The sequence below is a fragment of the Oryctolagus cuniculus genome, chromosome 4 (assembly GCF_051225735.1).
Source record: "Oryctolagus cuniculus isolate XC-2025 breed Fujian yellow rabbit chromosome 4, ASM5122573v1, whole genome shotgun sequence".
Taxonomy (NCBI): Eukaryota; Metazoa; Chordata; class Mammalia; order Lagomorpha; family Leporidae; genus Oryctolagus; species Oryctolagus cuniculus.
The window spans coordinates 87611642-87683730 of NC_142870.1; positions in this window are offsets into that span (position 1 = coordinate 87611642).

Genomic DNA, 72089 nt, shown 5'->3' on the forward strand with positions numbered 1-72089 from the left:
ACAACTTTTTAAATTTCCATTGCCATTATTATAATTTTGAATGGTTTTGTGTCTAACGTTGGGCTACTATAGCAGCCTACAATTTTTGGAATCAGATGCACATGCTTGCAAATTTTTCTCTCTAATCACCTACTTAGTTTGCTTAGCAATATCTAAGTGTTTTCCAAGGAGAGTAGTTATGCAAGCACATCTCTTTGTGAAATATAGGTTTGAGTGCATGATTTATTTTCTCAAAACTTTATTTCTCACCACATCTGATAGAATGAAGTCCAACTGCCTTTTGAGTTTGAGGAAGATCTCCCCAGTCTAGAAGCAAGCTATCTTTCCTGTATGGCATTTTACCACCTCAACCAAGATTTCCATGATTCATGTCCCCAAGATTCTTCTTTTGTCATGGGTTGGTTCAGCCCAGGTTCTTCCTTCTGACATAAGAATGAATTTGAGGACGAGAAATAGGTAAAAGTCATTAGAGAAATGATATTTATTTATATGCAAAGTGAAAGTTCATATTTAAGAAGGAGTGTGGGCATGCTCAAGAGACAACTGTACTCAACAAGGTTCAAGGCCATCCCTTTATATGAATTGAAAGCATAGAGGGTGGTGCCTGGAGTGGAATTTATTTGAATATCCAAAAGGGACTGATTTGGCCATGAAACTTGGGTGCCATGCACTTCTTTGATCCATTGTAGAAATTTTGGAGGTGTCATGGTGTTAGATGTGGGATGAAAGTGGGAGCATCAATTATGGTGATTTTATTACAGTGAACATTGTAATTATCTGAAATATGCACTCCAAGGGGAATAACAGAGAGAAGAGATACCTGGATGATAAGTTGCTGAGTGTAATCTGACATACTACTGGAGACCTTAGAGGGCCTTGATTTTAGTACTAACCCATCAAAGTCAGACTACTACCTGAATGGGTTAAACACTTTTTTCTTGAATATGGGACAGAGGCATTCTTGAGACTGCTAGAATTATATGAGATACAGGAGATATTACTAATGAGGTGGATGAGATCTGGCACCTGCTGAACTTGTATGTTAACTGAAATTAATCCTCCATCCCCCCAAGAGAGTGTGGCACATCATAAATTTATTCAAAGTCATACAATTTGGTTGCAATCACTTGTTACAAGTACTTACCTTGGCCCAGCCATTCTGATTGCCTCCTATATGTGCATACTTGCATGTATACATATATACACACAAATGCAAATATGTATATATCAGTGACAAGTTCATCATTTTGGTTACATTTAGATAAGATCTACTTCGTGTTCTTACATATAACAGTAATGCAAAAGTAATTTATTCAAAGAAAATACAGCAAATACAAATCTTGTTTTATTTTCATTCTTAGGAAAAAGGGTACAGAAAAAGATACTCTCAGTTCTGTGAGTTTTCTGGGGTATGCTATGATATATTGCTACTCAAAATCTGTTAGCCATGTAATTTAAAGTGTAGATCCAAGTGATAAATTTACCTCACTACTTCTTATAACTGACAATACCTGTCACACAGAATGTTGATCTTACCAGATTATGTTGCGCAAGGCGTCCTATAACCAATGAGTACAAAACAAAACATTAATGCCACAGGTGTCTGGCACAAAAGACACTTTGCTGAAATATGTGAAAAGCTTTAAAGGAAGCTTCAGGATAATAATAAGTTCTATTTAAACAATGACATAGAGCTGAAGGGCAGCTAGGTAAAGTGGGTGGAGATGGGACAATTTTTTGAGACCCTAGGAGACATTGCTATTTTGGTACTGTGATCATGATAACTGCTGACTGGTTTGATTATGACTTGGGAATTTAACAGCTTTTAGTGAGAGCTGACCCAAATTGTAATACTGAAAATTGTGTCATGGCATCCAGAATGTTAACATCCTCTATTTAGCATTTGGAATGTAAGTATAGTTTTTTTTCTTATCTCTAGATATATCCAACGAATAGAGGTAAAGGGAAGAAAGTTTGTTGATTAATGTATCACATGAAATACTGCTATAATTATTTCTCTAGTTATTGTTACTGTATCATGTAGGTGGGAACTGTGTTACTGCACCATTAAGGTGGGAACTTTACTGAAATTATCTGAGTTCAAATTTCACAACCATATTCAACTTCTCAGTGGCTTTATTCAAAATATTATATTTCTCACTCCTATAATAGTCTAATGCTGGTAGGCAGACATCTGGAGAGTCTCTTCTCCAAGATTTTATTCAGGAATTTAAATTCAATCAATTTATTATTGCTTTTACTCCTTTGGCATTCTGAGTACTGAACTGGATACACTTCCCAATAAGGCAGGAGATGAGGAAGGAGGTGGGTGGTGGGGTGATACGGGAGAGAGATAACACCAAGAGTCTCCTGAAAATGGTTTCAACAGTTTCTGGTCAGACTAAGCAGTGAGAGGTCTATGACTTTACTTCCTGTTCCACTGGTCAGAACTCAGTGCATGTCCCACTCTAACTGCACAGGAGATTGAGAAACAGGATCTAACTACATGCCAAGAGGAGGACAATGCTAAGTGATCTGGTGACTCCAACTCATCAATTCTGCTTCAGATGAGATATAGCCATTTTCTTAGAACTCAGACTTCTAGAACATTCTGAGTAGGACAGACTTATTCCACAGTGGTCAGAGAGAAAACTTAAGTTATTACTAGCCCTCTTTTAGTGGGACATTAAAAATCAGAAAAGGTCCTACTGAGGTAATCTACAGGGTGGCAAGAAGTATGTAAATCTTCAGAATACAAGATTAAGAATGGACTGAAGATTCTTACTGAAGAAAGACGATTGAAAGGCTCACATGTGGAAGAGACATTGGGTCTAATTAGAACTGGGTCTAATTCTAAAATTAGGCAATTGGGGAAATGTCCAGAAAAATTTTATTAAAGCTTCAAAAACACAAACATATCATAGATGCTGAACTACTGCTTTAATGTATGTAGACCCTACATCATTGCAGGTTGAAATCTGTCATCAGTTTATCAGGGTTCTATGGTTAAATTAGACAGTAGATGGAACATTGGATTGGGATTCTTTCTCAAGTTCCCCTTACTCCTGAACTTCCAGCTCCTGTGGCTAATTTTTAAACTGACACATGATATATAAGGAGCTCATGAAATTTAATAACAACAAAACAAACAATCCAGTTAAGAAATGATTAAAGGAAATACATGAATATTTTTCAAAGAAAGAAATACAAATGGCCAACAGACACGTGGGGAAAAAAAGAAACATCTCATGATCACTAGCCAGCAGGGAAATGCAAATAAAAACCACAATGAGTTATCATTTTACTCCACTTAGAATGGCAATTATCCAAAAATAAAAGAAGGAACAGATCTTGGCACGATTGTGGAGAAAAGTGTACCCTAACACACTGTTGATGGGAATGCAAGTTAGTACAGTAGGGAGAAACCAGTGTGGAGAGTCTTCAAAAAACTAAAAATGGGGGCTGGCTCTGTGGCTCACTAGGTTAATCTTCTACCTGCGGTGCCGGCATCCCATATGGGTGCCGGGTTCTAGTCCCAGCTGCTCCTCTTCCAGTCCAGCTCTCTGTTGTGGCCCGGGAGTGCAGTGGAGGATGGCCCAAGTGCTTGGGCCCTGCATGCGCATGGGAGACCAGGAGGAGACTCCTGGCTGCTGGCTTCGGATCAACATAGCTCCGGCTGTTGTGGCCATTTGGAGAGTGAACCAATGGAAGGAAGACCTTTCTCTCTGTTTCTCTCTTGCTCGCTGTCTGTAAACTCTGTCAAATAATAATAATAATAAAAAACTAAAAATGCATCTACCAAATGATCCACCTATTAGAAATCCTGGAATATTTCCAAACCAAATAAAGTCTGCATATAAACGAGATACCTGCACTCCCATATTTGTAGCAGCCCAACTCACAATAGTGGATATGTGGAATCAACTGAGATGCTCATGAACTGATGACTGGATAAATAAATGTGATATAATATATATATATATATATAAATGGTGTGTATACGTATATAATAATTACATATGAGTAAGGAAAAATATTAAAAATGGCTAAATCTTGAAAAAATACTTCTAGGAGTACAAAGAAAAAAGAAATGTGACACTGTACCCAGTAAATAACTATAATTATGGTTAATTAAATACTTTAATAAAAAAGAAAATGAAATCTGTGTGCGATTTTGAAGAAATTAAAATGACATATGGTTCTGCACTGTGAGTCTTGATCAAAGAAGCTTGCTACAAACAGTCACCTCTCTCTCTTAAATCTGAAAATTTGGATACATTGCCCGTATCACATGCGATTTATTTAACAAAATCATAGAGAGGTTTGATTTATTTGAAATGTTTCAAAGTTATTTTAAAATGTCAGCCAAATCATTGTCCTTTTTTCAAAATTTTACAGTTGGAAACACAGAAGGAATAATTTGGCTTCCTATCACAAAGAATGGCCCTGTATTTCATTTCAAGAGGCAGTTAATTTGTAGGGTGGTATTGTTCAGCTATATATTTAGTCCTTGGTTATAATGGGAGAGGCCAGTGAACCCAGAATGGCCTGGCAATATTTAGTGTATTAGTTGTCTCAGTGAAGTTTTCTTTAATCCAGTTGTTGTCTCCCAGAATCTTTCTCGCGCTTTGGCTTTCCAAGATTTGGTTCCCTATCGTAACACTTTATTCATGGGAAAGTTTCTGATGTATATGCTTTCCCACCAAGGTATTACATTCTATTTATGAAATTGAATATCGATCCATTTCCCTCAATTTTGAAGTCACTGACAGCACTGAGCATTGGGACCTGGTTTTAAAATACAATGTATAATTCTACATGTTTTTCATGATTTTTCTCCAGTAGATTATATCTATTGTAGCAACGACACTAAGAATGCTCCACAAAGTAATTCTGTTAATTCACAGAGCTCTTATGGCAGTAGTCTCACAGCTCCACTGTAACTCATTACTGTGTCAGACAACTAAAATCTTAGAAGGCTCTCCTGCATACTAAACTAAATTCTACATATAGCTAGTTCTGTCCCCTAGGTATACATAAGCCAACCACCAGATTTCCAGGAAATGGAAGGCTATACTCAACAGATTATCTCATTTCAATTAAAATATTTATTTCATTATTAATTATGGATATCCTAATTTTAAATTGAGGAGAAAAAGAGCTTGGTAATCATTTTATAACCTGTATTGAATCTGGATTGCATCTCCTCTCCTCTCCTCCCCTCCCTCCCTCCCCTCCCCCCTCTCCTCTCCTCTCCTCTCCTCCCCTCTCCTCCCCCCCTCTCCCCTCTCCTCTCCTCTCCTCTCCTCTCCTCTCTTCCCCTCCCCTCTCTCCCCTCCCCTCCCCTCCCCTCCTCTCCTCTCCTCTCTTCCCCTCCCCTCTCTCCCCTCCCCTCCCCTTCTCTCCTCTCCTCTCCTCTCCTCTCCTCTCCTCCCCTCCCCTCTCTCCCCTCTCCTCCCATCCCCTCTCTCCCTTCCCCTCCTCTCCTCTCCTCTCCTCCCCTCCCCTCTCTCCCCTCCCCTCCCCTTCTCTCCTCTCCTCTCCTCTCCTCCCCTCCCCTCTCTCCCCTCCCCTCTCCTTCTCTCCTCTCCTCTACTCTCCTCCCCTCCCCTCCCCTCTCTCCTCTTCTCTCCTCTTCTCTTCTCTCCTCTTCTCTTCTCTCCTCTCCTCTTCTCTCCTCTCCTTTCCTCTCCTCTTCTTTCTTGTATCTGTTCTTGTTTTGCTTCCTCTTTCCCTTTTTCTTCTTCTTCCTCTCTTCCTCCTCCTCCTCTTCATTGCGGAGGTACAGCTTTTTCCTTGCTTTCTACTTTAAGCCCAATGTAATCAATACCAGAGATTTACCTCCATTGCACTCTGCATTCTGAATAGATACATGCATTCATGGATCGAATAATGCACGAGCCACATGAAGCTTCTGGGCAGCTGCTTCTTTGCAAGAGTCCTCTGCACTTTGCTTTTCATTTTTTGTCCCAGGATGGTTTTCTCTTTTTATCAGGCATGACAGCTTGGAAACTCATCTACAGAACTTTATTTTGAGGATCCATAGCCTATTCTCTCAATTCCCAGTAATAACTCAGTTATGCTAGAGCTCTTCTGATGGAAAACTGCTCCGTAGATTGCCTTATCAGTAAACATTTCCAGAATTTTGCCTAAGATTCATGTTTGTTGGATGCTGCCTTCAGTTCCGGAGTCAGCTTCTAAAGCTGGAATACATAATAGCTGGCCTTCTACCTCAGATTCTATGAGGCACTAAAGACTATGTTTAATTTTTATGACAGAAATCATGAATTTACAGTTTATAAATATTTTTCACTATATGGTGAGTGAACTAGCTTCAAATATTCTCAACACTTTTATTTTCAAAAATATCAGAAACTAACCATACACCCTCATCTATTTGACACCGCATATCAATATATTGCTATGCCTTCAGAAAGGAATGACTAAGCATATACAATTTCTCACATAAAATTATGAACTTGTTCGTTTTACTTTTAAAAAGTTATTTCTGGGGTCAGCACATCTCCAGTGCCAGCATCCCATGTGGGCACCAGTTCGAGTCCTGGCTGCTCCACTTGAATCCAGCTCTCTGCTATAGCCTGGGAAAGCAGTGGACAATGACCCAAGTTCTTGGGCCCCTGCACCCAACTGGGAGACCCATAAGAAACTCCTGGCTCCTGGCTTCAGATCAGTGCAGCTTTGGCCATTGAGGCCATCAGGGTAATGAACCAGTAGATGGAAGACCTTTCTCTCTCTGTCTGCCTCTGCCTCTGTCTCTGCATCTCTGTAACTCTGCCTTTCAACTAACTAAAAAAATTTTTTTAAGTTATTTCTAACTAAATTCAGGTTAAAATGTTGATATTAATGCCAAATTAATGATGTTTATTATATGTGTATTTGTGATAGCATTTCATAATTATATAGAATATTTTTCTCTGAGTTGTGTAATACCTAGCATGTTAGCTGTATTTAAGCCTTCCTTTGGGGATACTGTCTCCCAAGGCAATTTATGTACTCTGTTAATATTACTAAGTGCCAAAATTTCATATTTATCCTGAGGAATGAGACTTTCAATTCTGCTTATTCTTTAATTTGAGAATGTGTTATAGCATGAAACATTTGATTGTCATCAAACATCCTACAAAAATTATGTGAAAGTTAGAGGGAAGCACATAGAAAAACATGGATTAATGTGACTTTGAAACAGAGATTGTGAAACAATATCTATTAAAGTTCCCAATAGCTATTCAATAAATAAATTGCATCTAGTTAAACATATGTTCTTAGGATGCCATACCATTCTTACAAAAACAAATGTAGACTTTGATGGAACAAGGACATAAGACTCAGCCATTCTAGCTCATTGTCCAAAAGACAGATAAAATTGGAATTTATCCCTTGTCCTTGAATCCCAATTCAGCCTCACACTGTTTTATTCCCTACTCCACCCCCTGCATTCTTTCCCAGGCTTGGAAGCTGGAGGGCCAAACTGGAAGAACCTGTATCCTGTATGAAGGAATTCACCTCCACCTACTACCCCCACCCCCACCCACAGTCCACCTACGATAAAAAAGCCCAGCCCCCGGGGTCTGGGCCCTCTGCCATGTGTTCAGCCTGTGTGTTCACTGGCAGTTGCTCATGCACCTCTGGCATTTATTTCCTTTGAACAAATTTGGTCTGGCTGTGAGTTTGTATCCTGTCTCCTCTCGGTCTCTGTATCCTTTTCTGTACAGTTAATGCCCCATATGAGCAGGGGAGTGGAGGATCCAGCCTCTGGGTAAGAGCTGTGACTCCCTTCCCCTATCTTCCAAACTCTCTCCTTCCAAACTTATACCTTCTCTGTGTCAACTGGGGTGAGGACCACGAAGCGACCGTTGAGTGTCTGGCACTCATTGGCTACTTGCACTACCAGGTGGAGCCCCTAGCTGTTCCATCCCCATGACATGGAATCCCTGCCACCTCTTACTTGCTCCTTCCTATCATCTCCATTTTCCTTTCAAGAGACGGTGGATGCAAGGGACTGAAAATAACCTCTGGTGGGGGCCATTTTCTGGGGGAGCTCAGGATTCTCCAGGTGAAGATCAGACCCCAACAGACCAAGAGAGTATCCAAGAGTCTATCTCCCTTTTTACTTTCATTTCAACCTGGCTTCTGCTCAGCCAGGGAGAGGTGTGTGTGTAACTTCCAGGCATCCCCCAGCTGTCATCCTTGGAGTGACCCAGACAGGCCTGGGAGATACTTCTCCAAAACCCCCCAGAAGAGTTGAGAACTGCCTTAGTCACTCATTTTCTCACTCATCCCCACTTGCATTTTCTCTCTTCCCTATGAATTTACAGCCAGAGCCCTTTGCAAGATCTCATCATTGCATCCAGCATCGGATCTCATTTTCAACCCAACAGTTTGGTAAGAGAGGTCTCTGTCAACCCAAATGTGCTGGGGCTATGGTAGTGACTATTTCATCTTCCCTATTAGGTCCTGGGGTGTTCATTTGATTTTCCTCACTCAGGGAAATTGCTCATCCACCGCAGCTTAGAACTGGGATGCTGGTCTAAGCCTGGGGATTCTCGCTCTCTCCTCTTAGAGGACTCAGGAAATTCTGAGACTCAGATTCTGTCCCGGTTGCCCCTCTTCCAGGCCAGCTCTCTGCTGTGGCCCGGGAGTGCAGTGGAGGATGGCCCAGGTGCTTGGGCCCTGCACCAGCATGGGAGACCAGGAGAAGCACCTAGCTCCTGGCTTCAGATCAGTGCAGTGTGCTTGCCACAGTGGGCCAGCCATGGCGGCCATTTGGGGGGTGAGCCAATGGAAAAAGGTTCTCAGTTGGGGTGATTCTTTTCCAAGGGTGCCCTGTGAAAGGACTCTCTTCCCTCAGGTCTTATTTTGCTTAATACATGGATTCCAAAATTCCTCACATTTCACTTGACTCCCCTCTGGCCTGCCTCTTAAAAGACTCCTGAAGCTGGGCCTAAAAGGAGAGATAATGTGGAAGCAACTAATTCATCTCTGTACTAAGATTTGGCCTCAATTTGAATTAGACAATGGCTCAAGATGGCCATAATTTGTCACCTTTAATCTCCAAATTCTCTGCGACTAATAGCAGACTAATGGCAAATGGTCATAGGTCTCTTACGGCCAGAATTTTTTCCTCTTTCAGGGTCAGTTTTCCTCACTCCAAGTTCTCATTAACGAAGGAGGTATGGAGCCTCCCCTTAAATTTTCTACTCCCACCCTTCCCTTCTCCCCCTCCACCTGAGAAGCCAGTGACTTAAGAACACTGTCCTTTGTTCACTCTATCCCTCCCTCTCTAGCTCACCTAAAATAAAAAAGCCCAGCCCCTGAAATCTGGGCCTCTGCCATGTGTTCAGTCTGTGCGCACACTGAATTGGTCATGCACCTCTTCAGATTTATTTTCTTTGAATAAATTTGGTCTGGTGGGGTGGCTCTGTGGCGCAGTGGGTTATTCCTCCACTTTTGGTCCTGGCATCCCATATGGGCACAAGTTTGAGTCCCGGCTGCTCCACTTCAAATCCAGCTCTCTTCTGTGGCCTTGGAAAGTAGTAGAGGATGGCTCAAGAGCTTGGGTCCCTGCACCGTGGTGGGAGACCCAGTGGAGGCTCCTGGCTCCTTGCTTCAGATGGGCTCAGCTCTGGTCATTGCGGCCATTTGGGGAGTGAACCAACAGATGGAAGACCTTTCTCTCTGTCTCTAGCTCTCACTGTCTGTAACTCAGATAAATAAATAAAATCTTTAATTTTTTTTTCTAGATGAAAGTTTGTATCCTGTCTCTTCTCTTTCTATGCCCTTTTTTCTTACAGTCTTAAAATAAACACAAGATGTTATTAAATTTCTAAACCCTGAATTCAGTCCTAAGGCATTTTGATCGATTAGTAGCTTAAATTACATCCTAATTTTCTGAACTGCAAATTGGGGCCAGCGCTGGGGCTCAGCAGGCTAATCCTCCGCCTGCGTCACTGGCACCCCAGGTTCTAGTCCTGGTTGGGGTGCCAGATTCTGTCCCGATTGCTCCTCTTCCAGTCCAGCTCTCTGCTGTGGCCTGGGAGTGCAGTGGAGGATGGCCCAAGTGCTTGGGCCCTGCACCAGCATGGGAGACCAGGAGGAAGCACCTAGCTCCTGGTTTCAGATCGGCGCAGCGTGCTGGCCAGTGGGCCAGCCATGGCTGCCATTTGGGGGATGAACCAATGGAAAAAGGAAGAGCTTTCTCTCTCTCTCTCACTGTCTAACTCTGCCTGTCAAGAAAAAAAAAAAAATGAACTGCAAATTGTCCAAATAGCCATCACTTAGTAGCCCTCAGGAAGATGGGCCCTAGAAGTAGAATGTTACTTCTACATACATATATCAAGACAAAGGTAGGCCATAGATCAAAAATATTTGTAAGCTGAATGATACAGATATATAGTTAGAAGCCAAGTTCTAAGTTTTTACTTATATACATGATCTTTTTTATAATTTATCAAATCTATCAAAAATTAACTGGCTCTCCCATTTAGGTGCTATTTTTATTTATTTATTTAAAGATTTATTTATTTATTTGAAAATCAGAGCCACACAGAGAGAGGAGAGGTCTTCCATCTGCTGGTTCACTCCCCAGCTGGACGCAACAGCTGGAGCTGCAACGAAGCCAGAAGCCAGGAGCTTCTTCAGGGTCTCCCATGTGGGTGCAGGGGCCCAGGAAATTGGGCCATCCTCCACTGCTCTCCCAGGCCATAGCAGAAAGTTGTATGGGAAGTGAAGCAACCGGGACTCAAACCGGCTCCTATATGGGCTGCCAGTGCTTTAGGCCAGGGCGTCAACCTGCTCCGTCACAGCGTCAGCCCCTTAGGTGCAATTTAAAAGTGATAAAATCCTTACTCTGGTAGGCAGCAGGTGACAGTTCAAGTAAATGAGTAGAGCTGTGGTAGAGCTGAATTACATTTCCTTAGTTCAGTCCAGTTTCAGCTGTTTGAGGCACTTGGGGGAGTATACCAGTGAATGATCTTTCTCTCTCTCTCTCTCTCTCTCTCTCTCTGCTTCTCAAATTGAAAAAAAAAATGCTAAAAGCATTCTCATGTTGATAAGTAGTCACAGGCTATCTTGAGATCAAATATTTATACCTTACAATAATGCCAATATAAATTTTTGGGCATCTTTACCTTTTATTATAAAATAGATTTATTTAGAATTTATTTTTAGCCTATAAAATGTAGAAAGACTATATAAAAATTCTATCTACTCATAGTCAAACTATCAAAGATCAATTCATTGGCAAGGTGTCTCCACTTTTAACCAACTTCCCATCTGCCCCATATTCAATGGCCTGTCACTATGAAAATTGGATGATTTTGAAGTAAATCCTTTCAGGAAGATTGTTTTTCCATTGTTTTGCTATTGCTTTTTTTTCTTTTGATAAAAGAAGGATTGCTATCCTTAAACACAGACATCATTATAGCTAAGTCTCATCATTATAAATGTTTGAAATATGTGTACTAAGGATATAGAAATTGAGAAAAGACCAGCCTGAGATTTGTCCTGCTCTTATTGATTACCTGCCCTGGATCAAGGCAATACTTACTAACATTGCCTCTTAATTCCCATTGGTGAATAGCTGTACACACATGGTTTTGTATCATCATCAGGGTAAACTCAGAGGCAAAATACATAGACAAATTAATCAGTAGAAGTGAATGCTAGCAACAGTGACAGTTAAAATTTGAATGCACTTTTAAAAATTAATATATTCTTGGAGAAGTGATTAAAAGTTCCTGAAAGCTCTCCACTTCAGCCTGAGAAAATGTGGGGAAATCCTAATTAAGAGGCACATCTATTGGCAGTAAACTGTCTGATTTGGGCAGCAGTAGGAAGTTATTAAATCTAATTGGAACCAGAGCCTATTGAATTCTAACCTTTTGGCTTTGGCTAACCTGCTATTTATTTGATCTTATGGCCAACCTTTTCTGGAGAAATAGAGATGATGATTAAAAAGATGATGATATAATTATGTACACTTGAAATGGATTGATTTACTACTCTAGGTTAATAATTTGTATTATTTTTAAAACCACACAAACTTCATATAATTTTCAAATAACCCCAAATAAATAAGGCATACATTTTACCCTCTGTGACTAAGAGAACTCAAGCTGAGAAACTCTGTAATTATCCTAAGGTCAACAATGAAGGGGGCTGCGCAGCCAATGCATGCATTCATATCTTCTGAATGTACTTCCAGGTTTAGGATAGCACTGTGCTGTTGTCACTAATATGGAATGATACCAGACAGGATTTCTGTGCCAAGAAAAGATAGCAAGGATTTGGTTTGTACTTGTGTGCTCCCCGCATCTCCATACCCCATTTTATTCCATCCCAGAAGGCCAACTTGTAATGGATTTGAAATGTTTACAACATCAAGTACACACGTGAGCAGAATCACTCCACCAAAATGAGAAATTCCCTTCTCTTCTAAAATGTACAAATTGGATCTCAGCAGAAGGGCAACGAAAATGAAAAGAAAAAATCCCTTAGGATAAAGACAGCGTGGAAAATAGGGTGGCCAAAGGCAGGTTCATAAATTACAATGACATGTAAGAAACATATTGGAGTTTGTTGGCACTTGAATGTGATTGCTCCTGAAGTATGCAGTGGGAGACAGTTCCAGATTTCTCAGCACAGATTACAAGTAAATCAATATTTTTAAAGCTATTATATAAATCTACAGCTTCTTCTTTCACTGAAAGAAAATGTTGCTTTAGAAGTATAAAGAGGGGCTGGTGCCGCGGCTCACTAGGCTAATCCTCCACCTGCGGCACCGGCATTCCAGGTTCTAGTCCCGGTTGGGGCGCTGGATTCTGTCCCGGTTCCTCCTCTTCCAGTCCAGCTCTCTGCTGTGGCCTGGGAGTGCAGTGGAGGATGGCCCAAGTGCTTGGGCCCTGCACCCGCATGGGAGACCAGGAGGAAGCACTTGGTTCCTGGCTTCGGAGCGCCGGCTGAAGCTGCCATTTCGGGGGTGAACCAATGGAAGGAAGACCTTTCTCTCTGTCTCTCTCTCTCACTGTCTAACTCTGCCTGTCAAATATATATATATATATATATATATATATATATAAAGAGGGATCAATGGTGTGGTATAGTGGATAAAGCTGCTGCCTGTTATGCTGGTATCCCTTCAGGTTGCTGGTTTGAGTCCCAGGTGCTCCACTTCTGATCCAGCTCCCTACTAATGTGCCTGGGAAAGCAGCAGAGGCTGGCCCAACTACTTGGGTCTTTGCATCTATGTGGGACACCTGGAAGAAGCTCCTGGCTCCTGACTTTGGATTGGCCCGGCTCTAGCTGTTGCAGCCTTTGGGAAGTAAACCAGCAGATGAAAGATTCTCTCTCTCTCTGCCTCTCTCTTTCTGTAATTCTGCCCTTCAAATAAATAAAATAAATATTTGAAAGTTAAGAAGTATTAAAAAGTCTATAAAGTGTCCTTAATTCTTGAGTATAGCATAAGGATTGGGGGCTCTCAAAAAGAAAAGTGCTAACAAATCCATGTTACCTATAACATTTTATCTCTCTCCTTATCTAAGAAAGTAAACTTTATGGTGTTGTGTTCAATATTTGTATATGCAGAAAAAATATTCTGTTTACACAGACAAGCTTGAAATAAAAGAGCCAAGTACATAATATATTGAGACATAATGTGTTACTGAAGAGGAAAGGCTGAGATAAGAGACCTGTTGTAGCCTTGGATTTACCTATTTATATATTTACTATGTGACTTTCGGTTATTCAACTTTTTAAATCAGCATTCCCGGGGTCAGTGTTGTGATGCAATAGGCCACTGTTGAAGAGGCCTCTGAAAATCTTGAATGCAGGTAGCATGTAGGACTAAAGATGAGCATTGAGCTGACAAGCATAAAGGAAGTGAAGACATCAGTCCTTCCTTGTTGAGGTGGATTTGTTCTGAGAAGAGGAGCACGATGAGGGCAGGAGGCGCTGAGTCACCACACAGACACCAGGATTCTGGTGAAAGTGGGCTAGAGGTGAGCAGCTTGCAGACTCGTTTATTTCAGTTCGTACAGCAGCTTATATAGCCGAGGCAGCCAATCCGGTCAAGGGGCGGTTTATGCCCTAACCAATGACAACCTGTTGCCAGGCAGGCTCTTTTGCCAGGTGGGTTCCGAAGCCATTCCTAAGTAACTGACACTTGCTTGCCAGTGGCCATCTTGGCACAGCCTTCTCATTCCACCACACTTCCTACTGCAAGAAAATGAATTCTACCAACCACTTGAATGAGCTTTCAAGTAGATTGGCAATTAGCGATTTCAAAGCAAAGGACTTAGTTGAACTCATTCAGATTTCAAATCCACAGAACAGTACGATAAAAATGTCTGCCTTGCTTCAAGCCCCTAAGTTGTGGCCACTTGTTATGGAAGCACAGAAAACTGATACAGCCTTCATTGATATAGACTTTGGTCTGTGGTTAGAATTATAGAGGGTGGAAAGCATCCCAGGAGGAGGATAAAATGTAGATGAAATAGCACAAAGGCAGAATCATTCAAGCATGATACACAATCAATTCAGTTTGCCTCATAAAACTCAGTCTCTCAGTTAATTCATATGTAAGTGTGCTGTAAACAGGATTCTTGGGAAACCTAGAGAGTTTATGAAAATGCCTCAGGGGAAATTGCACAGGGGGCAATTGAAAGATAGAACCCGTTCACTTATTCTGGACTACTCCCTGCCCTACATGCTCACCCTACTACTACTCTAACCATGAATGCTTAACCTTTGGCATTATTTATTCAAAACTCAGTTTAATGACATTTGAAGCAAGATTCTGGTGCTTTAAATATTTAAAAATCCAGTGATGTTCCCTTCCAGACCAGGTGTTTATGATAATTTTTCCACAACATTATAAAGAAAAGTCAACAATTACAGAATGCTGTAGTTTCATGATTGGTAGTTTTGCTATGGTGATGTGCATTGAAGTAACTATGATCTAGAGGACTAGCACTCAGGTTTGGCATTGTCATAAGTGTGCATACCCTAGTTGGAGTATAATGATTTCAATACCATGGAACATTTCCTCGCTTTTATAATATTTTAAAGTATTAGTTCAATGTCAAGGGAAAGAGAATTCTGTTCTTCATGTTCATTTGAGACCTAGATTGATTTGTGTTTTGCTAATTTCCCCTGTGTTTTGAACAACCTCCCTAGTCATTGTAATTATTTTTCTAGTTGAAGGAAAGGAAAAGGGCATAGAGGAGCTCTTGTGTCCAGAAAGCAATATCTATGATGTCCACTCTCATTTCATTAGAGAACATTGAATTGCAGGCTTAGAATTGTAATAAAATCAGCAACCAAATAATTGGTCAATATGGAATAAGGCATGAGAGTGAAGATTTTGATTCTTTGCTACAGGGAATGTGCAAGTAAAGCCTCTAAAATAGACAAGACATGTTAGTCCATTTTCTCTTGTTATAAGAAAAAACTATGAATCTGGTACTTGTAAAGTAAAGTTTATTTAACCCAGAGTTCTGGAGATTCAGGAGCATGTTGACTATACCTTCTCTTCTTTAGAGGTAGCATTATGGCAGATTTAACCATGATGGAATCATACATGAGGGATCACATGGTGTTACAGGAAGTCATATGCATTCAAGGATCAGACTAACTCTTTTTAAAAAGAGATTTACATAATTTATTTGAGTGGAAGAATGGCAAAACCACACAGAGACAGGGAGATCTTCCATCCACTGGGTCACTCCCAAAATGGCCATGGTGTACAGGGATTGACCAAGCCAAAGTCTAGGGCCTAGAACTCCAACCAGGTCTCCCATATGGGTAGCAGGGACCCAGATACTTGGGCCATCATCCACTCCTTTCCCAAGCACATTAGTAGGTAGCTAGATGGGAAGTGGAGCAGCTGGGACTCAAGCCAGAACTCTGATATGGGATGCCAACATCACAGGCTGCAGCTTCCCCCTGCTGCTCCACAATTTTGGCCCCCAAACTAACGCTTTTTTTAAATCTCTGCTACACAAAGAAGCATTTTTGTATGTGTTGCTTTGTTTTTTAAGATTTTATTTATTTATTTATTTGAGAGAGAGAGGGAGAGAGAGAGAGAGAGAAAGGTCCTTCTATCCATTAGTTCACTCCCCAAATAGCCACAATGGCTGGAACTGAGCTGATTTGAAGCCAGGAGTCAGGAGCTTTTTCTGGATTTCCCACACTAGTGCAAGGGCTTAAGCACTTGGGTCATCTTCCACTGCTTTCTCAGGCCATAAACACAGAGTTGGATCAGAGGAAGATCAGCTGGGACATGATCGATCTGGTGCCCATTTAGGATGCTGGTGCCTCAGGGTTAGCCTACTACACCACAGTGCTGGACCCCAAACTTATTCTTTCATAATAGCTAAATTACACAAAAATGAACTCCCTCTAATGGACTAACATTAATCCATTCTGATGGCAGAAATCCCAATGAACTACTTCCCACTCAGCTCTACCACTGCACTCTCTCCCATGAACATACCAAGGATAGAGGTTCCAACACATGACCCCTTAGGGGACACTGTCAAGCCATATTCAAACCATAGCATGATTACTTCTTTATAGTTGTCAAAATTCATGTGCCTCTTGGGGAAAGTATGCATATGGGTGGATAGAAGACAGAGAGTGTATTGTTGGCTCAAGGGAGAAGAGATGATAACAACAACAAAAAAAGCTTCTATGATTTTCCCTTATATTTTATGCAATCTCCATGTATTCTGCTCGTGATCAGATTTGGAGATATTTCACAATTACAGAGGAGTACATAAGGACCTTCAATGACTTCCAAGGCCACAGAAGTGTACAGAACAAACATCAAAAGAACAGGAAATGTTATACCGAAATGAGATGCCTTGGAAGATTTGTAAAAGAGATATTCAGTACACACTTGCTGCAAAATCAAATAGGCCCCAAAAGGTAGATACATCAAATTAGCATCATTCTGAGGTGATAGAAAACACAGAGAAACAGTGAACTTCATATCCAGAAGGAAAGAACCATATTAAAATAGTATATATGTATGCAAATTATCTTAATGTAATCTTTACCTTGCAATAAACTTACATTACTTGGTGCCAAGAGTACATTCAAGACATGTTCCAGGCTATAATGAAAATAAAGGCTAGCACTAGAATACCTATATTTCATACCAAACAATAAATATTCTTTGGATATAAAACATAGTTACCAGAGAGTTTAGAAACAATGTCAGGTGTATAATGAGCAAAATGGCAGGGAACATTAAAATATGCCTTTAATGACTTGAAAGCCTTTATATTTATAAGATTAATTAAACTTATTCTTTGACTTTGAGGGGTAGAGCCACCAAGGAAAAATGGAAGCTTAGGGGAGTTAAAATGTTGTTATGTAAATAACTTCCTATTTGTGTTTCAGAGGCAGAATTGAAGACTTGGAGGAAAAAAAATAAAAAAACTTGAGCTCTCCTCTTAAATTTAATGTCTTGAGCTAAGTCTAGCTGTCCTTTTCGGAAGAATGCTGTGAAGGAAAGAGATGGTAGTTCTGGATTGCTTTTAGGTTCCTTCCAATGTAGAGGGTGTAAATTCATGATAGGAACACTACAACGACAAATTTTGCCCAGTGTCAAAATTAATGCAGATGTTCTGGGTCTTACTTTATGTGACAATTGTTTTTACTTGCTTTGCTTGATTTTCCTTTCCTTTTCTTTTTTTTTTTTTGTGAAGTTTGTACAAAGATAACCCAATTCAAATCAACCTATCATAATAGCATGAGACACTATTAATTTATTGTTCATTCCTTAATATGGAGGAAAAAATGTAATTCTTATAAAGTAGAGATATTCCTACAGGAATTAGTTATTTTCCAAAACTCCCAAATATCAAGGTCAGGATACATTTATGACTATACTTACTTTATAGAACAAGGGCAGAAAGAGCAAAACTATTTGCTTGAGGCACTGCCAATTTAGTAGAAGAAGCAGAAAAGATCCTCACCCTTGAATTCTACTTCAACATTCTGGGTCCTCACTTTGACTGTCTATTGAAAGTGTGACTTTCATGTTGATTAGTGTTATTTTAAACTATCCTCTGAGAGTTTAAAATTAGTAGGATGAAAAGCTTTAAGCTAAATAAACAAACAAAAAATAGTCACTTTTCATTTCCTAGAGAGAGAATATAATTAGAGAAAGTAACTAAAGAGGTTGAAAATTACCCAAAAAGCTCTTTGATTATATACTATGTTGATTATAAACACCACCCTTGCTCTAATTATTCCATAATACCAAAAAGCATCTTAATAAATTTTTGTTTTAATACTCATGAGAACTTGCTTAGTGTTTTCATTTCTGTGCTACTGGATTTGTGTATAATGAGTTTTCAATTTCAGCTGCTACTAACCTACTTAAGTTCATATCTATCCAGTGGACTCTTTTTTAATGTTCTTAAAAATTTTTTAGGCCAGCGCCACGGCTCACTAGGCTAATCCTCCTCCTGCGGGGCCGGCACACCAGGTTCTAGTCCAGGTCGGGGCGCCATATTCTGTCCCAGTTGCCCCTCTTCCAGGCCATCTCTCTGCTGTGGCCCAGGAGTGCAGTGGAGGATGACCCAGGTTCTTGGGCCCTGTACCCGCATGGGAAACCAGGGGAAGCACCTGGCTCCTGGCTTCAGATCTGTACAGTGCACCGGCCCCAGCGCGCCGGCCGTGGCGGCCATTGGAGGGTGAACCAACAGAAAAGGAAGACCTTTCTCTCTGTCTCTCTCACTATCCACTCTGCCTGTCCAAAAAAAAAAAAAATGTTTTTAAATATATTTATTTGGAAGGTAGAGACAGAGAGAGACAGAGACAGAAATAGATCTTCCATTTGTTGGTTCACTCCTCAAGTGTTGTCAACAGCTGTGGCTAGGCCAGACTAAAGGCAGAAGACACCAACTCAATCTGATCTCCCATGTGGTTGCAGGGACCCAGGGACTTGAGCTATCACCTGCTTCCCTCAAGATATGCATAAGCAGGAAGCAGGAATCTGGAGAATAGCTGAAACTCCAACCCAGGCACTCTATTATGAGATGCAGGCATCTAAACTGGTGTCTTAAACACTGGCACTAACTGCTCACCCTGAAACACACTTATGAACAGTCTCCTAACATCCAGCCCTTAATTGTTCAACCCAGGAATGTTGACTGAATTAATATGCTAATTTGGAGACTGTGTTTTGTGACTCTTTGTCCAAAGAAGCTCAGAAGATTTTCCAATGAATGTGAGTCCAAATTCCTTAGTCCAACATCATTAAGATCAACAAGTTAGCACCAAAATCATTTTTAAAATCTCAACATCCAGTAGTTTCTCATAGTCTCTCTCTTTTTTTTTTTTTTTTTTTTGACAGGCAGAGTGGACAGTGAGAGAGAGAGACAGAGAGAAAGGTCTTCCTTTGCAGTTAGTTCACCCTCCAATGGCTGCCGCAGCCAGCGCACCGTGCTGTTCCAATGGCAGGAGCCAGGTACTTATTCTGGTCTCCCACGGGGTGCAGGGCCCAAGTACTTGGGCCATCCTCCACTGCACTCCCTGGCCACAGCAGAGAGCTGGCCTGGAAGAGGGGCAACCGGGACTAGAACCTGGTGTGCTGGTGCCACAAGGCGGAGGATTAGCCTAGTGAGCTGCGGCGCCAGCCCATAGTTTCTTATACCTCAAAAACTCAGTCATATTTGCGGTGCTTAGCATTGACTTCAGTCATATACATTTTGCTCCTAAAAGCCACTTTGCCTGCATGTTAAAAGATTTATACCTTTTCAACAAATTTCTTGAATTCAAACCCATTTCAAATTTGAAGTCTTATAAGACTTCCTTGTGAAGAAGGGTTGGCTTGTAGGTGGAAGGGAGGGTAGAGAGGAAAGTATCACTATGTTCCTAAATCAGTATATATGAAACACATGAAACTTGTGAAACTTAAATAAAATTAAAAAAAATAGACTTCCTTGAAAAATGTGTACTATCACTGCTCTTAGTCAATATAGTGCTGGAAGTTTTAGCCAGAGAAGTTAGACATGAGAAGTACAAGAAAAATATATATAAGGAAGAAATAACTCATGCTTCTTTTCGCAAATGAAATGATTCTATATAGAGGGTAACCAAATGACTCCACCAAGAGACAATTAGATCTGATAAACAAATTATTTGAAGTGGCAGGATACAAAACTCACACCTAAAAATCAGTAGCATCTTCATACACCAATAGTGAAGTCAATGAGAAAGAAAGTATTAGAGCCATCTCGTTCATAACAGCTCCAAGACAAATTAAATATCTTGGAATAAATTTAACAAAGCATGTGAAAGACCCTAAGAAAATTATAAAGGGTTTTTGAAAGAAAGTGTGCAAGAATCAGAAAAAAGTGGAAACAGCTCTCACGTTCATAGACTGGAAGAATTAATGTTGCTAAAATAACCTTATTACCCAAAGTGATTTATAGATTCAGTGCAACCTTCAACAAAATGCAATGACATTTTTTATAGAATTAGGGAAAAAAACTGTAAAATTCATGTGAAAATAAAAAGAACCTTTGAATAGCCAAAGAAATTGTGCACTGTAAGAACAAAGCTGGACTGGCGCCGTGGCTCACTAAGCTAATCCTCCGCCTTGCGGCACCAGCACACCAGGTTCTAGTCCCGGTTGGGGCGCCAGATTCTGTCCCGGTTGCCCCTCTTCCAGGCCAGCTCTCTACTGTGGCCCGGGAGGGCAGTGGAGGATGGCCCAAGTGCTTGGGCCCTGCACCCGCATGGGAGACCAGGATAAGTGCCTGGCTCCTGCCATCAGATCAGCGCGGTGCTGATCTGAAAGGAAGACCTTTCTCTCTATCTCTCTCTCTTTCACTGTCCACTTTGCCTGTCACAAAATAAAATAAGAAAAGGAACAAAGCTGGAGTCTCACAATTCCAGGTTTCAAGACATCTGTAATTAAGCCTAATTCTCTCTGAGTCACAGCTAACTCTAATGTAAAATGAAAAGCAAATCATCTTCCAGAACTAAGAACTCATGTAAGACAAATTAAGGGACAAGAATTTAAAATCAAATTCACAGTTTTATTTTCAGTTAGATTATCTTTGGAAGGTCATTCCAGAAAAGGTACACTATGCTTTCACTAGTGTAAAGGATATCCTAGTTTTTCAAGTTAAACAGATGAGAAGGAAGCTAAATGTACCCTTGTACAAGTTCCTCAAATGTAAATGCAAGATATCACCAGGACCCAGTCTCCTAGCCTCCTACCCCAAGCTTAAGGCATCCTTAGCCTTCTTTTGTGATTGATAATTAATCACTCACTAAAATTACCCCACTGAATTGAGGCAGCGGTGCAACTTGCTGTACAAAGCTCTCATGTAGTTAATGACTTGATGACAAGTATTCTATCAAGGGATTTTGTTTCTGGGGAAATCCAAGTAAAGGGCAGAAAGTTAACTACCCATACTTCCAGACTGAATGAAGCCTGCTTTTCCATCATAAAGAACACAGAATCACTGAACAACCAAGGAAGGCCATGAACACCACAGACAAACCAGCAGTCTGGGCATGCATTGAACATGCACCTTTCATCAAACTTAAATTCACCTCTAAAAGTAATGTAAGAAACCTTCACTTCTAAACAACTGGGAGCCCAGGAATTGAGAGATACTTGCCCAACTCTTTGCTATGTGCAATAAAATAGACTCCTCCCTTCCTCCACATCCTAATGTCAGCGATTGACTTTCTGCACATAATGCAAGTGAAACCAGTTTGAGGAGTTCCACAGCAACTCCTCTAAACAATTTTTGAGGAGTTGTTCTATATATCAAAAAGGATAATCTGATGTCTGAGGCCTTTGGTTCAGCACTGCCTAAAATCTTTTGCAAGTGTGAAAAAAAAAACCAGTATGGAAACCTAAGAGATATCTGTAAAAGATATTTCTGGGGAAAACAAAATGGAATGAAAAATTTAGAATAACAGGTAAAGGAGCCAAATATTTTAGGTATAAATTTCTAGATATGGTATTGGCCTTGTGTCTCAGAAGCTACTCTGAGGTAATAATAGGACAATGTGTGAAGTAACATGGAATTGAGATGAGGGCTATCATCTAAAGAGCAAGAGATGTAAGCAAATAAAGCCTCAATATTCTTATCTTCTGGTAAAACACGTCCTCAGATTTAAGCAGGTAATGAGAGAGATTCCATATAAAGGATGACTTTTTGTGGCAAACTGAATGATCATGTTTTCCAACAAAGACACTTGGAAAAAAGGATAATATGGAAACTGACAGAGAAAGGAACATGTATTTGTGTTTGTGTGTGTTTGTGTGTTCAATATACTTGGGCATATATGTTGGGTAAATATTTTATATAAAGAAGTGTTGTTGTTATATGCTATGTTAGTATCCCTAAATTATTCAAGATTGACACATAGGGGTGGTGCCGTGGCTCACTTGGTAATCCTCCTCTTGCGGCACCGGCATCCCATATGGGTGCCAGGTTCTAATCCCGGTTGCTCCTCTTCCAGTCCAGCTCTCTGCTGTGGCCCGGGAGGGCAGTGGAGGATGGCCCAAGTGCTTGGGCCCTGCACCTGCATGGGAGACCAGGAGGAAGCACCTGGCTCCTGGCTTCCGATTGGTGCAGCGCCGGCCGTAGTGGCCATTGGAGGGTGAACCAACGGAAGGAAGACCTTTCTCTCTGTCTCTCTCTCTGTCTAACTCTACCTGTCAAATAAAATTAAAAAAAAAAAAAAAAAGATTGACACAGAAAGCATCTTTATTTTACTTCCATGAACTTCCATGAACTTCCACTTCTCTCTCTCTCTCTCTTCCTCTCCTCTCTGTGTAGCTCTGACTTTCAAATAAACAAATAAAATAAATCTTTAAAAAAGACTAAATGGCATCGTAAGGATAAGATTCTGATAGGATTAGCATCCTTAAAAGGAGAAACACGAGAACTCTCCCTCTCCCATGTTAGCACACAGGCATACACTGAGAAACCAGGAATATCTACAAACCAAGAAGACACACTCACAGAACTCAACCAAACTGGCACTTTGATCTTGGACTTGCAGCCTCCAGAAGTGTTCCAAAATAAATTTCTGTTTATGCTAAACGAACAACAAATCCAAAGGAACTTTATACCAGTTCAAAGATAGAGGAAGTGAAGACTGTGGAAAAATCGTCAGGGAGAAGCAGTTTTATTATCTTTGAAGATGAATGAAAGGAATACAAACCAAGGAATTTTGGCATCTACTAGAGACTGGAAAAGTCAATGAAGTGGAACCTCCTATAGAGCATCCAGAAAGGCTGACTTCTTGGTTTTAGCATCCTTATGCACCATGCTGGACTTCTGACAGAACTGTAAGGTGGTCAATCAGTGCTGGCAGAAGCCATTAAGTTTGTGGTAATTTGCTAATTAACAATGGAAAACTAATACACCAAGAGGGATATGAAGGGTTTGCTGAGATTATAGAAAGACCAGTATAGCTAGACTCCATGCAGAAAGCTGTACACAAATTTCCAGAAATCTTAGAGAACCTACCTTACAGATTTAGTTGTAAACTGATCAGTGCACACATATAAGGAAAAATATATGAGGCTAAGAAATACTAATACAAAAATATTAGAAGTAGTGATACCCAGCACTCAACACAGGTGTGATTTGTGAATGTTGCAGCTGGCCAGAATGGAAACTCTAGGATTCATGGGGCATTTGGCAGAGTAAATGTAAGAGTCTTACCTCAGTAATGGGGAATCAATATCACTAGATTGAGAACTACTAAGAAAGGGTATAATATCAATTGGAATATGACTAAAGATGTTAAAAGACATTAGGAAAAGTTAAAGCTATGTGATCCTTAGAAGATTCACTAACAAAAATTATCTAATATTAATGACAAAATAGTGAAACAATGGAATCGTTAATAGTCAATCAATTAAAAATAAGTCATAAACAAAAGAAAAGAAAAAGAGCAAATAGCAGTTAATTAATTTAACTATACATGTGAGAGACCCAGAAGAAGCCCCTGGCTCCTGGCTTCTTTCTGTCTTTTGTGTTACCATTTTGTATGAACAGTGTATTTTCATGACTGACCCTTGGCTGACTCGTGGGAACTGAGCTCTCAGAATGTTCTGATAAGAATGCTTTACATGTCTATATATGCAAACTATTCTGTACCAGGTTTTCCAGGCAGTTTGTGAAAGCATTGTGATTTATGTGAGTACCAACTTTCCTTCTGAGGATCTGGATCTTTGTTACCTGAAAAACTGGCATTATGTGACTACTCTGATACCCAGTAAAAACCCTGTAAAAATACTGGATTATTAAGTACTTGCAAATTTCCTTGGTAGACGACCCTTTGTGCACATTCTTGCAACCCATTGGTAGAGGAATTAAGAATATACTGTGTGACTCTAATGATAGAGGATTCTTGAAAACTTCTAATAGTTGTCTTAAAAGTTATTTATATATTCAATGCATTCCTCATAAAAATGGGGGTCAAAATAATGATGTATTTTTACAGTCACAATCTACAATCACAAACTTCTGCCACTGGATTATCCAGTGGGCATCAACTGGGTGTGCTTTAATCAATTCTGACACTAAATTACTGGAGATAGTGTCACAGACTACAGGTAAAGGGCTGATGCCAACTGCAAATCCTAAATTATAATTTGTGCTCCTGATCACCTGGCTATACCCTGGTTCCTTTGACTTTCTTTGGGTTCCATTAATTAATTTGTTAAAAGAGATCACAGAACTTAGAGAACTTTATTTCCATTTACCTACCTATTATAAATGATATTAAAATGGAAATAGATGGACAATCAGATGGAAGCAATGCATACGGCAAAATATAGGACAAGGATACAAAGCCTCATGCCCTCTCAGTGCATACCCCCAACCTACTTCAAGTACCTCCATGTATTCAGCAATCTGCAAGCACTCTAAACCAAGACCTTTCAGGATTATATGCATAATTCATTATGTAGGTATGACTGATTAAATCTTTTGCCACTGTTTACCCGTGATCAAGTCAACCTTCAGCCCCTCTTTCTACTCTTGAGTTTAGGAGTAGGGTTGAAAGCCCCAACTCTCTAATCATGCCTTAATATTTCTGGTGAGAAGTCCATAACCTGAAACTACAAGCAAATTTTTAATAACACAGTGGGAGACTCTCTAGAAAATGAGAATATTCATTTGAGAATAAGCATGGAAGCTTGTGAAAACAATGGAAAATTCAATAGGGGCAGAGTCAAGGAAAACTTCTAAATGCAAAATGAGGAGGATTACATAAATTTTTTAAATAAATAATTCTTAACCACAGAATTAATAATAATGGGGTTCAACTATCAATAACAAAGGCCATGTTAGTTCAAGGTTGGACAGTCAGTTTTTTTGGGCAAACATCTTTGACGTAGTATTTCAGTGGCTTTATACAAGGTTATGGTTCCTGTAGAAACTTTTGTGGTAGTTTTTTTTATCAAGCACATATGTATGAGCTCTCTTTCTTCATAGTCTTCTAGCTTTATTTACTTTTTACTAGGGCTTGACTTAGGTAACTCCATTTTGGTTGTGACAACTTTCATATATTTAGAAGTCCCCTGAAAACTGGTCATCATTATACAGAAGACTCCCTTAATCTCTTTGGAGAGTTCAAGGATTTTAGTAGCTAAGAAACAGTGATGAAGACCAAATATTTAATCCAAAATATCACCAATCTATGTGGAAGTATCAGCAGGATTATTCTACTTGAGTTTTCTTTAGAAGTAATTGACATTCATTATCAATCCATAAAGAAATGCAAAGGATCTCATTTAGAAAAAAAAAAAAAAAAGCCCTGAAAAATAAAGTTACACCATCACTTTCTGATTGTAATTTGGACAAGCTTTAATAATAAAGTTAATTTGATATAGATCTAAAAATAGACAAATACAACTATCAAAATAGAGTCCAGAAAAGACCCACGTATATGGACACCTAATTTCTTATAAAATTGAAAAGATAATTGGATGAATAAAAAAAAGTCCAAGAATAGTGTTATAGTATCTATTGAGTATCTGTATTTTAATAAATCAAAGACAAAATAACTTCAATCCCTTAAAATAAAATGCACCAAGGAGCTAAATTTAAAATGTAGAACCATGCAATTTCTAGAAGAAAATGTATAAGAAAATTTTTGTAGTTTGTTTTAGAATTTTCATTTTTAGCTCTGACATGGACAGTGTGATCCACAAAAGCACAAAGGGATTTGAATTCACCAAAAATAAAAAAAAAATCAGTTCTCTGAAAATCACTGTTAAATGAGAAAGTACAAGTCAAACACTAAGAAAAATATCTGAAAACCACATATTTGATAGAGAACTTGTATCAAGATATACACAGACCCTTTAAAACTTCATTCAGTCAAGGTTGCACTGTGAAGTAGCAAAATTCCTTTAGAGAGCAAAGTAAAATATAACCTATCTTATGACTCACCACTTCACTTCTAAGAGTTTACCCAAGGAAATGAACAAAGACTTAAAATATTAACAGAAAAAATTTTAAATGGCCAAAAAGTGAATATATCAAACAAATTTCTATAGGTGAATGGACAAATTTACGACTATCTATTAAGTAGGACACCTTTCAGTAATTAAAAAAAAAAAAAGAGTATGAACTATTTAAACACCCTATAACATGAATGAATTCCAAAATATCATGAGACTGTGTGAAAGAAGTCGGACCAAAAAATAAAAAAAAAAATGCCTATCCCAATTAAATAAAACTTTGAAAATGCTAATTAATCTATAATGATGTTAAACAGAGAAGTGAATGTTTGGGGACAGAGAAATAAGGAGGGTGGGCATACAATGGGGCATATTTAATGTTTGGAGATAAGGAATATCTTCATTATTTTGATCATGGTGACTATTTCACAAGTTTGTAAGAGAATTTGGGAGGGCATATGTCAACATTTTTATTATGTTGTACCCTACAAATATGTTCAATTCATTGTAAGTCAATGAGACTTTAGTAAATCTGCCAAAAACTTTCAAAAATCCAAAATAATACATTGAGCTGTCATTTTACATTTCTAAACCAAAAATCAGTGAGCCTGCAGAATAGTAGGAGTTCAGTTGTACTGGGAGTATAAGTTGCTGCAACCAATACAGAAAGAAACCTGGCAACTTCTACAGTTGCAAGATACCTTATGACCCATGAATTCCACTCATTATGATATTTTCTTTCAAGACCCATACACATGTTCACAGGGAAACACAATGGGCAAAAATGGTTATTTACACATTGTAGCAATAAAATTTTGGAATAAATTCTGATGAATTGAATTGTATAAATTGTAATATGAAAAAATAATACATTAAGAGTTCATGGACTTATAATGAAATTAAGATATACACAGAAATCACCTACACAAAATACAGTTTATAGATTATCCCTACAGATAAATGGAAAGAAAGGTAATTGATGACAATTACCAGAAATTCAACGTTTTCTAGTTTTTATTCCTTAAATGCAAAAGATGAGTAAATTGGTATCTATTATTCTTTTTCGTTTTTATTGTTTAAATATTTATTTTATTTATTTGAAATACAGGGTTACAGAGAGAGGTAGAAACAGAGAGAGAGGTCTCCCATCTGCTGGTTCACTCCCCAGATGGCTGCAAAGGCCAGAGCTGCGCCAATTCGAAGCCAGGAGCCAGGAGCTTCTTCTGGGACTCCCATGTGGGTGCAGGGGCCCTAGGACTTGGGCCATCTTGCACTGCTTTTCCCAGGCCACAGCAGAGAGCTGGATCAGAAGTGGAGCAGCTGGGACTAGAATGGCACCCATGTGGGATGCAGGTGCTTCAGGCCAGGGCTTTAACCCGCTGCACCATAGTGCTGGCCCCTATTATCCTCTTTTATATGTATTTTTCTTCAAATATTGCTAGCACATAAGGAGCTAGTCTCTATAACTTACAGTTATGGAAATTGAGGATCAGAAAGGCTCTACGATTTGCGCATTGTTAAAGCACTAGTGACTAGAAAGTTCAATTTATACTCTAGGCCTTATTTCTCTTCATTTGTCCAATGATTCTACAATTTTCATCTTAATATTACGAAGAAAAGAAAGCTATGAAAGCAATGGCATATGAGACCACTGGAAGACTGTGGTTTACATATTCTCCTTACCACTAGGCATTAAAATACCTTGGTAGGAAAATCAAATGTGAATGGGCATCCATAAACTTTTGTGATATCTGGATGTTATAATAATAACATAGCCATTAAACTTTTGAAAGTCTGAACTGCCAGAATCGTATAGTAAAAGGAAGAAGGAACACTAGAATACATAAATTATAATAAAGATGTTTGATTTTTAATGAGAAAGGACATAATTAAAAACATCGTTATGCCTTTATATGGAAGGATTTTATTTTAAATAATATGTAACAGGAAAATTCTTTAAAAATGTTGCATTTTGTTGATCGTGTTATAAGTATATACTTATCCCTATTCTCAAACTTATGAAGAGGTATAGATGAAGTATGTATGGCTTTTTCTATGCCAATCATACTTTAATAGAGTGATTGAAAAGGATCAGAAAAAAGCATTCCCTTTGTGTTCCTGTTAAAAATTCCCTTTGTGTTCCTGTTAAAAATTTGTTAACTCTATATTTCAGATTTGGTGGCATTTACTAAAAATGTACCTGCATGTGACCCTTAAGAAACTGAACATCTCAATACAGAAATTAATATACATTCATTCACTCATGCACATACATAGATATTTGTATGTGTATAAGTCAACTAACATAAGATACAAAACTATTCCATATAACAAATACATCACGTAGCTAAGCATCACTTAGTTTGAGCAAATTTATGTTTGACACAATTTTTTTCATAAAAGTCATATTATTTGATAAAATTTTCTTTTTTAAACTTCAGCTGTCCTTGATCACTATATATACGTTCAGTTCTAATACTAAGATAGAAATCAGAAGGGCATGCTCTGATATGATTATCTCAACTATTACTAGTTATTCTTTATCTGTAGATCAATAATTAAGAATGATTTACTCAATATACATTTATGATTAGTAAACACATTAACATAAGTACGTAGCATGTACTGCCCAATCATTGGTAACAAAGAGGTACACTTGCACAAATGAGAAGCATTAAATGAAATGTCAAAGTAGAAGACAGGCAACCTGCAATGACTAAAATTTTACAGGTGTCACTGTAACTGAATGCGATAACATAGGAGAAAGCATTTTTGACAGTGAAGACTGATAAAATTTAAGAAATGATGATCATTATAAGTTCTCCCACCACAATTTTTAATAAATAGGACATTTCACAGTGTGACAGAACTTTGTACATATAAGCAATCAAAATAATTCATGGACTGTCAAGCCCTTCATTTTTTCAAACATTCATTCTTGTGGGGAAAATCTGCTTACAAGTAAACACCTAACTCATATTTTAAAATAAAGTACAGTTAATATTTTACTGAGATTAGTTTCTGCAAAATTCTCTCTCTCTCTCTCTCTCTTTCACACACACACACACACACACACACATTACCTGGTACAGAGAATAACGTCCATTCGAAGATATCCACATTGCAGTCGTGGGACCTGTGACAGTACCTTACAAATAATAATTAAAGGAACAGATGAAATTAAGATTGCTATTCAGTTGACTCCAAGAGGGAGAGATTATTCTGGGTTTCTGGGTGGGCTCAAATGTAGTCAATTAGGTTCTTAAACGAAGAGAAAAACAGCAATGTCAGTGTTCAGATGATGTAATGAAAGACCTGAAAACCCTATTTTGGCTTTGAAGATGGAGGAGGTACTGCAGGCCATGGAGGGTAGATGCCCTCTGGGAGCTAGAAAAGGTAACAAAATAGATTCTCTGCTAGTGCTTTCAGAGAGGAGCATAGCTTTGCCTCATAGTTCAATGAGACCTATTTCTGACGTTTGACCTTCAGAACTAAAAAGATAAATTTATATTAAGTCACGAAATTTGTGATAATTTGTTGTGGAAGTAATAGAAAAATTTTAAAATTTACAGTTATTTCATTCTCAGATAAAGGAACTCGATAAACTCTATTGAAAATTCCAGGTACTATTATATTTTATATTATTAAAATTTACAGCAAACATAATGACTTAAAAGAATAGTCATTCATTATCCTATAAATGTACGAAAAATGTTCAGTATCACTAATCAGGTAAATGAAAATTCAGTTCACAATGGGATATCCCCTCATGCTGGTTATGCTGGCAATTGCAAAAAACAAAGACAAAAGTTAAAAAGTGTTAGAAAGAATGTAGGGAAAAGGGAAATTTGTACACTATTGGTGGCAATGTAAATTGTCACAGCTATTACAGAAAAGTGCATGGCACTTTCTCAAAATTTATAAATGGAACTATCATATTATATAAAAATTACTCTTCTGGGCATATATCTATAGGAAATAAAATCTATTAATTAGATATGAGTGCTCTACATGTCATTGCAGCATGCTTCACAATAGTGAGATGTAGAAACAGTCTAATTGTCCATTAATTGATGGACAAATGTATAAAGAAATTATGGTGTATATATGTATATGTATATATATAAATTGCAGTACATAAGGAATGTGGAATATTATTCAAACTTAATAAAGGAAAGAAGCCCTGCCATTTGCAACAATATGGATAAATTTGATGACAATATACCAAGAGAAGTAAGCCATATGCAGAGAGACTACTATTGCATGATCTCATTTATGTGTGAAATCTAAGAATGTCAAAATGTCAAAAATTTAAAGGTAGAAAGTATAATAGTGTTTATCAGGGACAGGTAGGAGGTGAAGACATTTAATTGAAGAGTAGAAATTTTCACATATGAAGGATGAGTAAGTTCTAGAGATGTAATATGCAGCATAGGGATTATAGTTAATTTTATTATACTGTGACTTTGAAAGTTGCTAAGCGAGTAGATGTTTGACATCCTTTTAGCATGTCTGAAACTAAAAGGTAACACAGGGTGTCAGATACCAAACACACTGATGAGAAACATCTGAGCTTTCCAGCCAGAATTAAGAAATTCCCTGTGGTGGCTTGAAGGTGAGTGAAACTTAAAATCCATTCTGAGAAATGCTTTCCATACCCAAGGGAGCAGTGCAGAGTCTCAAAAACTCTTGCAAATCTTCTGCCCAACACATTCACTAATGAAGTACTGGTGAGCAGTAATCACGAAGGCAGATACTGTGGTGGCTCTCACATTGATTGTGCACAGGAATTATCTAGAGTTGCTTGTAAAAATATATACTCTGTTTTACACCAAGAGCAATTGTGATTAAATAGACCTAGAGGAGAAGGAGTATAATGACACCCCACAACCTATAGCTTTTAATGAAATACTCCAGAGCATTCTGAAATATAACATAAAGCCAAATAAAAAAAAATCAATGTCACTCTTTTACTCTTTTTTAGTTATATGAGCAACCACACTCTGCAATGGGAAAAAAAAAAAAAAAAGAAGAATCTAAGAATCCAGCTATATGTGAAATCCAGAATCATTTTTAAAGATATATTTATTTGTTTTCAGAGGAGATTCAAACACATAAACACAGACAGACAGAAAAAGAGAGGTTGAGAGAGATGTTGAATCCACTGGTTCACTTACCAAAGGCTGCAAAAGCCAAGACTGATTCATGTCCATGCAGGAACCTGGAGCTCCATCCAGGTTTCCTACAAGCAAGGTGAAAGGTCTAAGCTCTTGGCCACCCTCTGCTGCTTTCCCAGGCACATTAGCAGAGAGCTGGTTCCAAATCAGAGCAGCTGGGGCTTCAATCAGGACTCTGATATGGGTACCAGTGTTGCAGGTTGTAGCTTAGCTTGCTGCATTACAACACTAGCCCTGAAATCCAGTATCTTATTTGCTGTGTGATGTTCGGTAGGTTATGAAGTAAATCCTCTATATCTCAGGAAGCACATTTGTAAAATGCAAAATGTTGTAACCAATAGGAATATGACAGAAATTTACATTCTAGCTTTTTTTAGTTATCATCATCATCATCTTCATCATCATCTCTAATTCACATAATGATGTTTTTAAATTACCAAGCACCAGGGGCACAACTAACTGGATTTGTTTGTTTTTTGGTGTGAAATTATTTTTTAATTTTTTAAAAATTTTATTTAAGTTATACAAGTTTGATGTATTTCATATATAAAGATTTAGGAACATAGTGATAGTTCCCACCCTACCCTCCCTCCTGCTGATGGTCAAACCCTTCTTCCTTCCCCCTTCCCATTCCCACTCTTACTTTTTACAAAGGATCTACTTTCAGTGAGCCTAATGATAGTAAGGATAACCCTACATTAAGTAAAATAGCTCAACAAATAGTATGAAGAAAAATAAAACTGTCCCACAATAAATGAGACAAGGACTATAAACAACCATGGAATCTCAAAAATCTCTATTTCACTCCAATACATTGCATTTTAGATACTCTATTAGTTACTTCAGATCAGGGAAAACATGGTATGTGTCTTTTGGGGACTGGCTCATTTCATTAAGTATACTGTTATTGAACATCTCTAAACTCAATGATCTGAAGACTCCTGTTGAATCCCAATGGTATGCTCATAATAACAAAGTCTCTTTTAATATGGTAATAATATAGAGCATGTGAACTTAAAGAACAATGAAACTGCGAGGGCGAATTAAACCAGGCTATATGATGAGGCTATAACATCTGGTGAACGGTATTAATCACCATCATCATCAATAGTACAACTGGCATGAGAGAATAATGACTTCACAGGCTAAGAAATGTCCATTACAAAGGCTCAGTAAGATGTTATGCTACTGTTTCTCAGTTTCTTTCTCAGACACAGGGACAAGGATGGAATGAGAAATGTTTATAGTTACAATATTTCTCATTATTTTCCTCAAAATATAATTCTCAATGAGGTGCCTTATATTTTCACACACCAGATTCTTTACATTAGGCCATTTTTGGTAAGAAAGTGAAAATCCATACATAATGAATCCTTCAAATGTGACAGGAGTATTTAATAAGATAATGTACCTGGAACTTATATTTGCTGTCTCAGAGGTTGTAGCTACAGTATGAGCATTCCCCCTTCTGGACATGAGTCTCTGATGGGATGGTCCTGGATGTTAACATGCCCAGTTCCAGGGCTGGGTTTCTTTTATTCCCCTTTATCTTTTCCTACAGTTGCAATAGTTTTTCTTTCTTGACTGAGAGTGAAAAGGTTTCCTGCCTTCCTCAAAGAACATTTTGTTCAATGGGAGAGAAGGGTAAGAGGATCCCAACAATTTCTTGCCTTCACCAAAATGTCACTGCTGCTGCTCCATGGAGCCTATATCATAGGGAGGGCATTTGTGAGCTCCTGCCTGACCTAAATTTTTCTCCTGAGCATATACTGAGATCCATGGAGATTGTATGTGGGTGATAACTTCCCCCTGAGGCAATTTTGGAACCTCCAGAAGTGTCTGTTTCCAACTGCAGAATACATGAAAAAGGAAACACCACATCATCAAAGGAAATTCACTGGCAGATAGAGAGGCCAACATGTCTACTATTGAGGAGGTTTTGAATAGGCTCTAATAGCCTAGCCTGTGAAGGTGACTGGAAATCCTTGGTATGCCTAAGAGTAGACACATCAACGAGGTACAGCAAATATTCCAAGGATGGTGGACTTTAAATCATAATATCATTCTTTCAACTGCCTTTCAATGGAATAAAATCAAGAAAAATATATAACTCTACCCATCTGGAGCAAGAGGCCCTAACACAATCAAACTGGGGTGGGAAAAATTTTCCTCATTGTGCATGTCTCCTCATGGAAATGCTGACATTCTGACTCTCTCTCTCTCTCTCTCTCTCTCTCTCTCTCTCCCTGTCCTGCTCCTATTCTTTTATTTCAGCTATGTCTCTCCTTTGAAGTATTCTGTCATGTGGTGACAATAACTAGGAATTAATACAGTTGGGCAATTCTTCCTCACTGCAAAACTAGTCCAAAAATTTGAAAGAGGCAGCCCTTCCAATCTCATTCTATGATATAACCATTACCTTGACTCCAAACCAGACAAGGACACAAGAACCAAAAAAAGAAAAGTAAAGACCAATCACCCTGATGAACACAGATGCAAAAATTCTCAACAAAAATGCTAGCAAAAATATAATTCACTATGACCAAGTGGGATTTACTCCAGCTATGAAGGGGTGGTTCAACATAAGCAAAGCAATAAACATCACATATCACATCAGCAAAATAAAAAATAAAATTTCATGATCATCTCCATAGATACAGAGACAGTATTTGATAAAATACAGCATCCACTTAAGATTAAAAACCTGTTAAAGTTAAAATATAAGGAGCACACCTCAAAAGAACAAAGGTTACATATGACAAGCCCATGATCAACATCATATTGAATAGAAAATAGCTGAGGCTGGTGCCGCGGCTCAATAGGCTAATCCTTTGCCTGCGGCACCAGCACCTCGGGTTCCAGTCCTGGTCGGGGTGCCGGATTTTGTCCTGGTTGCCCCTCTTCCTGTCCAGCTCTCTATTGTGGCCCGGGAGGGCAGTGGAGGATGGCCCAAGTCCTTGGGCCCTGCACCCGCATGGGAGACCAGGAGGAAGCACCTGACTCCTGGCTTCGGATCTGCGCAGTGCCAGCCGCAGCGGCCATTGGGGGGTGAACCAATGGAAAAAGGAAGACCTTTCTCTCTGTCTCTCTCTCTCACTGTCTAACTCTGCCTGTCCAAAAAAAAAAAAAAAAAAAAAATAGCTGAAAGCATTTCCACTAAGGTCTAAAACTGAACATGAATATCCAATCTCACAGTTCATTATAGTTCTGGAAGTTCTACCCAGAGCAATAGAAATATGTAAAAGTCACACAAATAGGAAAAAATAGGAAAGGAAGAAGTAATTTTTCCCCTGTTTCGAGATGACATGATTCTATAAATAAGGAAACCAAAAGACTCCACCAAGAGACCATTAGAACTAAAACGTGAATTCATAAAAGTCACAGGAAAAAACACACAAAAATCAATACTATTTTTATACATCAACTATGATCCCACTGAGAAAGAACTTGTGAGAACAATCCAATTTACAATAGATACAAAAATAATTTAAAACTTGAGATAAATTTAATCAAGCATGTGAAAGATGTCTGCAATAAAAATTACAAACATTTATGAAAGAAAAAGAAGAAAACACAAAAAAAGTTGAGTAACTCCCATGTTCACAGATTAGAAGAAATAATATTATCGAAATGTCCATTTTTCTCAAAGTGACTTACAGATTTAATGCCGTTCCATTCAAAATACCAATGAGATTCTTTACAGAATCAGAAAAAAAGATATAAAATTTATATAGCAATGCAAAAGTCCCAGAGTAGCCAAAGCAATTTTGCACAATAAAATCAAGGCTTTAGATACCAAAATGCTGGATTTCAAAATATACCACAGTGCTCTTGTAACAAATATAGTATGATACCATTGTTGAATACCCATAAAGCTGATTGGAAGAGTTGCTGTAGACTTAGAATCTCAAAGCAGTCCACTTCTCTGTAATTCACTTGCAGAGGTGTGGTGAAAAAAATTGGTGTTTATTACAAATTGCAGAGAAAGAAGCCAAGAAGTGAATACTAAATTCCCAGGTCCCTACAAAGGAATAAATGCAGTAAATCTTGTACGTTAACTTTGGGGATGAGCAGTGCACACTCAGCTCATGTGTGAGCCTCTGGTTGGTCTTCCTCTGTTCAGTGATAAGGACCAGAGTATTTCCTTTATGGTGGAAAACATGGGTTCCGATCTATGCCCAAGAGTAGATTGGATATTACTTTGTTTGATTAGGACCTTTGATTTCCTGTAAAGCTCTCAGAATAGATGCTAACATTGAGATGTGAAGTATGGTCACTATAGGAGAAATTTGAGTCTTTATAATTCAGGGTTTCAGCTATGGCTTTAATCTTTACATAGGAACTGAACGCTAAGGAGGAGATCAAAGACATCAGGGATAAAGGCTTGACTTCAATACTAACATAAAAATATACACTCAGAGCAATGGGACAGAATAGAAAACCCAGAAATAAAACCACATTATCTGCAACCAACTTATCTTGGACAAAGATGCTAAAATCTCCCTGTAGAAAGGACAGTCTCTTCAATAAATGGTACCGGAAAACTGAATTTCCACATGCAGAAGTTTGAAATAGGATCCCTACCTTACCTTCAATCTATATAAAAATCAATGCAAAATGTATAAAAATGTATGCAAATACTAGGGGAAAACAGTCTAAGACAATGGTATGGTAATGTTTTATCAAATAAGACTTAAAAACCACAGACAATAAAAGCAAAAAATAAACAGTGAGGAGACAACTGACAGAATGAGAGAATATATCTTCACAAATTATGCATATGATAAGGGATTAATATCAATAATATATAAGGAACTAAAAAAATTCAACAACAAAACAAACAAGTTAAGAAATGGGCAAAAAACCTGAATGGACATTTTTCAAAACAAGATATACAAAGGAACATTGAACACATGTTCACATAGTGTTGCTAGTCATCAGGAAAATGCAAATAAAAACAGTGAGGTATCATCTCACTCTAGTTAGAGTAGCTATTATCAAATAAAGTAAAAAGTATTGGCAACATTGTGGGAAAAGGGGAACTCCAATACACTGTAGGTGAGACTTTAGAAGAGCCACTATGGAAAATAATATGGAGCTATCTAAAATAACAAAAAAATAGATCCATCACGTGACCCAGCTATACTACTTCTGAGAATATGTCTAAAGGATTGAAGTGAATATATATTGCAACACTGTTTGCCATAGCCACCATACAAAAATAAGAAATCAAGTTAGATGTCCATCAGTTGGTAAATGGACAAAGAAAGCATGGTATATATGCACAATGTAACATTATTCAGCCAAAAAAAGAAATCTTAGCATTTGCAACAAATGTAATTGGAAATCATTGTGCTAAGTGAAGTAAGCCAGACATATAAAGACAAAAACCACATGATTTCTCTCATAGGTGGAAGTTTATATGTACATATGTATAATATATTATATATACAATCTAGTAAAAATGAGTGTTGTGTTATTTGACATATATATGCATATATATATATATAAATGTTGTCACCACTGAATTACATCCAGGTATGATAATGTATTCCTCTTTCCACATTTTTTGATGTTAATACATCCATTCCTTTTTCCCTGGTGAACATTTAATTCTCCAACTTTCCAAATTTTGTTTGGATTTATTACATTTAGAATGTAGTTGGGTTTTATGTTTGATACATTCTAAAAACTATGTTATCTTAATAGTTATTTTTATAAAGATAAACAAATATAAAAGATGTAAAAATAATGAAACTGAACCCTTATTATAGCCATACACAAAATCAACTCAAAATGGAATAAAGATTAAAGCTCCTAGAAGAAAAAAAGGCAAAAAATTCCATAATGGGGCTTTTTAGTTGTTTCTTGGATATGACACCAAAGGTATACAAGCAACAAAAGCAAAGTTAGACAAATATTATATCAACCGAAAAAGCTTTTATGCAGTAAGGAATATCAGCATTAAAAGGGGAATTTACAGAATAGAAGGAAATATCTTCAAGCCATATACATCATGGAAGATTGATATCTAAATTATATAAGGTACTTCTATAACCAAATTACAAAAATAAAGAAAATAAAATAATTTTATTGAAAAATAGGCAGAAGGGCTTAGAGGACGCTGCTCCAAAGATAGATAAATGTCTGACAAGTGGATGACATGGTGCTCACCATCACTTTTCAGCTGGGATATGCTAATCAAACCCATAGTAAGACATCATCTTATACATATCAGGAAGGCTTTTACTAAAAACAAACAAAAAAGAGGGCCGGTGCCATGGCTCAATAGGCTAATCCTCCACCTAGCGGCGCCGGCACACCAGGTTCTAGTCCCGGTCGGGGCGCCAGATTCTGTCCCGGTTGCCCCTCTTCCAGGCCAGCTCTCTGCTGTGGCCTGGGAGTACAGTGGAGGGTGGCCCAAGTGCTTGGGCCCTGCACCCCATGGGAGACCAGGAGAAGCACCTGGCTCCTGCCTTCAGATCAGCGTGGTTCACCGGCCGCAGCGTGCCAGCCACGGTGGCCACTGGAGGGTGAAACAACGGCAAAGGAAGACCTTTCTCTCTGTCTCTCTCTCTCACTGTCCACTCTGCCTGTCAAAAAAAAAAAAAAAAAAAAGAAAGAAAGAAAAAGAGAGCAAGTGTTGGCAAAGATGCAGATAGTAGAACCTTTGTAAATTATTGGTTAAAATGTGAAGTGGTACAACCACTGCATAAAACATTATGTTCATACCTCAAAAATTAAAAATAAAATTTCTATTTGACCCAGGAGTCCCACTCCTGGGTATGTATGCAAAAGGAGTGAAACCACAGCATATTTGTAAATTAATTTTAAATTCATATGGATAAACAAAGAACATAAAATAGCTAGTAAATTTCTGAAAAGAAACAAAAGAATGAAGTTGAAAAGTGCATAATAGTGACACTTTATTTCAAAATTACATTAACCAAAACACTTTGATTATGTTGTGAGCAGATATAGAGATCGATAACATAGAATATTGAGTCTCAAAACAATTACATACACTAATTGATTTTCTTCAAATGTAATACCATTCAATGGGAAAAGAAATATCCTTTAAACAAATCATGCTAGGAAAGCTATGTAAGTATGAAAAAAAAATACTACAACTTCAAACTCATATCAAACAGAAATTAACTTGAAATAAATCATAAATGGAAGAAGTAAGCAGATAGCACTAAGGCAGATGTTTGCTGCAGCAGTTAAGAAAATGATTTGGATGCTAATTTCCCATCTGCAGCACCTGATTTGAGTTCCAGCTCCACTTAAGATTCCTGCTTCTGTGTATACTGGGAGGCAGCAGGTGGTGCGTCAAGTATATGCATCTCAACACCCATGTGGGAGACCTTGATGAATTCCAGGCTCCTGGCTTTTGCCTGGCTTAGCCCTGGCTGTTGCATGCATTTTTTCAAATAAAATAAAAATAAGAAATAACACTTTAGAATAAAAACAGAAATAGTACTAATAATCTTGAGGTAAGGAAAATAATTACAAGCAATAAAAGTAAAGGTTAATTAATTTAACCTCATGAAAATAAAACATTTTTCTCATAATAGGCATCTTTAAGAAAATACAAGGGCTGATATTGCAGCACAGTGGATTAAGTTGCCATCTGCTATGCCCTCCTCCCTTAATGCAATGCCAGTTTGAGTCACTGCTCTTCCACTTCCAATCCAGCTCCCCACTAATGTATCCAGGAAAGCAATAGATAATTTTCCAAGTGCTTGATGCCCTGCCACCCAGTTGGAAGACCAGCATAAAGTTTCTGGCTCTTGATTTCAGCCTGGCACAGCCCCAGATGTTTCAGCCATTTGGGGAGTGAACAAGTAGATGGAAGCTCTCTTCCCTCCTGCCCCCATCATTCTGTCTTTCAAATAAATAAAATAATTTTTAAATTTTAAAGATTTATTTTATTTATTTGAAAGACAGAGTTGCAGAGAGAGGTAGAGACAGAGAGAGAAGTCTTCCATCTGCTTGTTCACTCCCCAGAAAGCCTCAAAGGCCGGAGCTGTGCCGATCCTAAGCCAGGAGCCAGGAGCTTCTTCGGGTCTCCCATGTGGGTGCAGGGGTCCAAGGACTTGGGCTATATTCTACTGCTTTCCCAGGCCATAGCAGAGAGCTGGATTGGAAGATGAGCAGCCGGGACTCAAACTGGCACCCAAATGCGACGCTGGCTCTTCAGGCCAGGGCTTTAACTCGCTGAGCCACAGTGCTGGCCCCTAAATAAATATTTTTTAAAAAAGCAGTCAAATGTTGATAGTGAAGGAACACGAAGTATGCAAAAAGTACAGATTCAAGCCACAAGTTGCAACAAAGTTATTGGCAATATATGGATAGTGAAAAAGTTTGTATCCACACGGTATAAAGAATTCTTATAATTTAGTAGTAAGACAACTGATAAAATTTGAGCAAAATGTTTCAGTGGACATTCCTCAACAGAAAATATGAAAATGGCTAATAAGTACAGCAAATATTCTCAAAATCTATTTATTTATTCACTGGACATATACAAATTAATTGACAAAGAAATAATATCACACACCAACAAAAAAAGCTAAATTTATAGACTGAAAACACCAGTTGCTAAAATGAAGGTGAGACAACAGAAAATCTCATACATTGCTGAAGGAATTATATGAGGATGTCTTAAAAAGCTCATAGAAAACTGAATTAAATTGTAAATTTATTTTGGTACAAAAATTTGAAATACTTTCCTAATCTTAAAATTACCCTCCCCACATTGGAGATTAATGTAGTAACACTTCAATGGTTCAACATGCATATACTACATGACTCAGCTGTTCTGTAACTAGATCGTTATCCCCAAAGATTTCAAAACCTATATTCACACAAAAGGTTTTTTAAATTTTATTTGAGATGCAGAAGGAGAGAAAGAGGGAGGAATGAGAGAGAGAGAGAGAGAGAGAGAGAGAGAGAGACAATGCGAGCGTACTTTCATCCACTGTTTCACTCCCCAAATACCCATAGTGGTCCCCAGCTAAAACTGATGTCAAAAATTGGAAACTCAGTCTGAGTCTTATATGGTGGTGGCAACCCAATCACTTGAATCTCATTGCTGCCTCCCAACAACTGCATTAGCAAGAAGCTGGAGTCAGGAGTAGAGCTGGATATTGATCCCAAACCCTCTGATGTGGGATATACATTACCTACTGTCTTAACTGTTAGGCCAAACACCCATCCCTAACACACAGAATCTTGAACAATCTCTGAAATAATTTCATGGTAATTTTATATATTGCTGTCAAAAATAGGAAATAATCCAAAATATGTTAACACACAGGTACAATCTAGAATCATCATTCAGCAGAATACTTCTCAGAGAAAAAAGGAATAAATTATAGAGAGGTGCAATAGGATGAACCTCAAAAAGTTGGTAACAGGGAGAAAGCAGTCAAGCCAGATAGTCCATCCTGTTTTATTCCATGTTTATGTAACTCTAGACCGGGCAGAACTATTGTATAGTTAGTAAAAGAAAACCAGCGTAATCTGAAGCGAGGATTTGACAGATTAACAGCAAACAGCCCAAGTAAATGTTCTGGGGGTAATGCAAATGAAGACTGGGGTGGTAGTTACTTGAATAAATTTACTTGTCCAAACCTATGTAACTATGCACTTAAAATGAGAGGAGTATTTGTTACATGTAGATTATGCCTCACTAATGTTGATTAAAAATCAAAATATCCTTTTCTTTTTCTTGAAGTGGGTGATTAGGGAGGGAGTTATGCTCACTGGACTATCCATTCATGGCCTAAACAGTGAAATCTGTATCAGTCAGTGGTAGAGAGCTACCCTTATTGTTGTGGGTTGAATGGTCCCAGGTGAGGCTCATTCCAAGTTCTTTCCCCTGTGTGTGAAATAATTCAAGTTGGAGGGCTACAGGTGTACTGAACAAGATTTATTTAGAGCAAAGAAAGGTACACACTAAAGAACTGAGTCAGGCCAGCTTGTTAGAGGGAGGAAAGAAAGAGGGGAGGAGGGAAAGAAGGGAGAAAGAGAAAGAGAGAGAGAGAGAGAGATGAATGAATATGAATAAACAGCCAAAACACAGAAAGTTCCCAAACAAGCAAAACTCCTATAAAAAGGCAGGGAAAAAAAGCCTTACAAAGAAAAGTATCCCCTTCTTCCTAACGAAAAGGCTTGGCTTTCTCTTTATACCACCCAAAGGCATAGGGAGTGATGCGCAATTGACTGTTCAAAAGGGGGTAGAGTTTGCGATGGGGCTTGAGTATAACCTTTGTTCAGAGTTATCAGAAGTGCCTTGGCATCAGTTGCATGATGTGAATGGCTGTGTCACTATAGTAATTTTATTTTAATAACATTAGAATGACCTACATGTCAAGGGTGGGGGGTATCACATCCTGCAGCTAGCATTCAACCTGAGTGCCTCAATGCAGGTACTCCAATAAGGGAAACAACCATCGCAAGCAGTGTCTCACCTACTGCACCAAATGTCTTGTAAAATTTGTGGTTTCTGCTATTTGGAAATGGGAGTGAGGGGTCATTGTAGTGGCTGTTGGAAGGAGTATCCAGATGGTGCACAGAAAAGCAGGCTTGGGAACACGAAAAAGGAAATAATTTTGGATAGTGCATACAGTGTCATGCAAGCCAAGTTAGATGTCCCTACAGTGGGTCGGCTGAGACTGTCAAATCCTGGAATACTCAGAGCTGTCAATCAGGAACCCGCTCTGCTGCGCAGTCCATGGGAGCTGTCCAGCAGTCAGCTGGGGCTATCAATCAATGACTCTCACTGTTGCACGAGTGACCTGAAGCTATCCAACAGCAGTTCGGCTGGGACTGTCAGATCTCAGCTCCTCTCCCTGTCTACCTACCTGCCCACAACACTGTTAAAATTAAATACTCATAAACGCTTAACAGTTGAACTACATGCCTACACCATGAAGGTACTGAAGTGAAGGAACCTAAAAAAATTGATACTGCATGTGCAGTATCATGGGAATCTCTTAGAGACAGCTGGGAAACACTTTGAACATATTTACTTCTCATAAAACGTATGTTCGAGGGTCATCCTGTTGTAGTTTATGTTTCATTGAGATATATTGGTGGAAGGTGGGATATAGCAAGCATCTCTAGTAGTTATTATATTCTAGACATTGCTTAGCACAAAAATGAATCAAACTAAAGTGTACCACAAGGAACTGTAAATATAAAGGGAAAAACAGACACAAATAAAAGTAATTCTAAGGCAAGTGCTTTCCTGCAAAGCCATGGTAATGAAGAAATATTCTAGGAAGTATCACATTTATGACACAGATGAAACTTTAGCAGTCATCCTTAAAATACACTTGGCAGAAAAATTAACATGTTAAAAAGACATCATCAATCTAATCTTTAAAAAAAACTCTAAATAAAACAAAGTGCACTCTCTATGTTCATATTTCCAAATGTATCCTTCCAGGAAAGCTCAAATAGTATACGGAATTATGTCAAACATTCAGTTAAAAATTAGTATTGAAATAGAATCCTGAAAGCTCAAATAACCACCCTCCTCTATACTATGGAAGAATAATTTAGCTCCACCTAAGGAGCAATATGTTTCATAAAGCCCTTATCATTTTTTTCTTTTTAAAATATAATGCAACTAATCTTAATTAGTTTTGCCTTAAAAGCCTCTTAAAGTCTGCAGCAAAATAACCCAGAATTACTTTATCTTCAATTAAACATGTGGATTAGACTTGAATATAGTGTTTACCAAGTATGCAAAATCCAAGAGGTGCTTCTGCCTTATTAATGGGCTAATCTAAGCTCTAAATGGAGGGAATCTTAAAGGGAAATATAAATCTTTTTCAGCATTGGAAATCATTCTTTATCTGACAAGTTTTATTTCTTCCAGGGCTTTTGCTTCTATACTACCTAACATAGCCTCCATTTTATTTTCTATAAACACCTCTATTGAGATATAAGTATGTGTCATATAATTCACCCATTTAATGTGTACAAACCCCCAATTTAAGTTGTAAAATTCAGTAGTTTTTAACACAATCACAGAGTTATCAACCACCAAAATAAATTTGAGAACATTATCATCACATGAAGAGGAAACCCGCTACCCATTCATAGTCATCTCCATTTACATTTTACTTCAAAATTTATCCTCTAACAATATTCCCCGGTTTCCAGAAATCACTTACTATTTTCTGTCTCTCTATGCTTGTGCACTTGCATTTTAGGGGTTCAGTTCAATTATCAATTTCTTTTCTTTCTTTTTTTTTTTTTTTTTGACAGGCAGAGTGGACAGTGAGAGAGAGACAGAGAGAAAGGTCTTCCTTTTCTGTTGGTTCACCCCCCAATGGCCACTGTGGCCAGCACACTGAGCTGATCCAAAGCCAAGAGCCAGGTGCTTCTCCTGGTCTCCCATGCGGGTGCAGGGCTCAAGCACTTGAGCCATCCTCCACTGCACTCCCGGGCCACAGCAGAGAGCTGGCCTGGAAAAGGAGCAACCAGGACAGAATCTGCTGCCCCGACCAGAACCAGAACCTGGAGAATGCAGGCAGAGGATTAACCTAGTGAGCCGCGGCACAAGCCAGTTTTACACAATCTCATACAAATAGATGATATTAATACTAACACCTACGTAGTTAGATAATTAAAGTTTAATTAAAATAAGAGATTATATTATTTAAATGAATCTGAAAATGTAAATCCTAGTGATCTTAAAAAATATAAATATTGAGTCTGGTGTTGTGGCATATCAGGTTAAACCACTGCCTGAGATGCCAGCATCCCACTTGTTTGTGCAGTTTGTGTCCCAGCTGCTCCACTCCCAATCCAGCACCTTGCTAATGTGCCTGAGTAAGCAGCAGAAGATGATTCAAGTGCTTGGGCCCCTGCACCCACATGAGAAACCTAGATGAAGCTCCTGGCTTTTGGCTTTGACCTGGCCCTGCTCTGGCTATTGCAGCCATTTGGGAAGCAAACCAACAGATGGAAGATCTCACGCCCCCTGTCTCCCCTTCTCTTTGTGTCACTGTGCCTTTCAAATAAATAAATAAATCTTTAAAAATATGTACATAAAATAAATACTGAAACAATTTCTATTACTTATTGCAATAATACCATATTTTTAAAAAAATAAAGTACAAATTTAAGAGTGAAAAGACATTTACATACATTGCTACTTTAGTCATAAATATGCGTATATTCTTTTACCTAAGTATTATACTTCTCCCAATATATCTTGTGAAATGATACTTAATTAAAATCAATTTATAAGCTAAATAGTTTCAGAGAATTTATTAAGATACAAAACTTAGAGAAAAGTTAATTTAAATGATAGGGAATTGTCAAATGAACCTGGTGACATATTATGAGACTATTCTTATAAGAGACTATTTCATAAGGAATTCTACTCTCTAAGTGAAAGAGGCAGGTGACAATATTTTACATATAATGTAATTACAATGATTCAATTTTAGGAGTCATGGAGTTGGAGACACGCTAACAGAAATTACAATAAAATTAACATTTGTGATACTTGGCTCAGGTAAGTACATACTTTTATTATTTTTCCTGATTCTCAAATTATTCTAGCAAAGATATGTAATTAAGCATATTTTTGGATTATACCAAATGTATTGCTTGCATTATTGAGTAGCAGTTACTGGTGTGTGCCCTATAGACCACACAGAGCCTTATTACAAAGAATGTCATCACTGATTGGCATGGCACACAGGACTTAGCCCTCAAGGGGCAATGCCTTTCTGATTGCGCTGATGAGTCAGGTATCAGAGTTCACAGCTAGCTGAAGGGCTGTGAAATTGAGGGTGGACACTTAGGAAAGGAAATCTCTACAAAATGAGAACATCAAAATATGCATTAAATATCCTTCAGATTCTTTTTCAACTCCTAAAGTACACATATGAGACAAGATCCCCAGGAAAACAGCACTTAGAAACTTGAAATAACCAGGAATAAATATGGACAACATTGTGACTGTGGAAATAAGCATTGTAAATTCAACTCTTTGCAAGTGGGGCGGAGCCAAGATGGCAGAATAGTGAGGGCGTGCACCAACAGTCTGGGAAAATTTAGTTTAATAAAAGTGGAGTTACGGTAGCCAAAGAAAAAGGATCAGGAAAAAAAATGCAGAGGAAACTCTTCTGGATCTAGTGGCGGTGACTCGGAGGACCTACTGGGAGAGCAAGGTCGCCCACTGTGTGGAAGCCAGCCGCGGGAGCCACAGGGTCTGTGCGCCAGTGCGGGAAGGGGAGTGGATGTGACACAGACACCAGCGGGGAGAGGAGGGACACCCAGGGCTCCGAGTCCACACATCGGCGCTGGAAGGGGAGGTGAGCTCAGTAACCGGAGACATTGGAGGGGAAACAGCGGACGGAATCTAGAGGGAAGCAGGCTTTGAAGTGGGAAAGTTCACCAGACTGACTACAGGAGAGAAGGAAAAATAAAAAGGTGGAGGGGGTACTGGTACAGACAAGTTTCTCTTTCAGCCAACCTTGCAAAGGCGAGCAAGAAACAAAGAGCAGGCTCCACTTGGGATATACATAATAAAAGGGGAGAGCTAAGGCTACAATGCAGTAGCCTAGGCAACCCAGTGGGAGTCCGCAGGAGAAACTGAACTGGCACAGACTCTTTGGGTAGAAGCCAGAGATCAGAAGCTAAATACCATCAATTCTGCTCAGCCATGCTGTATTACTCACCTCCTGAATAAAAAATAAAATAAATAATAAATAGAGAGAGATTTACCACGCATAACCTGAGGGTGTCACCTTTGTACACCTGTAACCCGGAAGCACCAAGCAGAGCTCTCAGGCCACACCCATCTCAAGTCTTCAAGGCTCATCCCACAGCAGGCAGTCCACTTAACACAGACATAGTGAAAAAAAAAAAAAAAACAAAAAACAAACAAACAAACAAACAAAAAAACTCACAGTGAGGGAAGAAGAACTAACTATGCCAAGCAACAAACACAAAAATCGAGGGAACAAGATCAACGATGACACTATGATGCCTCCAAATAAACAAAACACCCCAAGCCAAGATTATGAAGATGATGAGATAGAAGAAATGAAAGATACGGATTTCAAAAATTTTATGATAAAAACATTTAGAAGTTTTCAAAAGCAAATCCTTGAACTACAGAAATCCTTATTGGACAGGATTGAAAATCTCTCTCGTGAAAATGAAATTTTAAGGAAGAATCAAAATGAAACACAGAAACTAGTAGAACAGGAAAGTGTGATAGTGAAGAGAAATCAAAATGAAATGAAGAGCTCAAAAGATCAAATGACAAACATATAAGAAAGTCTGAAAAACAGAGTCAGTGAAACAGAAGAGAGAATATCGGACTTAGAAGACAGAGCACAGGAAAACATACAGTCAAACCAAAGAAAAGAAGAGGAAATTAGAAATCTAAAAAATATTGTTGGGAATCTACAGGATACTATTAAAAAAAAAAAAAACAACATTCGAGTTCTAGGAGTTCCTGAAGGCATGGAGAGAGAGAAAGGATTAGAAGGCCTTTTTAGTGAGATACTAGCAGAGAACTTTCCGGGTTTGGAGAAGGACAGAGACATCCTAGTACAGGAAGCTCATAGAACCCCCAGTAAACATGACCAAAAGAGATCCTCACCACGACACGTTGTAATTAAACTCGCTGCAGTGAAACATAAAGAAAAGATCCTAAAATGTGCAAGAGAGAAATGTCAGATTACTCTCAGAGGATCTCCAATTAGACTCACAGCAGACTTCTCATCAGAAACACTACAGGCTAGGAGGGAATGGCGAGACATGGCACAGGTGCTAAGAGAGAAAAATTACCAGCCCAGAATATTATATCCTGCTAAGCTCTCATTTATGAATGAAGGTGAAATAAAGACCTTTCATAGCAAACAGAAATTGAAAGACTTTGCAGCCACTCATCTGGCCCTGCAAAAGATACTTAAAGATGTGCTACACTCAGAAACACAGAAACATGGCCATCAATATGAAAGAAGGTAAAGGAAGAACACCTACCAATAAAAGAGCATGGAAAGCTCAAAGAATATACTAGAAAATATCTCTGGGAAAATGGCAGGGCAAAGTCATTATGTATCAATAGTCACATTAAACATTAATGGACATAACTCTTCAGTTAAAAGACACCGATTTGATAATTGGCTTAAGGAACAAAACCCACCTATTTGTTGCCTACAAGAAACACATCTCTCTAACAAAGATGCATGCAGACTGAAAGTGAAAGGTTGGAAAAAGATATTCCATGCCAACAGAAACCAAGAAAAAGCAGGTATAGCCATATTAATATCAGACAAAATAAACTTTAATACAAAAACTGTTAAGAGAGACAAAGAGGGGCACTATATAATGATTAAGGGTTCAATTCAACAGGAAGATGTAACTATTATAAATGTATATGCACCTAATTACAGGGCACTGGTCTATTTAAAAGATATGTTAAGGGACTTAAAGGGAGACTTAGATTCCAATACAATAGTACTGGGGGACTTCAATACTCCACTCTCAGAAATAGGCAGATCAACTGGACATAAGATCAACAAGGAAACAGCAGATTTAATCGACACTATTGCCCAAATGGATCTAACAGATATCTACAGAACTTTCAATCCTACATCTGAAGACTTTATATTCTTCTCAGCAGTGCATGGAACCTTCTCTAGGATTGAGCACATACTAGGCCATAAAGCAAGTCTCAGCAAATTTAAAAGAATTAGAATCATACCATGCAGCTTCTCAGACCACAGCGGAAGGAAGCTGGAAATTAGCAACTCAGGAAACCCTAGAAAGTATGCAAACACATGGAGACTGAACAGCATGCTCCTGAATGAACACTGGGTCATTCAAGAAATCAAAAGAGAAATCAAAAACTTTCTGGAAGTAAGTGAGGATAACAACACAACATATCAAAACTTATGGGATACGGCAAAAGCAGTATTGAGAGGCTAGTTTATAACAATAGGAGCCTATGTCAAGAAATTGGAAAGGTACTAAAAAATTAGCTTTCAGTGCATCTCAAGGACCTAGAAAAACTGCAGCGAGCCAGATTCAAATCTAGCAGGAGAAGAGAAATAATTAAAATCAGAGAAGAAATTAACAGGATTGAATCCAAAAAAAACATTACAAAAAATCAGCCAAGCAAAGAGCTGGTTTTTGGAAAAAATAAACAAAATTGACACCCCATTGACCCAACTAACTAAAAAAAGAAGAGAAAAGACCCAAATCAATAAAATCAGAGATGAAAAAGGAAACATAACACCAGACACCACAGAAATAAAAAAGAATCATCAGGAATTACTACAAGGACTTGTATTCCAGCAAATAGGAAAATCTATCAGAAATGGATAGATTCCTGGACACATGCAATCTACCAAAATTGAACCACGAAGACATAGAAAACCTAAACAGACCCATAACTGAAACAGAAATTGAAACCGTAATAAATGCCCTCCCAACAAAGAAAAGCCTAGGACCAGATGGATTCACTGTTGAATTCTACCAGACACTTAAAGAAGAACTAATTCCATTTCTTCTCAAACTATTCAGAACAATCGAAAAAGAGGGAATCCTCCCAAATTCTTTCTATGAAGCCAGCATCACCTTAATTCCTAAGCTGGAAAAAGATGCAGCACTGAAAGAAAATTATAGACCAATATCCCTGATGAACATAGATGCAAAAATCCTCAATAAAATTCTGGCCAATAGAATACAACAACACATCAGAAAAATCATCCACCCAGACCAAGTGGGATTTATCCCTGGTATGCAGGGATGGTTTAATGTGCACAAAACAATCAACGTGATTCACCACATTAACAGACTGCAGAAGAAAAACCATATGATTATCTCAATAGATGCAGAGAAAGCATTCGATAAAATTCAACACCCGTTCATGACGAGAACTCTAAGCAAATTGGGTATAGAAGGAACATTTCTCAATATAATCAAAGCAATTTATGAAAAAACCACGGCCAACATCCTATTTAATGGGGAAAAGTTGGAAGCATTTCCACTGAGATCTGACACCAGACAGGGGTGCCCACTCTCACCACCGCTATTTAACATAGTTCTGGAAGTTTTAGCCAGAGCCATCAGACAAGAAAAAGAAATTAAAGGAATACAAATTGAGAAGGAAGAAGTCAAACTATCCCTCTTTGCAGATGATATGATTCTTTACTTAGAGGATCCAAAGAACTCTGCTAAGAGACTATTAGAACACATAGAGGAGTTTGGGAAAGTGGAAGGATATACAATCAATGCACAAAAATCAACAGCCTTTGTATACACAAGCAATGCCATGGCTGAGAAAGAACTTCTAAGATCAATCCCATTCACAATAGCTACAAAAACAATCAAATACGTTGGAATAAACTTAACCATGGATGTTAAAGATCTCTACGATGAGAATTACAAAACCTTAAAGAAAGAAATAGAAGAGGATACCAAAAAATGGAAAAATCTTCCATGCTCATGGATTGGAAGAATCAACATCATCAAAATGTCCATTTTCCCAAAAGCAATTTATAGATTCAATGCAATCCCAATAAAGATACCCAAGACATTCTTCTCTGAACTAGAAAAAATGATGCTGAAATTCATATGGAGAAGCAAGAGACCTCGAATAGCTAAGGCAATCTTGTACAACAAAAACAAAGCTGGAGGCATCACAATACCAGATTTCAGGACATACTACAGGGCAGTTGTAATCAAAACAGCATGGTACTGGTACAGAAACAGATGGATAGACCAATGGAACAGAATAGAAACACCAGAAATCAACCCAAACATCTACAGCCAACTTATATTTGATCAAGGATCTAAAACCAATTCCTGGAGCAAGGACAGTCTATTCAATAAATGGTGCTGGGAAAACTGGATTTCCACATGCAGAGCATGAAGCAAGACCCTACCTTACACCTTACACAAAAATCCAGTCAACATGGATTGAAGACCTAAATCTATGACCAACACCATCAAGTTATTAGAGAACATTGGAGAAACCCTTCAAGATATTGGCACAGGCAAAGAATTTCTGGAAAAGACCCGGGAGGCACAGGCAGTCAAAGCCAAAATCAACTATTGGGATTGCATCAAATTGAGAAGTTTCTGTACTGCAAAAGAAACAGTCAGGAGAGTGAAGAGACAACCAACAGAATGGGAAAAAATATTTGCAAACTATGCAACAGATAAAGGGTTAATAACCAGAATCTACAAAGAGATCAAGAAACTCCACAAAAACAAAACCAACAACCCACTTAAGAGATGGGCCAAGGACCTCAATAGACATTTATCAAAAGAGGAAATCCAAATGGCCAACAGGCACATGAAAAAATGTTCAAGATCACTAGCAATAAGGGAAATGCAAATCAAAACCACAATGAGGTTTCACCTCACCCCAGTGAGAATGGCTCACATGCAGAAATCTACCAACAACAGATGCTGGCGAGGATGTGGGGAAAAAGGGACACTAACCCACTGTTGGTGGGAATGCAAACTGGTTAAGCCTCTATGGAAGTCAGTCTGGAGATTCCTCAGACCTAACGATAACCCTACCATTCAACCCAGCCATCCCACTCCTTGGAATTTACCCAAAGGAATTTAAATTGGCAAACAAAAAAGAGGTCTGCACATTAATGTTTATTGCAGCACAATTCACAATAGCCAAGACCTGGAACCAACCTAAATGCCCATCAACAGTAGACTGGATAAAGAAATTATGGGATATGACTCTTTAGAATACTATACAGCAGTCAAAAACAATGAAATCCAGTCATTTGCAACAAGATGGAGGAATCTGGAACACATCATGTTGAGTGAAATAAGCCAGTCCCAAAGAGACAAATACCATATGTTCTCCCTGATCGGTGACAACTGACTGAATGCCAAAAAGATAAGCTGTTGAAGTGAAATGGACACTATGAGAAACGGTGACTTGATCAGCATAGCCCTGACTGTTAATGAACAACTTAATACATTATCCTTCTTAGTATTTTTTTGGTCTGTTCTACTTTATATGACTGGTTTAATTCTGTAATTAATACACAGTTATTCTTAAGTGTTGAAATTTAACTGAAATATGATCCTTGGTAAACATAAGAGTGAGAAAAAGAGAGGGAAGATTTTACAATTTGGGACATGCTCAAGCTGACTTGCCCTAAATAGTAGAGTTAGAAACATACCAGGGGATTCCAATTCAATCCCATCAAGGTGGCATGTACCAATGCCATCTCACTAGTCCAAGTGATCAATTTCAGTTCACAATTGATCATAATGAAAGGACTAAGAGTCAAAGGGATCACATAAACAAGTCTAGTGCCTGCTAATACTAACCGATAGAATAAATAAAGGGGAGAGCAATCCAACATAGGAAGCAAGATACACAGGAGACTCATAGAATGGCAGATGTCCTAAGCAGCACTCTGGCCTCAGAATCAGCCCTAAAGGCATTTGGAACCGGCTGAAAAGCTCATGAGAGTATTTCAGTCATGGAAAGCCAAGACACTCTGGAAAAAAAAAAAAAAAAAAAAAAAAAAAAACTCCTAAATGAAAGATCTCTGTGAGTGAGATCCCAGTGGCAAGAACAGGTCTTCAAAGAAGGAGGTACCTTTCTCTGAACGGAGGAGAGAACTTCCACTTTGACTATGACCTTGTCTAAATAAGATAAGAGTCGGAGAACTCAAGGGGCTTCCATAGCCTTGGAAACTCATGACTGGAGCATAGGGAGATTACTGATGCTATAAACAGAAGTGTCAAATTGTAAAGTCAACAACAGGAGTCACTATGCACTTACTCCTCATGTAGGATCTCTGTCCTTAATGCGATGTAAATTGCGATTTAATGCTATAACGAGTACTCAAACTTCTTTTTCACTTTGTGTTTCTATGTTGGTATAAACTGTTGAAATCTTTACTTAATGTATACTAAACTGATCTTCTGTATATATAGAAAATTGAAAATGAATTTTGATATGAATGGAAGGGGAGAGAGAGCGGGAAAGGGGAGGGTTGCGGGTGGGAGGGAAGTCATCGGGGGTGGGGAGCCAATGTAGTCCATTAACTGTACTTTGAAAATCTATATTCATTAAATAAATGTTAAAAAAAAGTAAAAAAAAAAATCTTTGCAAGTTACAATGATATGCTAGCCCTCTTAAACATTTTATAAAACACAAGAGAAGTGACATTTTCATGACCAATACCATGCCCCAGGACTGAAAGCATTTGACCCAGGACAAATGATATAAAAAATAGAATCAGGGTAAAAAATCAGTATTTCACATGAACAGTACGATCTGTCATTAATGTAAATGTCTGCTAAAATAAAACATAAAAACATCAGTACTTTTCATAGCCACAATTCAAGTTCTACATTGCACCTCTCACAATGTATAACAGCAAATTATTACTTGTGTGAAGAAGAATCTGGACAAATGTGGTCAAATAACTTTCAAAAGCATCATATATTTATTCCATTTGGGGGACATAATACCTTAAAAATGATTGAAAATTCTGTGGGAATACTACAGAAAAGAAATCTGTGTGTCTTTACTTAACCTACTATGTCCCAAGCTTAATTCATGATGGAAAATTTTATCATGAAAATATAAAGTTCTTGAAATAAGTATACCACAAGGGCAAAGCCTTCACCTATAGTAATACACAATAGTCACTCTGGTTAACAATTTGATTCGGATAAAAGATACAAACTTATATTGGTTCACTTCAAAAACATTTGAAATTATATGAAGTTAGTAGCCTATCGTCTCCCAGAAATCTCAGTTACAAAGGCACCACTTCTCCTTAGAGTTCCCATTAAAGGCTCTCCTGTACTACCTTCTATTTCAAATCACTCAGTTTTCTACATAATGCATATTTCAGTTGCAAGCTTCTGACCCAGAATTTTGTGTTTCTGTGTCTGAAATGTCTTTTAAACACATAAAATGTTAATCACCATGCAGAATTACATTAGTGTATATGTACAATCACATTCAAAACAAATGATAGTTCATTTTCTAATATGAATTCTTCAAAATAGTTCCGTATTGCTCTATTTTGCATCCACATGCTTAATCTCATTTTATTTCCCCTTATTCTAGATCTTGAAGAAGTTGATGTTCTTCAGAATCTTTATTTTATTTTGCTATATTTTATAAAATTTTGGGACCATTCATACATAATTGTGATTATTAATTCTTCTAGGTCCCTCTCTATCTCAGATTAGTAAAGTATAAACAAAGACAAATCAATAATCAGAATTAGATATTCATATTAAAGGAAAAGCTGATGATTGTTGAGACAGAAAATATATTCTGACTAGTTCTCATTAAGAAAGGAGGAAATAATAAGCTTATTGTTGATGTAGTACATTCCAGAGAATGTCAAATAACTTCCTACCTATTTAATTTCAGAGGATATTTACATCTTTTTTTTTTAACTTTTATTTAATGCATATAAATTTCCAAAGTACGACTTATGGATTACACTGGCTTCCCCCCCATACCGTCCCTCCCACCCACAACCCTCCCCTTTCCCACTCCCTCTCCCCTTCCATTCACATCAAGATTCATTTTTGATTATCTTAATATACAGAAGATCAGCTTAGTATACATCAAGTATGGATTTCAACAGTTTGCTCCCACACAGAAACATAAAGTGAAAAATAATAGATGGATATTTACATCTTTTCCAAGAAAATTCTGGTTATATGCACCGAGGTTTATGTCTATGATTTTTGTTTATATGAGTGGGATTCAACACACATCTACCTAAGCAAGAATATCCTAAAGTACTCTTCTACTGTCTCATTTTGGTATTGACATGCCCCCAACTTGCCTGCTTGGACCTAAAATAGAAGTCCATATAGCACCATGACCTACAAACTTGCATAGGAATCCTAATAAGTTTTTTCAATTGAGGGGGAAATCATCTGATACTGAAATACCATTCTGCAAAATAAGCTATTAATAAACTGTGTAGATGGATGACCACAACTTGAAGAAAACACATAGTTTGAAGGACTAAACAAAGAAAGATCCAAATATTTGCACATTTATCATTTCTAGCCTAGTAGTAACTTCAGAGATATTTTGTCTCTTAAAAAAGAAAATACACTATGAAAAAATAAGAATCAATTCTAAAGTTGGTGATTTCTAAAAGTAGTGTGGTAATCTCCATTAACCATGGAGGGTACATCCCAAGCCCCCCCAGTGGATGCCTGAAACTAGTAGTGTTGAACTCTTTGTTTATGTTTTCCCCTACTATATACATGCCTTTTCCATTCTTACCAAGAAATTATCATTCACTGTGGCCATGATTTTTGCAATTTGATGTGCAACTGCAAAACTAGCAAAAATCTGTGTTTCCCTTTTCACAATTTCATGAATAAAATATTTATTCTTACCATAGATCTTGGAAGCCTCAACATACCATTATTTATTCCATTTTAAAGTCAAGTATTTTCTTTTAAGGAGACACTCAACAGTTTCTTTTTGGCATGCCATCTACCAGCATCATTAATCTTAAGCTTTATTAATTAAAAGTAAGGTTACTTGAATACAAGTACTATGATTTAGCAACAGTAGACTGATAACCAAAAGGCTATTAAGTGACTAATGAGTAGGCGGGAATATAGAGCTGCTATGTCAGACTGTTTATTTCTGGAATTTTCCACTTAGTATTTTCAGTTTGCAGATGACCGTAGTTAAGTTAAATGATGGAGAGTGGAGTGAAACTGTGGCTGAGGGAGGACCACTGTGCAACCAGGCATTTGTTCTTTCTGAGGTGAAGCAATATGACACATGCAGTATCAGCCCAGAATGACATTGAACCTGAATATTGGCAGGCTTTGGGCTCTAATTGCTCATTCACAGAAAATGTGGCAGAGAAACAATTCACTATAAACCAGAAAAGGCAGAAAGCATATCTTGAATGTAGCTCGTTCTACAAAACAAATGATGTGGCTTCTTCAACATGTCAATAGCAAAAAGAAAAAAAAAAAAGAGGAACAGTGAATAAGATTAAAAGAAACTAGTTGAAGTTTGATTCTAACCAAGTAAATAGTTTTCATGAGAACAATTGAAAAAAATTGAAAATACACTTGGTATTAGACTATAATAATATGCATTTGTCAATTTTGATGATATAATAATAGTACAATTCCTGTATAGGAAACTGTTTTAAGATTTTTAGGAATGAAATTAAAGTATTTAGAATTAACATGTTGTGTATCACAAAAATAGATGTTAATAATAGAGATGTTTTACAATATCAAAAGTTAAAAAATATAAAGTATATAAAATGAGATAATAATTTCTAACTTCAGAGGATTGTTATTAAATGTTCACTACTTTGTTCTCTCTATTTGTATACAATTTGTATTATTAACTCTTAAATGTTGGATAATGTGCCACTACAGAAGAAACAGTTAAGAATTAAAAGATGGCACACCATCAGTTGGGAATGCATTGTAAGCTCAGAGATGTTAAGATTTATGAAAAGATACCTGCACCTTAGAATCAGTGATGGGGGGAAGCTATTGTAGTCCATAAGCTATACTTCAGAAATTTATGTTCATTAAATAAAATAAAATAAAAAAAAAGAATCAGTGAAATTTTATGTGGACATTTTTTATAAAGAGAAAAAAAAAGAAGAAATGAGTTTTTGGAAGCTAGCAAATGTACATAAAGTGTGGAGATGGAGTGCCAGGTAAGAAATGTAAATGATCCTGATTCTTTGAAAAAGGACTGCAATTGTTAAAGGGGTAAGAATGCAGCTTCCTGATGGAGAGAGTACATTAACCCATGCAGGCTTCTGGTTTGTGAATTCATCTGGAAAACCAAAAGAAAATGCATCATAGTTCAGCAAACTGTTGTGTTTGGGAGGTGCTTGGGAATTACTTTCCTGGTGAGATCTAGTCCAGAGTGTCCAGACTACTTCATTCCACGGAGGAAAAAGACCTCAAGATGAGAAGTCACTTCCTCTGGAAAGATGTCAACATTTAACAGGAGAAGAAGTATATCAGGTAACTCAAACATGAATCCAGTTTTTCTCTGTCCTCTCCTTCTTTTGTTCCTATTACTCTGAAAAAGATTCTCTCTGAATCTCTCCAAAACAAAAACAAAGCTTCAAAAAACCAACTGACCACCCATAAACAAATGGCCAAGTAAAAGTAAAAAATCTTGCTGGATTGGGTGTACAGGATTGGCCCGTATACCGAGAGGTTTCTAGGCAAGAGATGCAGTGTGAGACATTGTTCAGAAACTTCTCCATTTGGGTTGTCTAGGGACTCTGGGAGACTTAGGCAGAAAGCCACTGGAATGATACCCCTAAATGATCCCAGCTGCGAAAAGAATTCCTGAAAACCACTGCTGGGAAGAAAAAAGCATCAAGAATTCAAGGCAAAAGATCTCAGCAAGAAACTTAAGAAAGTCCATTAAAATGCTCCAGGAGAGACAGAATCATCTATGAACATCTGGCACACCCCAGAGAACTCCAAATTAGTCTTCAGAAGCACAAATTGCAATAGGAACTCATCTCTCTGATTTCCTCTTTCAATGTTGGTCAGAAAGCTAAACAACAGGCACTAAGTACAGAGGTGATGAGCACTGAGAGCAAAGGAGGACAGCCATTTGGCTCTGATTCCCCACTACTGCCTGCAGTGGCTTAAACTGGACAGAGAATAAATTTGAACACACATGAAGATGTTTGCCATTGAAAGTGGCAGTAGGATTATCTAATATCTAAATCTACTTAGGAAACTCGTAACTTTTTTTGACAGGTAGAGTTAGACAGTGAGAGAGAGACAGAGAGAAAGGTCTTCCTTCCGTTAGTTCACCCCCCAAATGGCCGCTACAGCCAGCGCTGTGCCGATCCGAAGCCAGGAGCCAGGTGCTTCCTCCTGGTCTCCCATGTGGGTGCAGGGCCCAAGCACTTGGGTCATCCTCCACTGCCTTCCCGGGCCACAGTAGAGAGCTAGACTTGAAGAGGCGCAACAGGGACAGAATCCAGCGCCCCAAACGGGACTAGAACCCTGAGTACCGGCGTCGCAGGCGGAGGATTAATCTAGTGAGCCACAGTGCTGGCCAAGAAACTCGTAACTTTGCTACATACTTTCCCAGGGACAGGGGAGCATTACCCCTACTAAATGCAGCTGTAAGTGACAGAGGGAGAAAAAAATAAAATTTCATTTTATTTTGTCAAGAATCATGCTTTTTGTTATATTGTTGAATATGACAAATGCCATTCCTTAATCTGGAGGAAATCCTAAATCTGCTGTAGCAACAGGGCCAAATGGTTAAAAGACAGCATAGCTGAAGACTCCATGATTGCTTCTGGTGAGCTGATGTTTTCGTTATCTATTCTTGGCCCACTGAAGTCAACTAGGGTCATGATAGAGGTAAAAATAAGATTTTTCCATCTAATTTCTGTCCTCAAATAGTGAGTCCTGAAAACATGATTTCGTCATGTAAACCTGACATGGATCTGTGGAATTTATTCTCTGGAGTAGTTTTTGAGTTAATTCTTTGATAATCCTGTGTGTCTCATTGACTCTCAGGATATATGAAAAGTGAGGCATATCAGGGACTAAGCTTGAACTAACAAAGCTCTGAGACTCTGGACCTAGTGGAGGCAGTCTGAATGCAGTTACCAAAGGAAAAGTCAGTTTCCCCAGACACTGAGAGCCCTGCTAGATGAAACAGAAGAGTAAAGGATTCAAGAGCACTGAATCTTCAAACACATTCAATTCGATAGGGAAAGTAAATATTTTAGCTTATTAATTAAGGCTTTGATGTCTTATGTCTTTAATTGCCAAAGAATTTTAATCTTCAGTCTCAGTTTTTCCTAGGAGATTCATATGACATTCCTGGAGTGTATATGCATTGTTGTCATGTTTTTGGAGTATCTTCATGAATTAAAAATAAATTCACAATCTAAAAATCAGTAAAAAGTACATCTATTTACAAAGAATAGGGAAAGATTTGAGTTTTTAAAGTTGAATACTTTTTATTGAATAGGTTATTAAAGATGAAAGCCATTCATGAATTTTTGGTCTTTAAAGAAGGACAATAAGCTTTGTAGCTTTGAAAAGTTATCTAAAGAGTGGGAAGGGAAATGAAAACAATAGAACAAAGAACAGGAAAATCAAGTGAGAGTCTGTTGCCTAGTGGTGAGAGGTGGTGGAAAGAGAAACTTGAGCAAATGATAATGAAAGGTACAAAAGGAGTGAAAAGAGAGAGAGAGAAAGAAAATCAATTCATGTTCAGGGATTGGCTGGATTTTGGCAGTAGAATAGAGATGGGGAACATTAGAATGATGTCTGTTTTTCCAGAAAAAGCTGTATAGATGCGGATGCTACAAACTGTGATATAGATTGCTAAAGAGATAGGGATTTTGATGGCAACGGAGATGAGTAAGTCTGTTTGTGTTTTATTGAATTTGAATTGTTCGAGATACCTGTGACAATTGGGTATGAAGCTGTCTTATATGTTTATGATATAAACTATGGACACTGAAGAGATAAATTTATCTTAAGGACTCAAATTTGGAAATTTGATGAATGAAACCATAGCAATAGATGAGTATGATTCAATCTAAAATATAAATTAATAACAGAAAGGGAATCAGAATTATGAGAGTACATATGTTTGGGGCAGCGGCTGTGCCATAGCAATTTAAACTGCTGCCTAAGAAACTCCTATCACATTAGGGAGTGCCAGTTCGATGCCCAGCTGCTCGTCCAGTCCATGTCCCTGCTAATGTGCCTTGGAAAGGAGCAGAAAATGGCTCAAGTACTTGGGTCCCTGCCTCTCATGTTCTCTCTCTCCCTTTCTATCAGTAACTCTACATTTCAAATAAATAACAAAACCTTTTTTTAAAAAGACAAATATTTGGCTGGTGCAACGGCTCAATAGGCTAATCCTCTACCTGCGGTGCCAGCACACCGGGTTCTAGTCCCGGTCGGGGCGCTGGTTCTGTCCCAGTTGCTCCTCTTCCAGGCCAGCTCTCTGCTGTGGCCCGGGAGTGCAGTGGAGGATGGCCCAGGTGCTTGGGTCCTGCACCCACATGGGAGACCAGGAGTAGCACCTGGCTCTTGGCTTCGGATCAGCACAGTGCGCTGGCCACAGTGGCCATTGTGGGGTGAACCAACGGAAAAGGAAGACATTTCTCTCTGTCTCTCTCACTGTCCACTCTGCCTGTCAAAAAAAAAAAAAAAAGGCAAATATTTACAGAAAAGTCAAAGCAGTATTTTTAAAGGAGAAATTACTAGAAAGGAATATATTTTCCATATGGTTTGAGAAACCTCGCCCTGGATTTTTCCCCTAAGAATCCTGTGAAGTCTACTTGTAGAATTGTTCCCTAATAACAAGGAAGTTTTATTTCAGGTCTTCCACAAAGAATACAAATCAACCTAAAATGTCACTGCTGTGTGTTTCACTTGCCGGTTCTGTGATCATTTTGCATCTTCTCTCACCCAGCTTGGTAATCATCATCACTGGCTCTCCCCTATCCTGTATCTTAGAGTTCATAAAGTTAGATATTCTCACTATTGCATCCCATCTTCCATTAAAAATCACATGTGAGATTAGCAGAACAGGGGTTAAAATTAGGTTATAGTCGATGTTTAATATTGTGACTTAGGAAGCACTGTGCTAAGGCTATTATGGATGCAGAAAGAAATTTATCATCTGCTTTTAGGGAAATGCAGAACTACTGGGAGCCATGATATACACACAAGCCAAACTTGGAATCATGCTATAATAGAAAGTGTATTTACGGGGCTGGCTCTGTGGCACAGTGGGTTAACACCCTGGCCTGAGCACTGGTATTGCTTATGGGCACTGGTTCTAATCCCGACTGCTCCTCTTCCAGTCCTGCTCTCTGCTATGGCCTGGGAAAGCAGTAGAAGATGGCCCACATCCTTGAGCCCCTGCACCCACGTGGGAGACCTGGAAGAAGCTCCTGGTTCCTGGCTTTGGATCAGTGCAGCTCAAGCCATTGCGATCAATTGAGGAGTGAACCATCGGATGGAAGAACTCTCTCTCTCTCTGCCTCTCTTTTCTCTGTGTAACTCTGACTTTCAAGTAAATAAATACATTTAAAAAAAAAGAAAGTGTATTTACACATATTTCTTTTGTGCAAAGAGAGAGATTTAATTTCAATAATGTTTACTATGTCCCTGGCACTAGTAAGCTTTTTCATATGCTATTTCAATGAATGTTAACAACCATCATAGGAGATAGTATATTATATCTTCAGGTTGTAGAGATACAGAATATGATTCCAAAAAGAAGAAAGGACTCATCTTGAATGACACAACTGGTTAGGAATGAAATTTTCATGATTTCAGTTTTGCAGGCTTTGACTATGCCATATTTTTTCTAATCACACAAAAGCACAAAGGTCCTACCTCTTTAGACTCTCTGAATACTCAGTACTCTGAACATTTCAAAAGTGCTTATTTAAATTTATGCCATTTTCAAGCCGGCGCCATGGCTCACTAGGCTAATCCTCCGCCTTGCGGCGCCCGCACACCAGGTTCTCTAGTCCTGATAGGGGCATCGGATTCTGTCCCGGTTGCCCCTCTTCCAGGCCAGCTCTCTGCTGTGGCCAGGGAGTGCAGTGGAGGATGGCCCAGGTGCTTGGGCCCTGCACCCCATGGGAGACCAGGAGAAGCACCTGGCTCCTGCCATCGGATTAGCACGGTGCGCTGGCCGCAGCGCGCTGGCCGGGGCAGCCATTGGAGTGTGAACCAACGGCAAAAGGAAGACCTTTCTCTCTGTCTCTCTCTCTCACTGTCCACTCTGCCTGTCAAAAAAAAAAAAAATTATGCCATTTTCTGAAATTGAGAAAATAACTTAAGGATATTTTGTGAATCTTGAGTCTTTTCTTTTCTACTCTGTATGAATTATCTGTACATAATTAAAAACAAGGGGAAATTGTTCCAAGCAGACTTTCTGTTTCCCTACTATTAGAAGGTTATGCACCTCAGTTGTTTAAGAAAATTTCAATTCTACTATATAGTCACACTTCACTTAACAATGGGATAAATTCTGAGAAATATATCATTAGACAATTATGTCATTGCCACTTTATGTCATTGTGTATCACATTTTGTCATTGTGTGTCACTTTATAGAAGGCAGATGGTTATGACATCACTAAACAATATAAACTAACGGAGGCACATATAGTATAATGGGTCACCACTGCCTGTCATGTGGTATATGAATGCTTCAATTGTTATTTTATTTCTGCTCATAAAATTTATTTATTTTTTCCCAAAGAAACCTTTTATTTAAGAATTACAAAGTTCATGCATTTTATAAGTAAAACTTTAGGAATATAGTGATTCTTCCCACCTTAACTGCCCTCCCATTTACCCCTCCTCCTCCTGTCTACAATTCCCAGTCCCATTCTCCACTAAGATCCATTTTTCATTAACTTTATACAAAGAAGACTAACTCTATACTAAATGAAGTGTTCAACAATTTGCACACACATACACACAAAAAAACCTGTTTCTCAATAGTCAGGACAAGGACTGTTCAAAGTCATTGCATCTTGAAGTTAATTTCACTTCTTTTTTTTTTTTTTTTAGAAACTTAACTTGAAAGAAGCACCCAAGAATGACACATCTTTTGCAAACACTTCGACTTAATTATAAAACAACTTTTTGAGGACAGAGGTCCTACATGGGAAGTTAGCGCACAGTGACTCCTATTGTTAAGTTAATAATTAACACTCTTATTTATGATGTTGGTGATCACCCAAGGCTCTTGACATGTGCTTCTTAGGCCATGGAAGCCTTTTGAGTCCACAGAGCCTGTCAGTATTTAGACAAGGCCATGAGCAAAGTGAAAGTTCTCTACTCCCTTCAGAGAAAAGTATCTCCTTCTTTGATGACTACTTCTTTCCACTGGGGTCACACCAACCAAGGTCCTTCATGTAGGACATTTTTTGCCAGTGTCTTAGCTTTCCATGCTTGAAATGTTCTTTTGGAATTTTCAGCCAGAACAGAATTCGTTAAAGGCTGATTCTGAGGTCTGAATGCGTCTTAAAGTGATTTTCATTCTATGAGTCTGCTGTGTGGACTGCTTCCTATGTTGGAGCATTCCTTTCTTTTTAATTCTGTCTATTGTTATAAACAGACACTTAATCCTATCCATATGACCATTTTAATACTTAATATGGTATTTTTACTACCCAACTTAAGGGACATTAGGGTCCCATTGCAAGTTTTTTTAAACAGTCCTCTTAAGTAAGTCCATAGCAATGTATGTAGAACTATACATATTTACAGTTACAAACTTCATACACTTTAAAACTACAACTTTAGGAACATGGTGATGCTTCCCAGCATGCTCACCCTCCCACTCAAATTCCCACCCCTCTTCCTCCTCCCTCTTCTATTCACACTCTTATTTTTTACTGAGGTATATTTTCAATTGACCTTATACACATATGTTTAACTCCATGTTAAGTAAAGAGTTCAACAAATAGTATGAAAGGAAAAAGCAAAAACTGTTCTGCAACCATCAAGACAAGGGCTGTTCAAGTCATTGCTTCTCAAAGTGTCAATTTCACTTCTACAGATTGCCTTTTAGTTGCTCTATTAGTTGTCAAAGGTCAGGGAGAATATATTGTATTTATCCTTTGGAACTGGCCTATTTCATTAAGTATGATGTTTTCCAGATTCATGCATTTTATTGCAAATCAATGGATTTCATTTTTTACTGCTGTGTAGTATTCCATTATGTACATATCCCATAATTTCTTTATCCATTCTTCAGTTGACAGGCACTTGGTTGATTCCGTGTCTTAGCTATTGTGTGAATTGAGTTGTAAGGAACATGGGGGTACAGATAAATCTGTATGCTTATTTCATTTCCTTTGGGTAAATTCACAGGAGTGAATGACTGAGTCATAGATAGGTCTATATTCATATTTCTGAGGTATCTCCATATTGTCTTCCATAAAGGCTTTACCAGTTTATATTCCATCCAACAGTGAATTAGGATATCTTTTCCCTTACATCATTGCCAGTGTTTGCTATTATTGATTTCTGTATGAAGGACTTTCTAACTGGGGAGATTTTCTAACTGGGGTTTTGATTTGCAGTTCCCTGATGGCTAGTGATCCTGAAGATTTTTTTTCATGTGTCTATTGGCCATTTGGATTCCCTATTTTGAAAAATATCACTTTAAGTCCTTTGCCCAATTCTTAATTGGGTTGTTTGTTTTTTGTTGTTGTTGAGTTCAAGATCTCTTAATATTTTCAATTTGATGCAATCCCAATAGTTGATTTTAGCTTTGACTGCCTGTGCTTCTGGGGTGTTTTCCAAGAAGTCATTGCCGGTACCTATATCTTGCAGGGTTTTTCCAATGCTCTCTAATAATTTGATGGTGTCAGGTCATAGATTTAAGTCTTTAATCCATGTTGAGTGAATTTTTGTGTAAGGTGAAAGGTAGGGGTCTTGCTTCATGATTCTGCACGTGGAAATCCAATTTTCCCAGCACCATTTATTGAATAGACTGTCCTTGCTCCAGGGATTGGTTTTGGATCCTTGATCAAATATAAGTTGGCTGTAGATGTTTGGATTGATTTCTGGTGTTTCTATTCTGTTCCATTGGTCTATCCATCTGTTTCTGTACCAGTACAATGCTGTTTTGATTACAACTGCCCTGTAGTATGTCCTGAAATCTGGTATTGTGATGCCTCCAGCTTTGTTTTTGTTGTACAAGATTGCCTTAGCTATTCGAGGTCTCTTGCTTCTCCATATGAATTTCAGCATCATTTTTTCCAGATCTGAGAAGAAGGTCTTAGGTATCTTGATTGGTATTGCATTGAATCTATAAATTGCTTTTGGGAGAATGAACATTTTGATGATATTGATTCCTCCAATCCATGAGCATGGAAGATTTTTCCATTTCTTGGTATCCTCTTCTATTTCTTTCTTTAAGGTTTTGTAATTCTCATCGTAGAGATCTTTAACGTCCTTGGTTAAGTTTATTCCAAGGTATTTGATTGTTTTTGTAGCTATTGTGAATGGGATTGATCTTAGAAGTTCTTCCTCAGCCATGGCATTGTATGTGTATACAAAGGCTGTTGATTTTTGTGCATTGATTTTATACCTTGCTACTTTGCAAAAATCGTCTATGAGTTCCAATAATCTCTTAGAGTTCTTTGGGTCCCCTAAATAAAGAATCATATCATCTGCAAAGAGGGATAGTTTGACTTCTTCCTTCCCAATTTGTATCCCTTTAATTTCTTTTTCTTGCCTAATAGCTCTGGCTAGAACTTCCAGAACTATATTGAATAGCAGTGGTGACAGTGGGCATCCCTGTCTGGTACCAGATCTCAGTGGAAATGCTTCCAACTTTTCCCCATTCAATAGGATGTTGGCTGTGGGTTTTTCATAGATTGCTTTGATTGTATTGAGGAATGTTCCTTCCAAACCCAGTTTGCTTAGAGTTTTCATCATGAACGGGTGTTGTATTTTTTCAAATGCTTTCTCGGCATCTATTGAGATAATCATATGGTTTTTCTTCTGCAGTCTGTTAATGTGGTGTATCACATTGATTGTTTTGCGCACATTAAACCATCCCTGCATACCAGGGATAAATCCCACTTGGTCTGGGTGGATGATCTTTCTGATGTGTTGTTGCATACTTTTGGCGAGAATTTTATTGAGGATTTTTGCATCTATGTTCATCAAGGATATTGGTCTGTAATTCTCTTTCAATGTTGCATCTTTTTCCGGCTTAGGAATTAAGGTGATGCTGGCTTCATAGAAAGAATTTGGGAGGATTCCATCTTTTTCGATTGTTCTGAATAGTTTGAGAAGAAATGGAATTAGTTTTTCTTTAAGTGTCTGGTAGAATTCAGCAGTGAATCCATCTGGTCCTGGGCTTTTCGTCGTTGGGAGGGCCTTTATTACTGTTTCAATTTCTGTTTCAGTTATGGGTCTGTTTAGGTTTTCTGTGTCTTCATGGTTCAATTTTGGTAGATTGCATGTGTCCAGGAATCTATCCATTTCTGATAGATTTTCCTGTTTGCTGGAATACAAGTCCTTGTAGTAATTTCTGATGATTCTTTTTATTTCTGTGGTGTCTGGTGTTACGTTTCCTTTTTCATCTCTGATTTTATTGATTTGGGTCTTTTCTCTTCTTTTTTTATTTATTTGGGCCAATGGGGTGTCTATTTTGTTTATTTTTTCAAAAAACCAGCTCTTCACTTGGCTGATTATTTGTAATTTTTTTTGGATTCAATCCTGTTGATTTCTTCTCTGATTTTAATTATTTCTCTTCTCCTACTAGATTTGGGTCTGGTTTGCTGTAGGTTTTATAAATCCTTGGGGTGAATTGAAAGCTCATCTATTTGATGCCTTTCCAATTTCTTGATGTAGGCACCTATTGATATAAACTTTCCCCATAACACTGCTTTTGCTGCGTCCCATAAGTTTTGGTATGTTGTGCTGTTATCTTCATTTACTTCCAGAAAATTTTTGATTTCTCTTTTAACTTTTTCTATGACCCATTGTTCATTCAGGAGCATGCTGTTCAGTCTCCATGTGTTTGCATATGCTCTAGGGATTCCTGAGTTGCTAATTTCCAACTTCATTCCTTTATGGTCTGAGAAGCTGCATGGTATGATTCTAATTCTTTTAAATTTGCTGAGACTTGCTTTATGGCCTAGTATGTGGTCAATCCTAGAGAAGGTTCCACGTACTGTAGAGAAGAATGTAAAATATTTAGCTGTAGGATTGAAAGTTCTGTAGATATCTGTTAGATCCATTTGGGCTATAGTTTCGCTTAAATCTACTGTATCCTTGTTGATCTTCTGTCCTGTTGATCTGTCTATTTCTGAGAGTGGAGTATTGAAGTCCCCCAGTACTATTGTATTGGGGTCTAAGTCTCCCTTTAAGTCTGTTAACAAATCTTTTAAATAAACTTGTGCCCTGTAATTAGGTGCATATACATTGATAATTGTTATATCTTCCTGTTGAATTGATCCCTTAATCATTATATAGTGTCCCTCTTTGTCTCTGTTAACAGTTTTTGTGGTAAAGTTTATGTTGTCTGATATTAAGATGGCTACGCCCGCTCTTTTTTCATTTCTGCTGGCATGGTATATCTTTTTCCAGCCTTTCACTTTCAGTCTGTATGCATCTTTGTTGGAAAGATGTGTTTCTTGTAAGCAGCAAATAGATGGGTTTCATTCTTTAACCCAATCAGCCAATCGGTGTCTTTTAATTGGACAGTTCAGGCCATTAATGTTCAATGTGACTAATGATAAGTGGTAACTCTGCCCTGCCATTTGCCAAAGATAGGTTCTAATATATGCTTTGAATTCCCTGTGATCTTTTGCTGTGAGGTTTCCTTCCTTTACCTTCTTTCATATTGAAGAGGCATCACAATACCAGATTTCAGGACATACTACAGGGCAGTTGTAATCAAAAACAGCATGGTACTGGTACAGAAACAGATGGATAGACCAATGGAACAGAATAGAAACACCAGAAATCAATCCAAACATCTACAGCCAACTTATATTTGATCAAGGATCCAAAACCAATCCCTGGAGCAAGGACAGTCTATTCAATAAATGGTGCTGGGAAAATTGGATTTCCACGTGCAGAATCATGAAGCAAGACCCCTACCTTTCACCTTACTCAAAAATTCACTCAACATGGATTAAAGACCTAAATCTATGACCTGACACCATCAAATTATTAGAGAACATTTGTGGGGAGCAACTCGGACTAGACTAAGTTACTGGAATTAAGACTTATTCTATACATCTGCTCTCCCACAATATGGCGCTGAGAAGGGAGAAACAGCTTCTACACAGTTGCCTCCAGTTCAACCAATAAACTGTAGGACCTGCTCCTGATTGGAGGAGAGAAGCATACTCGGCGTGTGGGTAGCAGAGTTGGGATTGGTGGAAGAGGACTATAAAGAAGGAGAGAGACAACATGCACGAGGAACATCTAAGGGGGAACATCTATCTGAAGGAACACCTGTGCAGCCCCTGAGAGAGCCGGCCGGCGGTGTGCCACTCCCCTGCGGAAGTGGGGAAAGTGGCCAGGGGGAACCGCCCTTCCACGGAGGTGGAAGGGACGGTAGCCAACCCGGGAAGAACCAGCAGCAAACCCAGGGAGGGCCGAGCAGATAAAAGAACAGCGCAGGGTCCTGTGTCGTTCCTCCACGAAGAGGGGGAGCGACAAACATTGGAGAAACAATGCAAGATATCGGCACCGGCAAAGACTTCTTGGAAAAGACCCGGGAGGCACAGGCAGTCAAAGCCAAAATTAACTATTGGGATTGCATCAAACTGAGAAGTTTCTGTACTTCAAAAGAAATAGTCAAAAAAGTGAAGAGGCAACCAACAGAATGGGAAAATATATTTTCCAACTATGCAACTGAGAAAGGATTGATAACGAGAATCTACAAAGAAATCAAGAAACTCCACAAGATCAAAACAAACAACCCACTTAAGAGATGGGCCGAGGACCTCAATAGACATTTATCAATAGAGGAAATCCAAATGGCCAACAGGCACATGAAAAAATGTTCAAGGTCGCTAGCAATCAGGGAAATGCAAATCAAAACCACAATGAGGTTTCACCTCACCCCGGTGAGAATGGCTCACATACAGAAATCTACCAACAACAGATGATGGAGAGGATGTGGGGAAAAAGGGACACTAACCCACTGTTGGTGGGAATGCAAATTGGTTAAACCACTATGGAAGTCAGTCTAGAGATTCCTCAGTAACCTGAATATAACCCTACCATACAACCCAGCCATCCCACTCCTTGGAATTTACCCAAAGTAAATGAAATTGGCAAACAAAAAAGCGGTCTGCACCCTAATGTTTATTGCAGCTCAATTCACAATAGCTAAGACCTGGAACCAACCTAAATGCCCATCAACAGTAGACTGGATAAAGAAATTATGGGACATGTACTCTATAGAATACTATACAGCAGTCAAAAACAACGAAATCCAGTCATTTGCAACAGAATGGAGGAATGTGGAAAACATCATGCTGAGTGAATTGAGCCAGTCCCAAAGGGACAAATATCATATGTTCTCCCTGATCCGTGACTACTAACTGAGCACCAAGGGGGAAACTTGTTGAAATGAAATGCACATGATGAGAAACAGTGACTTGATCAGCTCTTTTCCTGACGGTTGATGTACAACGTAATATTTTATCCATTTTAGTATTTTTTTGTTCTAGTAACATTGGTTGAACTCTGTAATTAACACACAATTATTCTTAGGTGTTTAAATTTTAACTGAAAAGTGATCCCTGTTAGGAATTTGGAAAACATTATGCTGAGTGTAATAAGCCAATCCCAAAGGGACAAATATCATGTTCTCCTTGATAGGTGACAACTAACTGAGCATCAAAAAGGAAACCTGTTAAAGTGAAATGAACACTATGAGAAACGGTGACTTGATCAGCCCTCACCCTGACTGTTGATGAGCAACTTGATATGTTCTCCCTCTTAGTATTTTTTTTCTTTGTTCTACTTAATACTTTTGGTTGAATACTGTAATCAATACACAATTCTTCTTAAGTGCTGAAACTTAACTGAGAAGTGATCGCTGTTAAATGTAAGAGTGGGAATAAGAGACGGAAGAGATGTGCAATTCGGGACATGCGCAAGCTGACTTACCTCAAATGGTAGAGTTAGAAACATACCAGGGGATTCCAATTAATCCCATCAAGGTGGCATGCACCAATGCCATCTCACTAGTCCCAGTGATCAATTTCTATTCACAATTGATCATAATGATAGGACTAAGAACCGAAGGAATCACATAAACAAAACTAGTGTCTGCAAATACTAGCTGATAGAATCAAAAAGGGAGAGAATGATCCAACATGGGAAGTGAGATACACAGCCAACCCATAGAATGGCAGATGTCCTAAACAGCACTCTGGCCTCAGAATCAGGCCTTAAGGCATGCGGATCCAGCTGAAAAGCCCATGAGAGTATTTCAGGCATGGAAAGCCGAGACACTCTGGGGGAAAAAAAAAAAAAACCCTAAATTAAGGATCTCTGTGAGTGAGATCCCAGTGGAAAGAACGGGTCATCAAAGAAGGGTGTACCTTTCTCTGAAGGGAGGAGAGAACTTCCACTTTGACCATGGCCTTGTCTAAATATGATCAGAGTCAGTGAACTCAGGGGGCTTCCATAGCCTTGGCAGCTCATGACAAGAGCCTAGAGTGATTACTGAGGCCATAAACAAGAGTGTCAATTTGTTAAGTCAACAACAGGAGTCACTGTGCACTTACTCCTCATGTAGGATCTTTGTCCTTAGTGTGCTGTCCAATGTGAATTAATGCTATAACTAGTACTCACACAGTATTTTTCACTTTATGTTTCTGTGTGGGAGCAAACTGTTGAAATCTTTACTTAATGTATGCTAAGCTGATCTTCTGTATATTAAGATAATCGAAAATGAATCTTGATGTGAATGGAAGGGGAGAGGGAGTGGGAAATGGTAGGGTTGCGGGTGGGAGGGACGTTATGGGGGGGAAGCCATTGTAATCCATAAGCTGTACTTTGGAAATTTATATTCATTAAATAAAAGTTTGAAAGCAAAAAAAAATTAAAAATAAAATAAAATAAAAATGAGTTGCATATAGATGCTTGGATTGATTTCTTGCATTTCTATTCTATTTGATTGATCTATTCATCTTTCTTTTTTTTTTTACCAATACCAGGTTGTTTTGATTACAGTTGCGCTATAGTATGTCTTGAAATCTGGTATTGTGATGCCTCTAAATTTATTTTTGTTGTGTGATATTGCTTTAAGTATTTGGGGTCTCCTGTGTTTCCATATGAATTTCAGCATCATTTTTCTATATCTGAGAAGAATGTCCTTGGTATTTTGATTGGTATCACATTGAGTCTGTGAACTGCTTTCAGAAGTGTGGACATTTTGATGACATTGATTCTCTAACCCATGAAAATTGAAGAATCTTCCATGTTATTGCATCTTCTTCTATTTTCTCTTTAATGTTTTGTAAATCACATTGTAGAGATCTTTCACATACTTGGTTAAATTTATTCCAAGCTATTTGATTTTTGTGAAGCTATTATGAATAGGATTGATCTTAGAATTTCTTTCTCAGACATGGCATATTCTGCATATACAAAGGCTGCTGATTTTTGTGTATTGATTTTATATCCTGTAACTTTACTCTTTAATGAGTTCCAATAGTTTCTTAGTGGAATCTTTTGGATCCCCTATATATGGAATCATATCATCTGCAAAGAGGGATAGTTTGATTTCCTCCTTCCCAATTTGTATCCCTTTGATTTCTTTTTCTTGCCTAATGGCTCTGGTGAAAACTTCCAGGACTGTATTGAATAGCAATGGTGAGAATGGGCATCCTTGTCTGGTTCCAGATCTCAGTGGGAATGCTTCCAACCTTCCCAATTCAAAAGGATGCTGGCCTTGGGTTTGTCAAAGATTGCGTTGATTGCATTGAAGAATGTTCCTTCTATACCCAATTTGCTTAAAGTTTTCATAATGATAGGGGGTCATATTTTATCAAATTCTTTCTCTGTATCTATTAAGAAAATCATATGGTTTTTGTCCTGTGATTTCTTAATGTGATATATCACATTGATTGATTTGCAAATGTTGAACCATCCCTGCATAACAGGGATAAATTCCACTTGTTCCAGGTGAATGATCTTTCTGATATGTCGTTAGATTGATTGCCTAGAATTTTGTTGAGGATTTTTGGCTTCTATATTAATCAGGAAATTGGTTTGTAGCTCTTTTTCTCTGTTGCATAGTTTTCAGATTTAAGAATTATGGTGATGCCAGCTTCATCGAAAGAATTTGGGAGGAATTTCAGTAGCTTGAGAATTGGAGTTAGTTTTTCTTTAAATATCTGGTAGAATTCAACAGTGAAGACATCTCATCCTGGCTTTTCTGTGTTGTGAGGATCTTTATTAGTGAATCAATTTCCATCTTGGTTATGTGTCTGTTTAGGTTTTCTATGTCTTAATGGCTCAACTTAGGTAGGTTGTAGGTGTCCAGGAATCTATCCATTTCTTCTATGTTACCTGGCTGTTGGCATACAGAACTTTGTAGTAATTTCTGATGATTCTTTTTATTTCTGTGCTGTCTCTGTCTCTTTGTCATCTCTAATTATATAATTTTCATCCCCCCCCCTTTTTTTGGTTAGTTGAGCCAATGATGTATCAATTTTGTTTATTTTTTCAAAAAACCAGCTCTTCATTTTGCTGATCTTTTGTACTGTTTTTTTTTTGTTTCAATTTTGCTTATTTCTTTTCAAATTATTTCTTTTCTCCTATGAGTTTTGGGTTTGTTTTGCTGTTGTTTTTAGAAATACTTGAGATGCAATGATATCT